The sequence below is a fragment of the Amphiprion ocellaris genome, chromosome 10 (assembly GCF_022539595.1).
Source record: "Amphiprion ocellaris isolate individual 3 ecotype Okinawa chromosome 10, ASM2253959v1, whole genome shotgun sequence".
Lineage (NCBI taxonomy): Eukaryota > Metazoa > Chordata > Actinopteri > Pomacentridae > Amphiprion > Amphiprion ocellaris.
Window position 1 is genome coordinate 21,317,566 of NC_072775.1, and position 57,233 is coordinate 21,374,798.

Genomic DNA, 57,233 nt, shown 5'->3' on the forward strand with positions numbered 1-57,233 from the left:
AACCAAAACAAGAAATGAATTACTGGAGAAAACGACAGATTAATGGACAAAGAAAATGTGTTTTCCAACATATATGGCTGAATTACTCCAACATTACAAGATACATACAATTTAAGTTCTATTTTATTTATATAATGCCAGTTACAGGTCAAATTGTCTCAAGACGCTTTATTTTTATATTTTTTTGTCATACTTAAATATGACAAAGTAAGAAATTTAAAGCTCTTGACTAACCCAATTTATTATTTGGTTTTTAAGAGATTAATTGACAATTAAAATAACTTTCTCCACTAAAACTAATAAACATGAGGTCAAATAGAAGGAACAGTTTTAAATACTGCAGTCCCACGACGACAAGAATAAAGTTTGTCAAGAAAAAGTAAATCTGCTGGTGGATTCCATTAAAGTCCTAATAAATGATAATAAAGTGTGATACTAAAGGTTTGTGGTGCTAAAAATGTCCAAGTAAAGATATGAAGTTGAACATGTGGATGGAGGTTGATAAAAGTTGACCTCCCTCCATTTCTCTGGAGCGACTCCTTGGATTTTATGGATGGTGGTTAAAGACCTGCTCTTCTAGTCGTCGTCCTTCTAGTCGCTGTAAAAAGTCAGTCCATCCTGGCCGATTTCAACACCTCTTCATGACAACTTGTTCTGCCTCCGACCTGGTGGAAAGACCAGAAACTCGGGAAAACCCATGGAGACTCGAAGAACTCGTGGAGACTCGAAAAACTCGTCGGGCGGGGGAAGGTGTGGTGGGCGGTGGGGGAAGGTGGGGGAGTAGCGGGGGGAGGCCGCCACCCACCTCCCCGCCTACTCTCCGCCCCGACTCCACCCAGACTCCGCCTTGGCTCTGCCCATGTGGTCACTTCAGGAACTACGATGCCAAAGGGAGGACGAATTTATTTCTTTTCATCTGATCTGTAGCTCAGTGAGTTAAGGATTTGCCTGTGGAGCTGCAGGTCGCTGGTTCAAGACCAGACACTTCTTAAATTTTCTCAAAATCCTGACAAAGACAAAGAAAGAAAGAGACCGGTGGTGGGACTTGAACCTGCGACCTTCCAGTTGGTAGTCTGTCTTCTTATCCCCTGAGCTACTCGCTCAGATACTAATTCTTCTTTTTTTTGCGCATTTATCATCTATTTTTTGTCGTTTTCGAGTTTTTTTTTATCTCGAGTCTCGACTCGACCGTTTTTCTCAGGAGGTTGGACTTCAGCCTTTGTGCTGGAGGGTGGAACCCTCAGTTCCAAGACTTTCCAAAGCCTCCACACCTCCCAAGTCCTCAGGACCTGAACTTTCACACAGTCTGAGGGCTGACATTTTCTAAGTCCCACAGTAGTTCTCTGTTAGTTTGAACCTTCAGACAGTCCAAGGACTGAAATCCTCTAAGTTCCTGAGTAGTTCTCTGTTAGTTTGAACCTTTAGACAGTCCAAGGACTGAAATCTTAAAAGTTCTTGAGTAGTTCGCTGTTAGTTTGAACCTTCAGACACTCTGAGGACTGAAGTTTTCAAAGTTTCTCACTACTTCTCTGTTAGTTTGAACTTTCTGGTTAACAGAAGCCTTAAAACTTGTGACCATGAGTCTTGATTTCACATTTAGACCATCCATCTGAGTTCTTCTCAGACCTTCACCTGTGGGTTTTTTTAGAAATCCTTAACAAACTTTGATTCTCATCACTGAACAGTAAAGTTTGTGGAGATCAGAAGGTAACATTAGTTTGATCAATGCCATCAACTACTAGTAGACTTTATCTGGAAAGCAGTTTTCTGAAATGAATTCTTAGTAAATCTATCCACAATCAAACCAAGAACATAGAAAGAGGAAATGTTTGAAGAAACATCTTGATGTTTTCGTTTCAGACTAGAAAATGTTTTAAGATCTTTATCTGTTTTTGCTCTTTTTGATCGTTTTATTGTCTCTTCTGTTTCATTTGATCTTCTAAAGTCTAACTGGTGTCTTTTCAAATGTTTTGTCTTTAGTTTGATTCTTCTTAAACGTTTAGTTTTGCTCTTTTCTCACCTTTTATTCTTTTCTAATGTCTGATTTGATTTCAAAATGTTTTGTCTTTTTAATGTTTAATTGTTTTTTCAAATGTTTTATCGGCTTGTCTGAATTTTGTTTTCTTTCCCAATATTTAATTTTTCGATTAAATCTTTAAGATTTTTCTTTTTAAATGTTTTACCACCTTTTAATGTTTAATTTTCTTTTTAAATGCTTCATTGTATTTTCTGTTTAATTCCTATTTGAAGTTTTATTGTCTTTAAGATGTAATTTTCTAATTAAACATTAAATTTTTTAATTAAATGTTTTGTCTTTTTAAAGGTTTAATAGTCTAATTAAATGTTTTGCATTTTTTAAAAAAGTTTAATATTCTTCTTGTTTAATTGTATTTTTTAAATGTTTCATTATCTAAAATATTTTATCTGTAATTTGTAATATTTGTATTTTAAAAATTTTGTTTATTTCATAATGACATGTATCTTGTTGAATGATCTAATTCAATATTTTGTCTGTTTAATAGAGTTAAACATTAAATACAATTAAATGATATTAAACAGACAAAATACTGAATTAGATCATTCAACAAGATACATGTCATTATGAAATTAAAAAAAAAATTAAAATACAAATATTACAAATTACAGATAAAATATTTTAGATAATGAAACATTTAAAAAATACAATTAAACAAGAAGAATATTAAACATTTTTAAAAATGCAAAACATTTAATTAGATTATTAAACCTTTAAAAAAACAAAATTTTATTTAAAAATTAAATGTTTAATTAGAAAATTACATCTTAAATTTCTTAAATCTTTTTAATAATAAAACTTTTTAAAAGTTTTATTGTATTAATTTTTTTTCCTTTGATTTAGTTGCTTTTTGTTATGTAGTTTATTTCTTTAATCTTCTTGTTCTGTCAAGATTTTAACCCCAACCGTAAAAATGAAATAAACCCTTCAATCACAACGAAAATACTTTTGTTGTCACAATCATGAGTTAGTCAATTATTCAGTTTATCAATTCAACTTTATTTGTTTAGCACCTTTTACACATGACAAAACTAAACAAGCAAAGAGAAAAAAAACTATGCTAAAACTATGATTAAAACATTTTTTAAAAAAGATTTAACATGGTAGTAAAATATGTTGTGTCCAGGGGATGGAGGGAGTTTATTGAAGTCTTCTTGGGCTCACATGGGAAATCATTTAAAATATAAACTTGATATTCAGTCTAAGGAAACTGCAGAGCGACAGAAGAACCAACAATATCTCCCGTTTTCTCCTTTAATGAGTCGACTCTTCTTGTGCTTCCAGACCAAAGCACTACAGACTCTTCACAACCTGCTCAAACTCTTGGTACAGGACCTCACCACACGGGTCAAGAAGACTTCCATCTCATTTCTACTCTGAAGCTCACCTTCTCCTGCTCAAACTGCTGACAAATGTTTCTGCTGCTCTAAAGTCTGGTCTCCAGAACTTCCTAAAAACTCTCAAAGTCTCTTCTGCTGCAGGTTGCTTTGTAGAACTGTTGCAGAAAACATCACTAAACCACATGGAGGAGCCTCAAGATAGTCGTCCAAATGAAACCAAACAAAAACCAAACTAGCACAACCCAAAAGCTAAAGTCTCCTGCAGCCTACCAGAGAACCTCTGAGAACAGAGAATCAGGACAGGAACTCTTACCTTCTGGACAACCAACGCTGGTTCTCAAACAAGAATACAGAATGTGTCTGACCAAAAACCTCTAAAGACTCACTACAGCCAAGATAAAGACACAACTCAGCTGCATCAAATCCACTAATCACTGCACACATTAGCACCATGTGCTAACTGTGGCTAAAGAACCACATTTACCAAGACAACTATCCAGTACAAAGCCTTAAAACACACCAAGAAACACATTAAAGACGATTTTACTGCTGGAAGCTGCAAGCCAACGCCTAAATAACAAACTAAAGCAACAGAGCCAAACCCGGTTCACTGGTGAAGAGAAGCAGAGGAAATGTTTGCTGCAGCTAAATAAAGCAGGAAGACACTGAGCTGCTCAGGTGTTCCTGATAACACCAAGCAGCCACCTGGACAGCCAATAGGAACACAGCTTACTGGAAGTCCAGAGGGCTGGGTTAGTGAAGGAAATTTAATTTAAAGTTGAAGCAGAAGGACAAACAGGACAAACGCTGGTTTCCAGGGGGTTAGGCAGCTATTTATTTGAAAGAGTAAGTTTACAACAACACATGTGAGCAGAAAAATCACAAAGTCTGTCTTTAGTTCAGCTGAAAATAATAGTTTTTGTCTTTTTTATTGACCAAACTTTTCAGGAAGTAGATGAAGAATAATTAAAGCTCTCTTGTAGAAGTCCAACTTATTTTGGATCCTTGTGGAGAGTTTAATCTTAGAGTTTGTAAAGCTGTTGAGTTTTTAGAGTGACATGGATTGTTTTGACATTTAATAACTGAGTCCTGAAATAAAATTACAGTTGTGGATTTCTGTCATTTAGTCTGCAAATAACAGCAGCATAAATCTCAAACGTCATTATGAGGAGTCTGGATTGAGGTTTCTCACTTGATAATGATCAAAACATGAAATTTAGGTTGGTTTAAAGGAATATTCCACCTTAAATCTTTGAATGTTGACCTAAAAGGTTGGTTTCAGGAAGTATTCCACCTACAAGGTCCTCAAACATCCACCTTAAAGGAACATTCCACCAAAAATCCTTGGACATGCACCTAAAATGAAATGTAGACCTAAAAGGATTGTTTAAAGGAATATTTAAATGATTATTTTCAATATTTAATAATCTGTTATCAGTCAGAACCCTGGCAAACTTATTTTCATCAGTTTTTTTAGTGGAAGTCACAAATAAAGGAGCTCTTGGGTTTTCCCGGCGTTAGTGAGTCCAAAGCTGCTGTTTCAACACAGACACGTTCACATGCATCCACAAACCTCTCAGCACTCAAACACCCACAGACAGGAGGCCGGCTGGACCGAGGCTCGGCGGCGTCCTCAGACCCACGAGTCGGGGAGTCGCTGAACTTGTTGGTCCGGTTTGAAGGCCTCCGTGTGGTCCAGTAGAAGTCCACGTAGTCGGTGTTGGCTTTGAACCGCAGCAACTGGCCACCATCAGGTGGACCGGCTCGTCCTCGTAGGACTCCTCCTGTAGCCTTGAGGGGACCACAGGAACATTCAGTAGCTGTTGCAGTTCTTCCTGTCAGGCTCGTGGTAGAACGGCTCTGAAGAATCTTGTACTTGTCTTATCTGGAACAATCTAACAGCCTAAACTGTTAACAGTGGTGTAAAGAAGCAAACACACAGGCATAGATTAGGACTCAAACTAGATTTATTTTAGAAAACAAATCAACTTAGAGGCATTTGTTCACACGTGGCTGAATAGGAGGCCGTCCAATCAGATTTGAGGTCTTCACTCTGTAGGTTGGTTGTTCAGTGAGACTCTTGGACCTCCATCAGCTGACGTGGATGTTTGATGGTCTTCTTCTCTAGTGCCAGATGATTCATCCATGAATTCAGCAGCTACAGACTGAAATGAAGCTCATGCTGCCGTTATTGAATTCCTGTTCCAGATCAAATGTTCAGAGCTCACCTTGAATGCAGCCGTCTGCTGTCTGATAGTTTTTCTCATTGTAGTCTTCAATAAAGTCTTTTTCCTCATGTCAGGATGTGGTGAGACTCTTTCTCAGTCTCTGCAGACGTCCCTCATTGTGCATCTCCAGAGAAGAAACAGAAAAACTGGTCACTGCTTCAGCATCACAAACGCTCTCCAGCATTGAGAGTGTTTTAGGAATTCATTAATTGTGTTGTGAACTTTGAAGGAGCAGAAACTTTACAGCTGCCAAAGATATGAGCTCCAGTTCTGTATGTTTTAGGAAATGAAGTTCATCAAATGAACACTTGATTTTTGCTGATAACGCTCATTAAATTACTGAAGAAATCCAACATAAAAACCTGTAAACTCTCAGGCAGCTTTTGTTAAAGTTTGTCTATAATTCTATCATCATGTTCTGGAACCAGGACTCTGCAGAAGTTCCTTCAAACAGATACTTGTGTGTTTCTATTTAAGGCCTCAGGTTTGAACGTACAGCAGAGGATTAGAAAGGAGTGATTTTAATATTTAAATCAGTCCAGCAAATGTTTGGTGTGAAAATTATTAAAATTTTGATTTAGATAGATTTGTGTCAAATAATATTGTAGAGTCTCACTTAAATATATCCAAATGAGTTCAGTGTATTTGCATTTTATAGAATATTTGATTTCTTAATCTCAATACTGTAGGGTCTGACCCTAAATATAATAATAATGATGTCAATTTAAATAATATTTTAGTGCAGAGTCATAAACTTTAATCAGCTAAACTTGCATAATAAATATCACTGTACAATCTTAAACTGAACATTCATATTATTGAGGTAAATTTACATAAATCATGATATTCTAGAGTCTTGACTGGAATATTTCTAACATTAATCTTTTTGTATTGTGCTGATAAACAACAATAACCCGACTTTCAGATAATATTTGTTATCTGTGATTGAGACTAAATTCCTTCGCATTCTGGAACTGGACTGCATCCCAAAATGGAAACATGGAAAGAATTTAACACTCATGTATCCATGGCAACGCATAAGTTTCTGCTTCTTACCAAAGTTCACAACACAAGTAAAGATTTTAATATAAAACTTCAGGGATGACTGCCTAACCATAAGTATTCTGATCAATACTTCATGATCAATATCAGGACAGATGTTACAACTCCAGCTGTTGCATTAGACTGCAGTTATTCACAGAGAAATTAAAACATCACATTCCTCATAAAAACTAGATGGGACTTTTATTAAATAAAGTGTTGGTGAATAAACAGTGTAAAAAGTGCAAGCAGCTCCATTAAATCAGGAGATGTGAGACTTCCACAGCATGGATCACCATCTGCTGTGTTGATTCATAGCTGAATGTCAGAATGAACTGAGCTAGAAAAGCTGCTTTGAGCTGCAACATTACGGTCTGACAATCCAACACCATCACAGTTTTCATCTGGTTGTTTTGCTCCAACATGCTGTGAAGTTCAGTTTTTACCTGAATCAATACAGAAATTCTATTTTCAACCAAGACTGGAATAAAAACTAGAATGTTATGAGGTTATTAATGCAACTAAATCCTTTCAGATGGAAGGATTTACTTCTAAGTGAAAAACAGTGAAACCTTCATAGAAACATTTAATAAACCTAAAGCTTCCCTGTTGGCTCATTGGTGGAGTTTGTTACTGAGCATCTGAACCTTAAATCCAGTGAGACGACCATCTTCAGTCGAGGCCAGTCAGAGAACTTCAAGACCTTCCATCAGCTGGACCAGATGTGGCATCATCTCCCTCTGAACATCTGGATGACAGGAGAAAAGACAGAAATCAAACACAGATCACACAAATACAATTTATTCACTTTCATCATTTTATAAAAGTAGCATGAACTTTATTAAAACTTGACAACATCAGTAATGAAAGTAAATGTTTTTATCTCGTGTTGAAGCTAAATTTAAAGTCAATTTTAATGACAGTTTATCCTGAGAGGAGTGAGAATGGAGCTTTTCTTTCCTTTTTAGAATATTCCCTCAAAATATTCTGTGTATTATTGGCTTTAGAAGCATTTTTCTTTATTTATTTTTAGATACCTCAGACTGATGCACTTTGCTGGTTTGCAGATAATTTCATGTACAATGACAATAAAGATCTTCTATTATAACATATTTTGCTAAAACAAGAACTGCAAACCTTCTCAACCATCTCTCAGGCTGCAAAATTCCAACTGCGACCAAGAATTATCTGATGTAGTTATTATTATAATCTTTACTGAACCAGCCCTGGAATTAATAAAAATCTGTATATGGATATGATTTTCTCTGATGGGACCACTATGGAAGCCGGAGTAACAATTAACTATCCTTTGAAGGGAAAGATTAGGTCTTCTTCAGGTGGATAAAAAAAATGCTCTCCCTTTAAAACAAAAAACTGCATACAATAAAGTAAATGTCTTCTGCACTGCACACGTACTACACTTTTGTATAACTCTGGATGTCAGAGTAAAGGCAGACAGATCCACTGATCAGCCACAACATTCTGACCACTGACAGCTGAAGAGAACAACATCCATCATCTTGTTCTAATGTAACGTTCTGCTGGGAAACCTTGACGTTCATGTGGATGTTTGACATGTACCACCACCTAAACACTGCAGGACAAACAACCCCCTAGTCTCCATGGCAACAGCAGTCCTTGATGCCAGCTGCCTCCCTCAGCAGGACAAACTAAAACTACTCAGGAGTGGTCCGAGGAACACGACAGAGCTAAGCTGTTCACCTGGGTTCCACACTCCCCACATCCAGATCTGATTGAGCATCTGTGGGATGGTCCAGGATCAGCCTGGTCTAGGTAGGACCCACCCTGCAACCCACAGGATCCACAGAATCCACAGGATCCCCAGAGGTTCTGATGAACCACTGGGTCAGAGGAGTTTTAGCAGCATAAAGGGACCAACACAGTATTAGTCAGGTGGTCATAATGTTCTACTGTTATATTGTCATGCTGATTATATGATCAGTAAATGTTACCATCAATTATAACGTCCACATTGATCAGGAAAAAACAAACAAACTATCAGTTCATTCAGAAACTGTGGGGTTAAACCTAAAAACACAGACCTCAACAGCAGTTTGTTTCAAAGCAGAACACCAGCTGGTTTTCACTAAAGAAGCTTTAAGAGCAACAATTAAATGACAGTTTTGTTCTCATTAAGTTCAGAGTCAGCCAAAATAATTGTGAAATTCTAAGTTTGATTAAATCACGATAACTCTGTGTCCTGTTGTACGATGTTTTCCCAACAGATGGCGCTACCCTCATGAATGGAGCATCAACAAGTGACGTCTACAACACAACAGAAATGTCTGGAAGCCAGTGGCCACCACTTTGAGCACCTCTTGTAATTGTAGAGGCCAAAGATAACTTTTATTAATCTCGTGATGTCTGAATAAATTTGGTAGTGAAATATTTATGCAAGTTTTTCTTTTCCTGATGTGTGTAAACATTATTTTGGCTGACTCTGTATAATGGGTTTCTAACAGGTCACCAGGCAACATCTTTTTATAATAATGACAAACATACCTGCATTGTACAGGAGTGATTTTCCTCATGTGCAGGTAAAGATGTGTGAGGAGCTTAGAGATGACAGGAGCAGGAGTCATCCTCACTAATTCAGCTTCCACCTAGAAACAGAAAGACCACAAACAAACACACTGATATACTCTCAAACGTTCAACCTCACAGCCTCAAAATATCTGTTTAGGAAGTGTTGTGTTTCTAAATTCTGCTGAAAGCATTGACAGACATTCTCTTACAAGGTTGTGTAAAAAGCAGCCTGTCCTCTGAGCTACTGAGAAATTTTCCTGAACAAAGTTTCTACGTGTAAATCAGCTCAACAAAAACTAAAGCCTCAGTCAGAGATAACAGGTATCGCAAATTATAAAGAACTGTCTTTGTTAACTCAGACTTTCTGCTTCAATCTCACATAAAAAGGGGAGTTTAACTCATCAGGTGACTGAAAATGAACGGCTTGTGCAGTTCTAGATCCAAAAGTAGGATGTTTCAACTCATGTTTTACTACAAATACATGCAGTAATACATAAATACAATGGCTGCTTGTTAGTTTATTCACTATTAATGTCATTTTATATACTGGATTGAACTTGAGCAGTGGAAGAGAGAAGGAATTTAATGAAATTATGGAGATTCAGAGAGGTAATGTTGCGCAATGTTAAGTTAAGCGCAGTTTAGCTGAATGTTAAACTTCAGTGCAGCTCAATGGGTTTCAGTTAACCTTAAAGTAAAATAACTTTTTTAAAAGCTAAAATACACAGCAGAGAAATACAAGTTGAGAAGGTCATTCTAATAATGAGGACAGCTGAGGGCAGGTGTTCAGCGGTAAGTTAGCCACCTGTTAATTAGCCCGCTAGCTAACTTAGCCGCTTAGCTAGCTAACGCGTCCGGACCAACTGCTCAAACACGACAAAACACAACTCTTCACAAGTCGCTGACTTAACGTACAACAAAACAACGCTACTGGTTAGAAGTATTTATCTTCTTACCGTGTTTTACTCCAAAAACAAGATCAACAGCAGCCAGAGATGCTACCAGACGTGCCGACCATAGATATACATAGACTACACACGTTAGCGTGCTGTCTTCTATATTATCTATGGTCTGACCAATCACTGCTCTCTGGCTCCGCCCTCTGAGACTCTTGTTGTCGTTTGGCTCCGCACTTGCTGATGACCACTTCCGGTCTCAGAAAATTAAAAAACGGATCTTTTTTCGTTTCTGTCTCTTACTGATTTTACTTTCTTGTTATTCTAAATATAAAACGAAAATCAAAGCATTTAAAAAAATCGTATATCCCTTTTGATCATGAAAAGGAAAAACGCCTTGTATTTCAATTTTAATTTTTGTATTTTAAAACGAAGATTAAATAGCCACTCGTTTTTTGTTTTTCAATACCCGTTTCAGAACGGAAAATCCAATTACCAGATCCGTACACGGACCCACCACACACACCTTTGACACACTTCCGCACATTATTTGAGGAGCAGCGAAAACCTGGTCGTGCCAAACTATTTTACATCTGGCGCGAAGCTCTCCAGCAAACTACAGCGTCGGATGAAGAGTCCAGCCACTCGTCTGGCCCGGATTCTGCCACCAGCGCGGATGAAGCCGATCTTATCGAAGGAATTGATCATTCCAGTGACATGTAAGTCTGTATTCATGAGAAGTTATTTGTTTTGAGTTGGAGAAAAGTAAAGAAAGTATAATATACATGGAACGCCGCCGAAAGCATTCCGCGCAAAATACGCATCGTTTTTACAAGTCATGTGCTGCGCACAGCTAACGTACCACGTAACTTTTTCTGTGTGCAGCATTTACAATGTTGGGAAGGAGGAGGAGGAGGAAGAGGAGAGAATGGAGGTCTCCTGCTGTCCTGGTACCCCAGCGAGAGGTAGAGGGACAGACCGGCCTCCAGCCAGGAGACGCTGCAGCAGCCGCTCCACCAGCGAGCGCTCCGGGCCAGAGGCGCTCCCTACAGCTGGCTGGAAAACTGAGAAGGAACCTGACAGCTTACCTTCTCTGCCACATTTCCTGCCTGCCGAAAAGGAGGCCAGGTGTCCAGCCACCTCTGTCAGAATATGTGGACAGCCCTTCTCCATCAGACCTGTCCAAGTACTTGGACCAGGAGACCATCAAAATACTGTTTCTGGTTCAACTCAGTAAAAACGATTTTCTTTATTTTCAAATGCACTTTTTATGGTCTGACCATGGTTTTGTACATAAAATATGTGTGTTCATAAGTATCTTGCACACTTAGAAATTTGATTGCACTATTGTAAATAATTTGTTTTGATATTGATGTTGTCTCTCTGCAAATTTTGCAGTTTTGTTTGTTTTCGTTTTTTTTACAGGTTACATAATTGACCATATCTCAAAAAGCAAATTATGTACAGACTCCAAATAAATTTCCTGTGGTTCCAAAGGATATTGTGCAACTTTTTTACATTTACAAATTTGAGGGATACAGCTATGCAATTGCTGTATTTTGAAATATATGTGAAAAAAACAAAAACGATTTTCATTTTTTTAAGGTTTATTGCACTTTTAAGCAATTTTTTGTAGTAGTTAAGACATAAGTCAATACATATTATTAAAATTTGGGATATCAGGGTTATTTTGATGTAAAGCAAATAAAAATACTCCAAAAAATGCCACTACAGCATGTAAAAATGTAAAAATATGTCCTGGCGGACTTGCACAATGGTGGATCTTAAAGGGTTAAAGACCCTTTTAAAACTGCTAGCATGGCAAGGACAGTGGGAGTGGTAGATCTTCTGGAAATATGACAGTGACTTGTATTTTTATACAGTCTACAGGTTCTTGATGAGGTTTAAGTCAGGACTTTGGCGAAGCCAGTCTAAAACCTTTATTCTAGCCTGATTAACCATTTCTTTACCACTTTTAATGTGTGTTTGGGGTCACTGTCTACTTGGAACACCCAAATGCATCCAAGACCCAACCTTCTGACTGATGATTTTAAGTTTTCCTTAGGAATGTAAAAATAATCCTTCTTCTTCTTTATTCTATTTACTTTTTGTAAAGCACCAGTTCCACTGGCGGCAAAACAGCATAACACTGCCACCACACTGCTTGACATTAGGCTTTTGAGGTTGAAGACCTCCTCTTCACTCCTTCAAACATATTTCTGATCATTGTGTCTTAATTTTTGTTTCATTTGACCACAGAAATTTTCTCCAGAAAACCTTTTTTACACCGCCAAGGAACGCGGAGTTATGTGACGATTGGTGTTTGTCTGTCTGTTGATCTGTCTGTCTGTTAGCAGCATTACTCAAAAACAAATTAACGGATTTGGATGAAATTTTCCAGGACGGTCAGAAACGACACAATGATCAACTGATTAGATTTTGGCAGTGATGTGGCTTATAGTCTGGATCCAAAGATTTGTAACCGATATCCGTATCATTGTGAGATAGTGGCATGGCGTCACTGTAACCATGACAACAAGTGAACGCTATGTCAGCTGTGTACTGATGATCACATGACTGTGACCCTAGTATAAATCGACTGCTGTGGACTTGTCAGGACTTATCCATCAGAAATCATACAACAACTGAGCAGCCTTGGCGGAGTACTGCACTCTCTGACTGCTTTTCTTGGTTGTACGTGTGATCAGTGGCAAACTTCAGTCAAACCTTAAGGGGCTGCTTCAGGAGGAAGGGCTTTCTCTTTGCACGGCAGCCTCTCAGTGATGTAAAACATACTTGACAGTGGACACTGACACCTTTTTATTTGTTGCAGACCTGCTTTTTGGTGATCCATGGTTGACTCTTGACCATCCTGGCCAGTTGTCTCTCAGCAACAGGTGATATCTAGTGTTTTCTTTCTGATTATGGCAGGAACACGACTGTGCATTGCATTTTATTCTTACAAAAAACCTGTTCAGATGATTTGAAATGGCTCAAAATGACTTTCCTGACTTGTTCAAGATAGTGATTTGCTTATTCAGATCTGACTTTCCCAACCTAACCTTTAAAATGTTTACCTATTAGCTAGAAAGCAGAACAAACCTTTAAAACTGTCACTCAGGCACTTTAGCGATCCTAGAAGTGGTGTGCTACAACTGTGGTCTTGAAACTGCAGCCTCCTCAGCTTATATTACAAGATATATATTGATCAATAGTATTCAGCTTGTTCAGTCTCCCTCATGTGGTCTCAGAAAGAATAATCGTCAGTGCGCTTATAATGATGGCATCATCAGTAGTTGACCTGCAGTGACAGTGATTTAACTTTTTCTGATTTGTCGTCCCCGCCTTCCCGGGATCTTTCTGCATGGAGTTTGCGCGTTCTATGTTTTGTCCGGGTACTCTGGCTTCCTCCCACAGTCTCAAAACATGATTAGGTTAACTGGTAACTCTAAACTGTCCGTAGGTGTGAATGTGAAGATTAAGCAGTGTACAGATAATGGATGGATCAATGATTTACTTGTTTAATGGAACAATACATATTTGCTTCGATGACATGTTAAATTGTAGAATCCTATTCAGTGAAGTGCTTCACTACTGTCAGTTACACAGCAATATCAATCAAAAGTTAAACCTCAAATTACACACAAGCTATGCACAACTAAACAGGGCTTAAAGCAGCAAAATATCAGTGTGTATTTGGTTAAACAAGGTTGTGTTTCGTTGCTTGAAATCAAGTTTTCAAATGAAAGAAGAAAACTGTGTTATCTTTTCTTCCAATATTATACAGCATTATTTTAATATAGCCCTCCTGTTATCTTAAACCACTCATCTTGTGAGTGAAACATTCTCCTTTGGCCTTTAGACGGTATAATGAATACAGAGGCGAGGATGAAGATTTTGGTGTAGGCTTGTGTTTGACATAAGAATGAAAACTGAGGTTAAAAAGGATGTGTTTTCGACAATTTGTTTGCAAGTATTGGACAAACTGATTTCCATACAAGAGATATTAAGTAAAGTGAAATGTGTTTTGAAAAAAAAGTGCATTTTGCGACATAAAACACCTTTAGTCAGCAGTGAATGCATGTAGTATAAAGAAAGCCCAGAGTGCTGTTAGAGTATTGAAACAAATGTTAAAGGTCAAAGAAAATGATTTCTCTTATTAAAAAGTTTAAAAGGATCTGAAAACTCTCTCCAAAATAATGAGATGAAACATAGACTGTTACATTTATTTTGACTCTACAAAATGATCTTCTAGTGAATCATCATGCAAATGGGTCTATTTCAGCATATTCTCCCTGTCAAGTACAGCCTGCAGGAATGGAATATTTTAACCAGTTATACATGTACTCAGATTTTATAAGCAGCATCCTTTTTCTTCAGTTGTACCTTCTTGATTTAAGCTTAGTATTCACATAATTCAGCTATCTTATAAACTCAGAAATTCACAGACCTACAATATATACATCCCTCAAAAATTAAACAAGACGGGCAACAGACAAAGCCATATTTTTTGCACCAAAACTGACACAGGTCTCTGAATTAATTTCTTAAGTTCCAGTTTGGTTTTGTTTTCTGACACAAAACAGTGCCTTGTGAGTAAGGTCCCCGAATGTCCAAATGTGATAGATGAAAAGGCTGAAGTGCGTCATCACAGAGACGCCCAGAGCCACCGTAGAGAAGGCACTTATCAGTGACAGATGAATTCTCATTGGCTGATACTTTTTGTTGTTGTTGGCAAGCTCCTCCTTTTGTGAAGGGACGGGAAACAGATGTGGCAATTTAAGAGTACTGCTGGGTGAATTTCTGATGGAACTCCTTGACTTTGTCCAGCAGGATCTTCAGCTTGTCTGACGGTGGCAAGATGGTCATTCTAGGCAGGAGAGGGGAAGAAAAAGGAAAGACAAAAATTAACTTGAGTGATGTAAAAAAAGAAAAAAACAAAAACAGCAGATGTCTCAGTTTAAAGATTCATTTGGATTTAGGAACAAACTATATTTAAAGCACCCAGCTTAGGCTAAAACTATAGCAATCTAATACAACTGTAATAAAATAAAGCCAACCTTTCTTATCACTGACAAAGAGTTTTTTGTTTAATCAAGTACTCAGTTGACAGATTGTTGTCCTATCACTGCAACCATTAATTGCAGTCTCAGAAGCGATATTTACCTGAAGTGGTAGGTTCCATCTTTCTGGCCAAAACCGCTTCCAGGTACAAGGCAGATTCCTGTTTCCTCCAGCATCTTCATGCAGTAAAACATATCTGGCTGCTGTCCTTTTTCCTAACAGAGAAGATAAGCAACATTATATGTATGAAGCTCAATATTCTGGTGGCATGAGTATTTGATCAGGCAATGAGCGACTACTGTTCAAAAGTTTGGCACCCCTTAGAAATGTCCTTATTTTTGAAAGAAAAGCAGTTTTTTTCAATTAAGATAAAATTAAATTGATCAGAAATACAGTCTAGACATTGTTAATGTGGTAAATGACTATTCTAACTAGAAAGGGCTGATTTTTAATGGAATATCTACATAGGGGTACAGAGGAACATTTCCAGCAACCATCACTCCTGAATGAAATTGTCTTGGTGACACCAAACTTTTGAACGCTAGAGTGTTAAAAAAAAAAAAAAAAAAGTATGTGTGTATATATATATATATATATATATATATATATATATATATATATATATATATACACACATATATATACATATACATATATATATATATATATATATATATATATATATATATATATATATATATATATATATATATATATATATATATATATATATATATATATATGATTTTCAAAAACTGTGACAGTGGAGCTTTTATATTAGAAGTCCTATATGTGTGTTTTTGCCACATTGCTCTACTTCATTATTGGCCTTGGTCTGCATTCTGTTTTTGATTTGGCAAAACAAATTTAGTAGAAAGGATTTTCAATTGAAATAAAATCCATTTAAAAGCTGGACCAAATTAAGGTGAAACTGCTCAATTGAGCATCTCTTTGTAACAAACAGTTCATTCCTGCACTTAGACAATGGAAACGAATCGTACTTTATTATACAGTGCTACAATCCTGAAAAAACTTCTTGAAACCTCTTCAATTTGTTTTTTTACTTAATAATTTCATTCTGCTGTTTCATGGCAACAATTTCCATTTTGTTCATGCTTTCTGTAGTTATTGTAGCACAGATGCCCTCATAGTGTGCTTGGTGCCAAGCAACATATGAACACAATTATTTCAGGAGTATAAAAGACAAGTGGGATTGATGTCAGTATAACGGTAACAGATGAATACTGATTTGGGGGCAAGTACATCGGGTATAAATCTAATTTCCTCCGTATCATGAGATCTCATAAAAAACTTTTAGTATTTTATATAAGTGTCTCAATTTTAAAAGTAGTTGAATATTAATAACGACATAAATTCGACAGACAGCATAGCAGCTCCGTTTAAAGTGCCAATAGCAATGCTGATGTAAAGAAACTACCTTAGTGTGTGTGTTTTGGGGTAATACTACAAGTGTGTGATCAAGACGGTGAGTAGAGTCACTGGGATTGATCAGGTGTCAGTAGGTCAGCTTTACTCTGACCTTATCCCCTGTAAGGCTAATCGGATTCTCAGTGGCTCGGCTCATCCGCAGTGTGTGAAATTCCTACAGAGCAGTCAGCCATGGGACAGAATTGAAAGTACAAGCTATTGGAAATCATTTGTTCTCTTTAGCAAACAGGGAGGTGGATGCACAATGTACTGCACTTGTTTAAAGAGCTATTTAGACCAACATAGTGTTATAGTCCCTATGTTGTATTTAACGTCATCCCTAATTTGACTTTGTACAGTGGAGTATGATTACTAGTGAATCTCAAGCTGTTGAGGCCATAAAGAGGAATAATAGCTGAAATAATAAGTGGAAGAAATCACAAGTATTAGATTAGAGAGTGTATTTCTCTCTGTAATTCTTTTACAACTGCGTCACTCATTTTATTTCTCTCTTTTTTTCTGCTCCTGATCAGTGTATTTACCTTGAAACAACAATGTATTGAAACTTGAATCACTGAAGCATTTCAAAATTCTGAACTGACCGTGGCCTCTTTGACAGCCTTTTCAGGGATGGTTATGCGAGGAAAGGAGTACATGGCACCCTGCACAGGATTGCAGCTGATGCCTTGAACAGTATTGAGAACCTGCTCTGTAAGTTTGGCCTTCTCTGCTAAGGCACTTAATGTGGCTGTGCGTTCCTGGAAGTGGGAGAGGAAGAGAGAGAGAATAAAAAACAGATGAAAAATGTAAGTCAACAAGAGGGATGTCACTGGAATCAGGAAACACCCACAACAATTGTGATGCAGGGGTTGACTATAGTGGAATAATTTATCTTGTGCTGTACTGTCAAGCTCAAACACAGAATCTAAAGCAGCGTCACAAATAAGTAGTTCAGCTAAAGGTTTTGTGCCTGAAGCTAAAGTCGTCTTCGGTCTTATGTTACTGGAAGAACCTGTCTGGCCTTTTCTAAAAAAGCCTTTCTGTTTGAATTCCTCCTGATTTCTCTGAGCTCCACAAGACTGATGACAGGCCACACCTACACTGTACATTACAATAAGATTAAACAGAGATCATACCAATATTGTCTTTACACACAAGACACTTCCAGACCTCCTATATACAGTACATACACTCTACCAAAAGTTGCTCCATGCATACTTTTGGAAGCACTATTGTGATACACTGATCATAAAAATTTGTAATATGATTCAGGTTACTCATTCCAGTTGGACAGTCGTCCTATATACACCACAAGTTACTAAAAGAAATTTAAAATAAACTTGGGAAACAAATGCATTTCTCATAAGGGTACAATGGAGTATAACAGGATATATGCTACCAGTCAAAAGTTTGGACACACCTTCTCATTCACTGCTTTCTATTTATTTGTATTATTTTCTACATTGTAGATAAATACTGAAGATTAACACTTTTTTGTTTACTACATGACTCCAAATGTATTCTTTTAAAGTTTTGATGTCTTCAGTATTAATCTACAATGTAGAAAATATTTAAATAAAAACCATTGAATGAGAAGGTGTGTCCAAACTTTTGACTGGTAGTGTAACAGGTGTTCACTGTATTAGAAACAAAGTGTACAATGTCTCGGCCTTTGTAACTCTCTAACTTCCATAACCCATCGGTGGGTTTGAAATGAACAACAAAACTAAACATACAACATTTATCAGGGCAAGAAACTGCAATGCACTGATCTTGTATTAAGTATCTTGCATTGATAATGTATATTGATGCTGGTGAAGAAGAGATGCTGCTTTAATACTGTAGTGGTGTATTATGGATAATTTGTCACACCACCACTATAAATAATGAGACTGTAGATTGTACTGCAGACTGTGTACCTTGATAAAGTTGTCGTAGGAAGGCTCCCCAGGCTGTGGGGGGTTGACTACAAGGTCCATTAGAGCCTGTCCAGGAACAGGAGGGCACAGGCGGACTGACACCAGCTTGGTCAGCTGGGCCTTCACCTCATCGTCCATGTTGATGAGCTCCATGTAGCCTCCACGGAAACCGCACCTGAGAGAGAGGGACATGGACGTGGAAGAGTCAAGAGAAAAGAAGTACAGCAAAGCAAAAAACAAATGAGGCAAAAACAAAGACAGAAACACAAGATAATACTTGTATTTACTCTTTCTCTCTAGGAGCTCAATTCTGATCAAATTTCCACTTCCAAACATTTAAGCAAGTTACAAAAACCACAAAATTTTAGTCTACACTGTTTTGACAAGGTCTAATGGATCCATCCACAGCATGGAAATGAGATGACTTACTCTCCCATATAACACTTTGAGGTGGAGTGGAAGGATGCCAGTTCCACCGTATCTGAGTACTCAGGCCCCATCTCAAACAGAACCTTCTTAAAAGAGTGGAACTGGCAACCGTCAGCATACACATTATCCTGGTACACCTGAGGGATGGGGATAGAGAGACAGATATTACAGGGTGAACAAGATCATAAAACAGGTAAATCTTTTAAGGGATGCAGAGACATTACCTCATCAGCCATGAGGAAGAGACGTTCCTTAGCTGCAAATTGGATTACATCCTCAATGCATTTTCTGCTCTGAACCTGACCTGTGAAAAAGAGGGAGGCTCAGTACAGAGCAGTGATCAGACAGTTGTATTGTTTTGCTGCCATCTGGTGGCTTTTCTTTGAGTAGTACATGAAATGTATGATTACAGAACTACTTGGGAATAAATGATATCTTCCACAGAAAGTGTTTAAAATAAATCATTTATCGTCAGGTTGTCATGGAGATCCTTGTGGTTGAGGACATACACTATACAGCCACAACAACCCCCTGTTTGACCTTCTAGCTGGGAACAGACGCTCACGGTCACCCAGACAATTTCATGTTTTCTATGAAAACTCACACTTTTATTCATGTGCTAACATAATTGCACAAGGGTTTTCTAATCATCAATTAGCCTTTCAACACCATTAGCTAACATAATGTAACATTAGAACACAGGAGTGATGGTTGCTGGAAATGTTCCTCTGTACCCCTATGGAGATATTCCATTAAAAATCAGCCGTTTCCAGCTAGAACAATGTCTAGACTGTATTTCTGATTAATTTAATGTTATTTTCATTGAAAAAAAAACATTTTCTTCCAAAGTGACCAAAAACTTTTGAACGGTAGTGTATATTGCATGGTATACCCCTGCTCTCCCCATGTTTCCTGGATCCATCTCTGTTAACTAGCTCATGAAGGTGTAATACACCCAAAAGAATTTAAAATAAGCAAGTCATAAGACTAACTGGGAATGCAGCTGTCAAAATCCACAAAGTTCAGAGCTTTCATATCTACTGGCCACTTCAACAGACTGAGTTTAGTCAGTTGTCCGGGACGCAGCTCAGTTATCACCACATCATGACAGCTAACAACCATTCTTGGGTCCTGTAATGACAACTGAGTATGGGTCGACCAACTATCTGTTTGGCCTATTATTGGATCCGATATTTACCATTTCTCAATTACCGGTATTGTCATTTATCTTCTTCTTTTCAATATATACATTTTAAAATGCACTAATGTGGTTCTGATGCAGCTGCCTCTCTCTGCCTTTAGTCATCACTCTGTGGTTTTAAGCACTGCCTCATCCACAGGGCTAACGACACTAAAGGATAAAAGTTGAGAAGTTCTGTTTTAATTCAACACAACAAAACTATGAATAAGCCAAGGTAGTTTGATTAAGTTTTGTGTTGGAGTTTGTGTTGTTTTTTTGATTTTGAAACCAACATTTTTATTTTTATTACAGAAGTATGTCTGGTATCAGTCCCTTTGATTACTAATAGGACACATCGATATCAACCCTGATAAAATAATGTCTGTCGGCCTCTACAAATGAATCTTCTTCAACACAACCAAACAAACTCCAGGCTCTGAGAAAGAGCAGCAGCATGTAATTTAGGTGCACCTAAAAGTGTTCACTGCACCTTTTGTCATCATAATAATAAGTGTAACAAGTGGGCTTCTGAGCTACGCAATCAGCTGCACACTCCAGCTCCTCTCCCACAGGAGAGCAGTACAAAGGGGCCAAGAATGCGCTTGGACAATGTGTGCAGAGCCAACAGCAGAGACTAGTGGTAGCTTTATCGCTGACTGGTCAACAGTGCATTCATAATTACTGGGGGCTCCTGGCCTACCCCTACCAGATGACACAATCTGCTGACCCCTCCCCAGAGCAAGAGTGACCCGATGCCTCACATGATTTTGTTCAGACACGGTATCGGCATCAACAGTGCACATCGTAACTGCAGGAAACACCCAGAGCAATCCAAGTTAGCAAAGAAAGTAAGCACCATTACTAGAGGGAAATAAATACCGATAAAATGCATAAAATACGTTACTTCATTATTGTCACTAATATTAAATGGCTTCGCTAAATCATTATGAACAAATGTCATTAATATACATTACCGTTCAAAAGTTTGGGGTCACCCGGGCAATTTCATGTTTTCCATGAAAACTCGCACTTTTATTCATGTGCTAACATAATTGCACAAGAGTTTTCTAGTCATCAATTAGCCTTTCAACACCATTAGCTAACACAATGTAGCATTAGAACACAGGAGTGATGGTTGCTGGAAATGTTCCTCTGTACCCCTATGTAGATATTCCATTAAAAATCATCCATTTTCAGCTAGAATAGTCATTTAAAACATGAACATTGTCTAGACTGTATTTCTGATTAATTCAATGATGTCGTCATTGAAAAAAACTGCTTTTCTTTCAAATCAAGCACATTTCTAAGTGACTCCAAGCTTTTGAATGGTGTTGTATGCAGTATTGCAATTGTACAGAGAAAAACATGAGACTAAACCAGAACACCACACTGTGGTGACTCAATCTTAGGTGCCAGCCACAAGTAATGGCCATACCAGGTATCATTAAAAAAAAAAAATTTACCAGTGGGGTTTCCAGGATTGATGATGCACAGAGCTCGGGGGTTGCAGTACTGTCTGGCCTCATCCAAGGCGCGCTGCAGCTCAGGGATGTCCAGACTCCAGCACTTTTCCTCATTAAGGTAATAGTTGATCTGCACAGCGCCCAGTTCAGCCAGTGCAGCGGAATACAGCGGGTACTGAGGTATAGAGATCATGACGCCTGTACGGCTCGCACCTTCACCACAAACCAGCAGCTTCAGCATCGTCTGAGAGAGCAGGAGGACAAGGAGGTTAAGAAAAGACATGAGACATATGTCAGTTCAAACATGTTACCTACTGTGTATACACGTAATTGTATTTTAGAATTACATGCAAGCTTTATCTGCATTTTACTTAACATGTACACATGCACTACCAGTCAAAAGTTTGGACACACCTTCTCACTCAGTGCTTTTTATTTATTTGTTTTGTTTTCTCCATTGTAGATTAATACTGAAGATTAACACCTTTTTGTTTATAACATAATTCCATATGTCTTCTTTTATAGCTTTGATGTCTTCAGTATTAATCTACAATGTAGAAAATATTTAGATAAAAACCATTTAATAAGAAGGTGTGTCCAAACTTTTGAGTGGTAGTGGATATGTAATATGCTATATACAATAAAAGCTGTACTGCCTCTGTAGTATGTAACAAAGCTTTCAACAAAAAGTCTTTTTAAACAACCCATCATACAGGTTAGGTTAGGACCACCAACAGGATTTTTCAGCAGATAGTAAATGACAAAACATTACTACTGAACAAAATGCTTTTAGAATTTTTGTCTTTTTATGAGTCTACAAACTTTCCCAATGAAACAATCTGAAACAGAATAATCACTGTTAAAGTCATGAACACATTAGTCATAGAGTTATTAGAAAGTAATACTGTCTAACAAGCAAAAATATGCGGGCCTCTCTGATCTAATTTTAGCACATGCTTAGAGCTTGTTGAGCTTGAACACTTAATTATTTTCACCTACATTTTCTTCCCTGCTAGCTGTAGCTTGTACAATGTTTCACAGAAAAGACATTACAATATCAGGTAACATCTTTCATTGTTACTGGAATGCAACATATTCCTTATTTGTTTTTTTTTGGAAAACAAGCATGGATGATTACAAGTACAACAGAGGTACAAAGTCAAAATGAGAGAGGTGTTGTACCACAATGCCGTCGCTGGCCCCTGTGGTGAGGTAAATGTCATCTGGGTCACAGGGCACACCGCCATCCCGTCGCTCAATATAACGGGCAACATCCTCACGCACAGAGTCTATGCCTTGACTGGCACTGTAGGCACCTGAGGGAGATTCATATAGGGACAATACACGCTGTTATGGCAACTGACCGCTTTAACACAACAAATCACCACCAGAGAGCTTATAAAACACTAAGTGGGTGTATAAAGATACTCAAGGTGATAATTAACTAGCACGGTTATATAAAGCTTATTCTGTTTGCACAAGAAAGACGTCACACTCATACAGACCCATACTGTGCCCTCCACAGGACTGCAGAATGCGGCAGGCTCTACTTTTAGCATCCTCTGGGAATGTGTTGTCACTCAACAATTCAGGGTAGGAGCAGAGGGCCAAGACCTAGATGCGTGAGCATAACGGGGTAATATCAAGCACGCATTACTACATAAGACAGGAAACTTACTGACAGCGGCTTATTCAAAGAGGAAGACATCAGTTTTGTATAGTTTGAGAAGTGAGAAAAAAGTTGCTATATTTAGATGAGAAGCTGGGGGAAGGGCATTAGGAACAGACCTGTCGGAAGAAAGTGATTGGTTGCTGGCCCATAGCGTGTGCGTCACCGATGTTGGCCTTTATGACCTCAGCAAAGGGCTTCTTCATTCCCTGCCAAACATAAACACAACATACAGAAAGGTTTGATGAGCACAGGAAAGTGTGAAGGTTGACACTTGCACAAATGAAATAATGCCATCTTTTCTGAAAGTGACAGCCTGAAATGTATTGCAGATTAACAAACCTAAATCAGTTTGTCAAAAATAAGGTTGGTTTGACAACCTTGACACCATATGCAAACACATACATAACGAACATTAAGCATGCCTGCCAAGAGGATGAGAGCCCAGCAGCTGCAGAGCACACATCCGGCGAGTTGTTTACTCATAACTACCTGTGTGGATATATTGTAATTTCTGTTGGTTGGACTGAACCAATGACTTCCTTGCAGCTGGAATGTAAAAATAAATAAAGAAAAAGATAGAAATGTCCACTGTTTGCTTTACACTCCTTTGGATCCTTTCTGTATCTGGTAGTAAATGTTATCCTGTCCTGGACTAAAATTTGACAGAACTTATCATGTGATGGAACAGATTTTATGCTACTTTGATTGATGCTGCTTGATTGCACGCACCGCTGCATTAGCTAATCCTATTCAGCACATTATGAAATTTCGTAGTTTTAGAAAAACTCTGACATAATTCACTCAGTCAGTAGTTATTACAGAAGCTTGGTGTCTGGGAGCGGTTTCCTGTTTTGTTTCAACACACAAGTATATACACATGTAACAACGTGCCAACAAAGGCAAACATAAACAATGCTTGCAAATATTGTAATGTAGCTTTCTAACCCCCTAAAAAAATAAGTCCTGGCAATGTTTTTTGAGGAAGTAAATACATCCACAATATTCATCAGGTGTCAAGGACCACATATTGTGTTTTGGAGAGAAAAACACTGAATAAAACATAGTTTCATTTGCAAAAATAAATGTAATTTCCAGTTTTCTGGTTAAATTTCAGCAGTGAGATTTTCTAAATAAAATATAAATTCCAAAACAAGTAGTAGACAATATGTCACCTGTTACCTGCAGCATTACTGCATCTCCTGCACACACTCAAGTACATTTCAAATCTGACACAAAATACTAGGCGTTAAGTAAATGTTTGTCTATTCTACATAGGGAACTGGATTTATTAGGGAGGTCAGGGAAAAAAACATAAACAATTTGGTAATAATAATTAAAAAAAAAAAAAATAAAAAAAAAAAGCTGTTGTGCCAGGATTGGCCAGCTTGGGCCTTTCTGTTAGGAGGGTGGAGGTTCTCACTGTGCCCTACGCTGGCTTTTTTTTACCCCATATTTTTCCTGGCAGGTTAATTCATGATTCTAAATGGCTGTAGGTGTGAATGTAGGGATGCGTGGTTGTCTCTTTGTGTTTGTACTGTGATGGACTAGTGACTCTCACCCAGTGTTAGCTAGAACAGGCTCCACTCCCCATGACCCTCCACAGAATAAGCAAGAATGTGTCAGTTGATAGTGAGGGCTTACAGTTTTTAGAAAGGCTGAGGTAACATTGTGAGCACAAATAGTGTAGTTTATGAACATCAAGTAACACACTGTGAGACACATACCAGCACCCAGTGAAAGCAGCTAGCTGCCTTTAATACCCTCTCTGAAAGAGGTGGTCAGCTGGAGGAGCTTACTGCTGGAAGCACAACCACGTGAAGCCCTAAATATTTACACAAAACCAACCCCATATAAAAATGGGGCACACAGAATAAATATTTCAGTGAGCACAGATTCCTATAAAAAATTCAATAACATATGCTCAACATAATTACACAAGTCAGCATGCTTCTATCTCTACTCCCCCTTTCTGACATTGGTTTATTCCAGGAGTTCTAGAGCAGGTGAGGGGGTCTGCATCACAGTTTTGCCCCCATGTTCTCCTAATGACACAATCAGGAAGAGGAGAGTACTGTTAATATTCTAACAAGAAAAGCACTCAGAGACCGCAATGCTCCGCCAAGGCTGCTCAGTCGTATGATTTCTGACAGATTAAATCTTTAAAGAATTAGTGGTCCGCGGTGGTCCATTTGTAGTAGGATCGCAATCATGTGATCATCAGCAGGCAGCTGATGTAGTGTTCACTTGTTGTCATAGTTACAGTGATGCTGTGCCGCTAACTCACAATGATACAGAAATCTTAAACAAATCCGTGGATCCAGACTATAAGCCGCATCACTGCCAAATTCTAATCACTCGGTCCTTGTGTCTTTTCTGACCTTCCCTGAAAATTTCATCTACACAAACAAACAGACAAACCAACACTGATCATCACATAACTTATGCATATACTGGCAGGTAATGTTTGTGAAATTGTGGAAAAGACTAGATTCATGTTTACAGCACAATATACTGGTTAGAAATTGTGACCAACATTGATTACAAGTTTCTTTCCTACGTGGGCAGGGTGGCCAGACTCCCTCCGTGTCCTCAGTTACTCTATCGAATCTGACACCACAAAAGAATGTTCCAAAATGGCTGCCCTAACTCAGTAAACAACAACAAAAACATTACGAATACTACCGCAAAATACAAGGTAATGGCACTCTTGGTCTCCATGACAATAAGCACCAGCTTTGATGCAGATAGTATGTGCAAACATAGGCACAAAGTTTGAACCTGAACAAACCACCTTATCACAGCTATACTGCTAACCTTCTGACACATAAACCCAAAGACACACATCACACAGAGGCTCTTAACCTTGTGTGTGTAAATTGAAAAAGAACAGGATGTGCAACATGAAGTAGCAGTAAGGTAAGTGCCAGAAATAAACAGGAGAGTATATTATTAAAATGGAGGTATTCATTTACTGCCTTCTAGCCAATAACATGTCTGAAAGATAATCTGTTGAGCAGCTGAGACCACTGACAGCCATGTGCACAAACAAGCAAGCACACACATGCTGTGAACACCAGATGTTAGGGACAGCATGACGTTGCAGGAAAGCCACATGTGGAACATCAGGCCACTCCAGGCACAAATCAAAACAGCCTGTTTGTTGGGTTTAGCCAATTCAGTTTAGATTTTAGGAAACTTGAGTCTCTAGCTCTCATTGGTCACACAGGAGAGGCGTCTCTCAGGCAGAACCAATAACATTATACTGCGTGAATAACGCCCCTGGGACAGATGAACCACCCATTCAAACAAGCTGACCTCTGCTCCTCTGAACAGACTTAAAAGTGCTGTGCTTTTTTTGTCCTCCATCAGTGATGAAATGGTCTAACAAATGATGCTGAAGATCGGACAGAAGATGCAGAGGATTTTCTGCTTGGGCTTCACAACGAAACATTTAATCGACTATGTGAAACAGACAAACTCAGACATTACACTAAGATAAGAAAATTCACCTTGACTTTATGTTATGTATGTTTCTTTGGTTCACTTGGCTAACTTGTGTTATAATAGGTTATCAGTAGGTTCTCACATCAGTGTGTCTGAAAGGCAAACCAGTACAACTTCTACAGTGGAAAACTTTTTTTTAGATGTTTGTATATTACCTTTCATTCTGGTGGAATATGTGGAAGGCATTTGACAAAATAAATAGCTTTGTGTCTCAGTCCCCATGGCAACTCTCTCAAAGGTCCCCATTCACAATCAGTTAGCTGCTCATTAAGACAAAACAAAGACCACAATGTGATAACTCTATGTGGAGCCTTTATCAGTGCACTTGTCAAGTGGCACAGTAAGTCAGCTCAAAGCCTGTCGTGTTTCTGCCCTCTCTGAACAACACATACTTTGTATTAAGGGGGAAAAACATTAGCAAGGTAATACTTGTAATGTAGGCATCTCAGTTAAAAAATCTAAATGTGTACGAAACAGGAGTAGGGGATGACTGTGTGCCGTCTTTTGTGTGTGTGTAAGTCTTGGACAAAAGACAGAATACCATTGCGACCCGTTTCCCAGAGTAATCCAACACCATCCAAACCACAGTTCGGAAAAGAAGCTTCTCATGAAATGGAGAACAGTATGTGTTTCCAAAACTTCCAACCACATTTTAGAGTTTTAGAAGCACGGTTCACTGCTTCTAAAAAATGTTGAATAAGCTGAGAGGACTGTGAATGATTACTAACGGTTCATTTTCCCCTTCTGGCTGTGTTACTGTAGTTTACAAAAGACTGGCAGTGGGACGGTGTGCTGTTAGTGAACAAAAAATTTCTGTGTACCCCATCCTAGATGGAAATGTGATGAATAGTTACAGTTGCATAAAATATGAGAATCCCCTTGTGTCTCCCCTGAAAATGCTCCTATCCCTCAATATCTTTACCGGTTTTTACTAGCTGAATCCAACTGCAATTTCTTCTGCTTTTTGAGCATCTACATATCAATTCAGTAGCACTTGATGAAACCCGTGTGCAGCTGAGAAGAAAATAAATGAAGTGGAAGAGAATAGAATAAATCTAATATAGAGAGTGAGATCAGCTGTGGATATGCGTCAGTCAGAGTAAACAGAACATAAAATCTTTGGGGCCAGTGAACCATCTGGTTAAAAGGTTACCACTGTCATTACTGCCACTGCTGGTCCACGTTGCCAAGTCTTTCACCTGTGCAAGAACCTGTTCACATACTCATCCTTTCTAAGCAAAGCACTGAAGAGTGGACAGTTTACACACCAGACTGCACTCGGTACACTAACAGCTGGTTGCCACATCACCATAAACAGCATAAGAGGAAGAGATTGAGCAGCGCTTTGAAAAAAGAGAAATTCACAAATGGTCAATATTTGTAGTGCCAATATAGTGGAAATAAGCTTTAAAGGCATGGATTAAAACATTTAGATTATTCAATTCAATTTTGCATTTAAAGTACTGGATACAAAAGCTGAGAGCTGTATTTTAATATTCCTGTAAATGTCCTGACTCTAAAGTGGACAATTAACTAGAAAGGCTACAGTCTTTGCTTGACGTCACTGGGTGGTCAGACAGTGAAATATAGAAAAACAGCCTCTGGTCGATGGACTTTCACCTCTCGGTCAGGATCTTTCCATGAGCAGAAGCAGGAAGAGGTCAAAAACAAATAAAGAGCAGCTTAAAAACATGTTACAAATTAAAAGTGAGCATTAGAGCGGAGCGGCCGCTGGATTACACTGGAATACAACCTGTCTAACATGATCATTCTCAGGAATTAGTAACTTAGTGATGGACTTTGATAAGAGGATAACACAATTTGATGAGAGGCTTTTGTGGAATGCTGAATGGTAAGAACATTACCACCTTCTCATTGGAAAAACTATTAAAAAACTGACTTTATTATTTGACAAATAAAGAAAAAAGTTTCCATCATCAGGAAATAAGCCCCCTTTAGCTGAATGATATACACTAGTGTTTAAAAGTTTGGCATCACACAATTGGAACACAGGAGTGATGGATGGTAGAAATGTTCCTCTGTACCTCTATGTAGATATTCCATTAAAAATCAGCCGTTTCCAGCTAGAATAGTCATTTACCACATTAACAATGTCTAGACTGTATTTCTATCTTCATTGTGGGAAAAAAAAGCTTTTCTTTCAAAAATAAGGACATTTCTAAGTGACCTCAAACTTTTGAAAAGTAGTGTATATTTTTATAAAGCCCAGTTAAAATTTAAATTCCCACTAGGGTTAAAATGATATGAGCAGTTTGTCTTGCTTATGTTGGCCTACAACAGACAAGATCAGGTTTTAGTGTGGAAATGCAACACAGACAATTAACACAACCAATACTACACAGATGAAACATGCATGGATGAGAAGTGGGTCTTTACAGGAGATGAGACAGTATGGTCCACCGAGATTTAAGATGGTCCGGACACTCAGATCACACTGCCTGTCGTACAGACCTGAGACAGCTCCCTCTCCAGCTCCACGGCCCGCTGCACGATGGGCCCACGCACGGCGTACTCCACCTTCTTCACCGTGGGGTTGATGGTGTCGATGGTCAGCACCTTGGCCCGGGACATCATTCCATTCTCGGTCATTTTCTCCTTGGGAAGTCCACGCCGCGTCGCACTCAGACTGGACAGGGCTCTGCCGGGAGAGGAGGAGGACAGAGGGGGAGAGGTCAGTGAGCGGACCCCGGGACCGCCGCCGGCTCGCTGCGCTCCACTACTACCGGCTAACAATTCGTTACGTCGCCGGCTTAGAAGCCGGACGTTTCTGGGCGAGAGCAGCTGCATCCGTGTGGCAGACATGATCATAAGACTTTCGCTCAACAGGTTGGTTAACTTCTTATAAAGGCTCCGCAGCGAGCAGCGTCTTGCACCGCGCCGTTTGCTTCACTCGGGAGGCGTGAAATCAAAGCAGTGTAGGTGGAGGCACCGGGTGGGCAGACCTTTGGACCTGTCAGAGGAGATGCAGCTCTAACGGACTTCCTTAAAACTTCAGCTGACTGTGAGGAGCCTGGCTGCCTCCACGCGTTGACAAGGCGGCACTGTGAGTATTTTAGGGGGTGCACAGAGAATACCATCCCTCCCCTTTGTGTGGCTTCATGACCACCGTTATCCAACTCCCCTCCCCGACCTCCGTTATCCCCACGCACCGTCGGGTCAGGCTTGTCCAGTTACCGAACCTAAACAGCTCCACGCTGGTCCGAGACGTGGCTCTGGGTGATATAACGGCGAACAGGGTGCAGCTTCCAGCTTTGCTCCGAGCCTCCAGCACCGCGCCTTTCTCTTTTGTCCTCAGAGCTCCATGCGGTTTGGGAGGAGACTTGGAATGATCTTGCCCAGTCAAGTTTTCTCCTTAGAGATGATGCAACACAATGTGACAACACCTTATTTTGTATTACCTTGTACTATAACTATATTCTGAAAGATTTTACATGAAGCGCACAGTTTTTTTTTTAAAGTCACCCGTCTTAGAATCTCTCTAAAGCAGGGGTGTCAAACTCATTTTAGTTCAAGGGCCACATAAGGCACAGTTTGATCTCAAGTGGGCCTGACCAGTAAAATCATAGCATAATAACGTATCAGTGACAACTACTAATATTTTCCATATGTTTCAGTGCAAAACAGTACATTCTGAAAAGGCTCACGTTTAAGGAACTATATTTTTATGAAACATTATGAACCTGAAATTTCTTAAGAAAAATAAATTCAATTTCAACAATATTGTGCCTCAGTTTGTCATTTACACATTTGCATTGCAACTTACAAATCACAGAAAACATTTAGTCACAAGCACGCGGAACTGAACAAACGGTCTAGTATTTTACTTTATGATCAAAACAGCTTGTCAAGGTCTAGAAATTATGTTAAATTTAGAGTTTTACAAAATTACAATTTGCAGTTGATGTCTTCTCCGTAATTTTTACACTTTGCAAAGTCATCCCAGGGGCCGGATTGGAGCCTCTGGCAGGCCTGTTTAGGCCCACGGGCCATATGTTTGACAGCCCCTGCTCTGGGGGACCTCTGGGGAGGTCAGACCAAGTGACACTGGTTCAAATTTCCCATTTCACTGATTAAACTGGGAGGTCATGTGAGAATGTCCTGTTCCCTGACAGTGTCTCGCCACTCGTTAAAACCTCTACAGTGAATGCAAAATCAGCATGAAACGCAGAGAGTTGGATGATGAACCAGGATTAGAAACTACTTTATGGGAAGTTACTGATCCTCAATGTGACTTCCAGTAAAAGCCTGTCTTCACACTGAAATGTGAGAAAGCAATCGGTTTCTTGAATTTCCCAGTGCTGGTATAAACAATAAAAAACAATGTAAATACAATCACAATGACTACCCATTCAATAATAGTGAGTGTGTTTTGTTAGTAGTCACTGCATGCCACCATTAGTATACCATTATGTGTTCTTAAATATTGTTTTCGTAATTCACATATTGTGTGAGTTATAGAATAAGTCTTGATAGATGTTTTTGCTTTTGTTGCACACAACAGTCTACTTTATCCATAGTGTCCACTAACTGTAAAGAAAAAGTGTTAGATATGTCAAACGTTTTAAGACTGTTACTAGCTTTGACTGGCAAGCCGTTTACATTTAAATAAAGAAATCATTTTGCTTCTTCGTTAGGAAGTGGTTTTGAGGTCTTTTTGCAGTTGCACAGTTGTTAAATTTTGCAATGAAACACTCAGCCCGCAGTGGGCGAACACCGTCATTGTCACATCAGCAGGAAGAAAACATCTGAATAAATCATTCGGTGATACAAAGAACCAGCAATTAACCAACTATATTTAGGAATAAAACAAGAACAACAAAAGAATTCACCTTCTTTTAAGCCAGAGGATACAAAATGTCAAAACAACAAACCACAGGCACTTTTTTATCCCAGTGTACTGTCTTCACATTATGCTCTATTACATTTTAGATTTGTTCGTGACAGTGCAGTCCTAGTGATAATGTTAGTATTCATTAAGTCAAACCAGCTTTCATTACAGTGACAGAAATGTCCTTGAAGTCAGTAGTGATACAATTGTGAAACAGTGGCTTATCTCTTAAAAGGCAAAACAAAGCTCAAAGCACTTTGGTATAACATGTTCACTTGTTTCAGAATTAGAGCAGTAGTTCAGCAAAACCTGTGAGACCTTTAAACGGTGATATTTTTTCTATAGTTCATCTCTTACCAGTGGTCTGGTGATCATTGCCTTGACAGCAGAGAGAAAGATGGAAGCTTGAAAAAAAGGAAAATCTAAAAATAATTAGCGAAATCACATTATAGATGACTTCACACTGTCTCCATGTATGATGAGAAGTTATTATTAGGTCAAAAACTGCAGATTTGCTGTGAAAATAATATGTTATACTGTTTAGTTAAAACCCTGTGGCTGTAATTATATCAGAGAGAGTCTGTGTAGCTACTGTACGCAGCGCAAAGGTGGGCACAGATGGTGGCAGGAGCAGAAAGAGCTGGTGCTGTGGTGTTTGAAGTCCATAACTTTTGCACTCTTCTGTAACTAGATAGCACTGTTGTGGCTGGTGGGAGAATCCAAGGAGAAAGTCTTCAGTGTTGGCTCTCTCAGCTCTCTCCTCTGGGGAGACACATAGCGTCTCCTCCCGTGTGAAGTAGCGTGACATGCTGAAGATATAGACGAGTTTCAGTAGCTCCCAGCAGCGGGCCTTGGAGGGCGAAGGAGAGTCACCAAGTGGGTGATAAGTGGAAGTCCATACGCAAGAGACTGAGCGACGTGTTTCACGGTTAATGAGAAGAAGTGCCAGCACATCCGGCCGCAGGGACACGGATCCTGGTAAGCAGCGCTCTCCAACAGCCAGGCAGTCTCTCAAGGTCTCCACCAGCGGTGACCAGAAACGGCCCACTAGTCCGGTCTGGGCTCTGTGCAGGGTAGGTGTAGGACCACACAGCACACACACATCTGCTCCAGGGAGCAGCTGGAAGCGGAGCAGGCGGTGAGCTACAGTGGGGCTGCCCTGAGGAAGGAAAACTGGGTAATCACAAGAAACTGATGCAGAAGCAGAGAGAGAGCGAATCAAAGCAGAGAGCAGGACAACTTCCTGCGGCGCCAGGCGCCACCACTTCTCGGTTGCTGTAGCGATCCTCCCATGGACAATGAGGCAACCAAACTCACTGTCTGCAGCCTGAGCAAAGCCATCCACAGCCTCCTGAAGAAGAGTAGGGTTTGGGGGCACCAGTGAATCAGCACAGTGTGTGAGGTTTCCCAGGATACCCTCTTGCTTCTCTTCCAGCAGCTGATCGATGAGGCTGAAGCAGGACCGCAAATCCCTCTTCAGCCTCTCTACATTCCTGACATTGACCAGTTCATCCTGTCCCAACACCAGAACCATGCAGTTCCACACATTCTCCAGGAGGCGTTGTAAACGAACCTCCTCCTCTTTGCTGCTGCTTGCACCACTTTGTCCCTCTCCACTCACAGCTATGAGCATCACACTGTCTTGAAAAACTCTCCACACCACCTTCCCCCCACTTTCAGTCTCACAGCAGGACAAAACTACTCCCTGACCACCTCCAAACATGTGAACACCATTCAGGGAGCCGATGACCGAGAAGGGCAGCTGTTTGGAGGCTCCCCTTGTGAAAAGAGGAACCCCGCTGCTGGCTGTGAGGCAGAGGAGCTGTGTTGACCCATCCTGGAGCATCATCATGGGGTTAGCTCTGGCTCTATGTACCGTCAACAAACTCGTCTTTCAGCTGCCGCAGATTATTGGGCCAATCGGCTAATGGGTATCAACGAGCTGATTGTATAAATAGAGCCAGCCAGGCAAAAAAAAGACCGGCTATTACTAGCATCCCACGATTGCATCAGCAAGGGTGAGCCGTTAGCATCACATAAATCATTTCCCTGTATCTCACTGAAGATGGTACGAATCAGACAGAATACCATGCAGCTAACCTAGCTATCACAAGTAGACACATATCGCCGGTTCACTAACCTCTAGCTTTTGTTAGCGAAATGTATTTAACATGCTAGGTTAACAAAAGAAGTTACCGTCGTTTCCACAGTAACGCTGTCCCATGATTCATTCTTCACACTGGCGAGGGCGGTTTCATTCGGCTGGTCGAGCTACAGTTACGAGTTACGAGCTCTGTTGTAACCGCTAGAGGAGCGGGACATGGAGACCGACCTGGGTTCAGTCCCGCAGTTCATGGAAGCGTAGTTAGCTCACAACATGGATCTGACAGGCAGAGCTCACATCTCGCGGGAGAACAACTAAACCGCGGTGAAACGATCGCGAGATGGCGCTCAGTTCTTAATGTTGCTTCCATAGTGCAACACGAAAATAGATTACTGAAAATGTACCCATCAATTAGACTGTGTCCACATATTACTGCAAAGTACACACGCATTAATATACTACTAAAACCTGTAAACCAGAGAACATGTTGTTGCAATTACATTTTGTAATACATTCATTTAAAAAGGGTTATTCACAAGGTTTTTGTTACACTCAGATGTACTGTTACATTATTTTGCCAATTGTTGTTCTGTTACTTTACAGATCAACGTTGTATACACAAAACAAATAATACTCACGCACCTTGCTAGACTGTAAACGAAGCAATAGCACAGAAACCTCAGTTGTGCATTAAAGCATCAACAACAAAACAGAGTAAACTTTAAAACACAAAACATTTACTTATATCATTTGCTAGCCCTTAATGTTTTTTTTTTAGAGATTAAGTGAATGAAAGTAATTTTGCATTGTGGTAGATTTACACTAAAGATTTAAAGAAATTCTTCCTTCACTGGCCATGATCCTTCACAATCAACTGTCAAAACTCAATTGTTGGAGCAGTTGTTAGATATAGAAGGCTACGAGGCCAAAATTAATTTCATTCTTTTTCTCATCCTTTTTCTTTTCTGCTTCTCCTCCCAATTTGTAAAGCTCCTTTCCATGAAAAATGCAAAAAATAAAATTAAAATGGGTATTGGGTATTAACGGCTTCAGAGTAAGGCTTGCTTTTTGTTCTTTGTTTTCAGCAGCACCCATTGGCTTTTAATCCCCTCAGTTTCCTGTATTGTCTTCGATAACTTACCGTCTATTTCAAAATAAATCACTGCCTACTATCTCTGGTCCCAGCCTTGATTCGTTTTCTTTGGTTAATGCTTCTTCATGTGTACCAAAAAAACAAACAAAAAAAAAGCCAATCAAGGCAACCTTGGAGTAGTAAAGAATGTTTTTATTCATTAAATACAAAAAGTCCAGAACAGTGATGACTAAAATAGAATAGAAAAGGCACAATAATTTACTCAAAAATCACACTGTGCCATGAAAAATAAAACTGTCTCCTTTCTTCTATGACCGTGGCTGAAAATAGATGATCTTCTTCCTGACATGACTCCAATGTGTTCTACACTTGAGAGATCCCGTGGCAGTATAATGGCTTGGCATGAGGAGCAGTGTTGAGGTCAACTTTTCCCTGTAGCATTAAAATGAAGGCCTGCAGAATGAATACATAAATAAATGCATAAATAAAACCAGATCTAAAAATGGAAAATTAACTCCTGGGGTTTGAATTTGTTCAATTAGGGTCACAGATATAAAGCAGACACAATGAGTATACAAAAAAAAAGGAAGTGATATCTGACAGGTTTCTTTGGATGTTTGGATATTTTCCCCACTGACAACACTGTGATATTCAAGCTGACCGCGGCATCTGTTTTACTGTGAGGGAAACTAAAAGGAAATCAATATTTACTAGCCATTCAAATTAAATGGTTTTCATACAGTGGACGGGTATCATATCACAGAAAACACCTTTTTTATAACCATGAAAGGAACACCTGTCTTATTCAAAACACATTCAAGAAATTCTAAACTCTACATCAGCTACTTGCCAGATTTTTTCACATAAAATCTTTCAGAAAATTATAGCAATTGCATGTGCTGTTGCATGGGACATACAATGTGTGTAAAAAAAATTACAAATTTGGCACACTTACCAATGAATACAGTGGTTTCACAAGAAGGAGCAGACCTTCTGTGGTCTGAAGGGGTTAGTGCTGGAGGACACACCAGTGAGCAGAGGGTCCTGCAAGGCATTCTGCATGCAAAACTGTTGTAGGTCTGCAGCTGCCTGGGAAACCTGGTGACACAAAAGGAATGGAAATGTACATGAGATCACACAGGTTTCTCTTGTGCAGGAGGGTTAAAGTGACACCCAGCTGGGTTTAATTCCTCAAAAAACTGAATCCTGATGTTCCCACAAACAGTAGGATGCAGTATTTAAGCTGAAATCATTCTAGAAATGAAAAGCTGCTGTCTAAATCTGATAGCTGCTAAACTGGAATTGCAGGCATACTTCAAAAATAGATCATGTTCATTTACATGGAAGTACAACCATAACCTCTGTATACAGTGATGTTAAAAGAAAAAAGTACAGAGTAACGCTTTCAGTTTCTGAATCAGCATAACCCTCCAGAGATCATCTGCACAGTCACCTATTTTATTCTGGCTACTTAGTTTATTTCACCTCAGCAAGTTCCCAAAGTGTAGACTGGTGACCTGTCCAGAGTGTTACCTGTCTTCACCTAAAGTCAAATGGGATAGACTCCAGCCCCCTGCGACCCTAATGAGGATTAAGCTGTGTATAGACAATGGATGGATGGAAGTGTCCCAAGTTGTCCTTTTTTGCTTTATAGCTTTGTTTTACAAAGTAAAATGTGAGCAATAACTTACATGAATTAAATGGAGAAGTGCAGAAATTCGACATATCCACCAGTATAATGCTCATGAAGAAAACAGTTTGACTGTTCGAAGGCAAGTTAGCAAACAACCCAGAGCTACAAGTAATCTTCGGTTAGTAACTTAAACACACAGTAGCAGTAATTAGCTTGAGATATCGACTTTATCTTCTCTTATTGCAATGTTGAGTGATTATTAACTACATTTTTATCACTTTAATACTTCCCCTTCGGTCCAAACAACGCCCTGCCCCGCCTGTTGACTGTCGGCTAACACGCCGCTAGCCTCTGGCAGCAGCTAGCGTTGTTAGCGGATCAGGGAAGCAGTCGAGATTTCTCCGTTATTTGGCAGAAAAACAATAAACCCGCTGATTACCTTCACTCGGTTTATGCTCGCCTCGAAACGGAGCTGCTGTACCACTTTTTTCATGGCTACCAGGTTGGACGACCCCGACATTCTTGGTGTGTTTTTTTGAGTAAAATAACCGCTGGGTTGGTTGGTTAGTGGGAGACTGTCGGCTGGATGCTGAGACAAAAGCAAAGATGATGACATCCGGATTCCGGCTGTTCACACTAGTGAGTGCAGCTCCCAGGAAACACAGCAGTGGGCGCCCACTTACAGAGAATATCAAACGCCTAATTTAAAAAAAAAAAAATCTTTATTAAAACATAGCAGATCATTATCAATCTAATGTCAATATATACTTAAATTAAAATCGACAATTAAACTTACTGAATATGTAAACATTTAAGTTACTTTCAATATAATCGATATTTAGGAAGAGATTTCCAACTACCATATGTTTAAATCCCAGCTAGCTAGACAGCTTCCCTCTAAATAGAGCTTAGAAACTGAATTGTCAGTGTTGATCTGTTTGTAGGATAAAGAAATGAACAATGGCAGACTCATAAAGTGCTTCCTTGTTTGATCAGCTTTGGTGAATGATTTGTGCGTGTCCAAAGAAAATTGTTCATTAGTGCTGATGGAAGTCAGCCATGGATTGATGCTAAAGTCCATCGCAGTGGCAAAAAAATTAAAGGCACTGGAGGTTCTTTAAGTGAAGCTGTTTTCGTCTTCACCCAAAGAGAAGATACTCATGCCGCCAGATCGAAGTCTGTTTTTTGGCCTGACTAGAGTTTCTCCATCTTCGATGTTGCTGCACTCTGGCCAGCGTCCTCGATTTGAATGTCTGGACGAACTATAAAGGGAGAAGAGAAGATTAATGATTAATGTGTGACACACCCTAAGCAATGAACTCTGATCCTTACTCGTACACTCGTCTCACTTAGCACCTCATTATCATTCTACAGCATGGGGTGGAAAAAATTAAAGCAAAACACTAGCTTGTTTGCAATTCCTTAATCTAATCATAATGGGTGGAGGTAAGCGAAGGATGCAACTTCTGTGTTCCCAAAACGTAGTGAGAGGAATTGTCTTGGTAGAATATTCATACACAAGGTGGCAAGAACTGTGATTAACATGGTTATTTTACAGAAAAAACTAGCAGTGCTGCCTTATTACACAAACTTTAAACTTTTAGTCTGAAAGCATGCGAGCCCTGGGATTTTGCCACTAATACAAGCTTGAGGGGATTTTGACAGTGATAACAAGCACATGAAACATGCGTGGCCAGGGGCAGGTTTATAGCCGCAGCCTACATCCGGTAAGTGACCACTCATACACAAACACAAAATACATTTGTAGTACTAAAAGGTACTTTAGATCTGTTGTCACTGAATTGCAGCATTCCTACGAAAATAACACTGCACAAATCAAACTCTAGTTCTGAAAACATGAAACACTCGATGCACTAGCAAAGTGACTGAATAATACCTGCTGTCTGGTATCAGGCGGAGTGTCCGGTAAAGTTCAGTTGTGGATGGCACAGGAGCACTTTGTGAAGGTCTTGGAGTGGAGAATGTAGTGTAAGTTGATGATTTGGCCAGCTGACTTTTAACTGAAGACATCCTGATCTCTGGCTCACTTCCTGTGATGCAAGAAATCATCAAAAGGTGTTTTTATTCAATCTTAGAAGAAAAATGCTTGTTTTTGATTGGATCTTTTTTTCCAGCATTAGTGTTTATCATTTTACGCTGTCAACTACAGGTACTCCACCCTTAAAGATGCAGTAATTTTAGTCAAATTCAAACCATTAGATGCCCTCAGTTTGTGCTTTTCTTTCATGTCCCCAGGCAGCATGCAGAAAGTGAAAAGAAATATATGACCGAGGCCAGTCCTACAATTTTAATTGTGCAACATACTACAAGCATTGTGAATTATGTTTTGCTTAAAAGGAGGATTGTGAGTTTAAAAAAAAGTATTATTTTATTAAATTACACTGACTTACTAATTGATAAGGCACTTTGACCATCAGACGAGGAATATCTCCTACGGTGTGTAAAGGGAGTCATGTTCAAAAACTGATTTTTGAGCCAAGAAGCACGATCTTCCTCAAAAGCCTTTTTCTGTGGAATTCAAAAAGATTAAAAATAAACAAACTACACTTACAACCCTCACAGTGAACGGTTCATTAAACTGTGGTATCATGTCAGAAGACTTGACTACCTCTCGCCCCAGGCGAATAGCAGCCTCTGTGAAGTTCTTTCTCTCCCTCTCAAAGTTTCTCTTCTGTTCCTCAAAGAGCCTCCATTCCTCTTTGAGACGCTCTTTCTCTTCCAGTGTGTAGCAATCATTAAGTAGAGCTGCAGTCTCATCATCAAATGATGTGTTGAGTTGTTGCTGCAAAAGCAGAAACACAGTTTTACACTGAATTATTCTTTATCATTACCAAGAAAGTTTCAGTAATGTTTTACAGACAAGGGTTCATTGATCTAAAATGAAATTTCATTTTTTAAATTGCACTCATGAGGAGCCTCTTATGCTGGTGTGTAATCTTCAAAGCAGCTTTTTTACATGAGACCATTTATCACCATAGAAAAAAACAGATACTGACCTGGAGGAGCTGCTGTTGTGCGTGAATGAACTCTCTGCACTGCTGGACTTCACATCTCATCCTCTCCATCTCATCCTCATGGGTTTCCCGTGGGATCACCTCTTTATTAGACTCCAGCTGATTCTGTGCTTGTGAGGCTTGGCAAACAAAAACACTGTTGATAAGCTGACCATCCCTGTTTGTTCCCTGACTTAACATGTCAATAAATGCTAAAGGGGAAAAGTCACACATTTCTTCCCAGAATCCAGCTTTTAATAACCTTACTCACAGTGAGTCATTTGTCAAAGACAAATTTTATGGATCAAAATATCCAGTGTCTAAAACTTGAGAACTTGAGTTACTTTTGCAGTATTTCAGTATAAGTGAGAGTGCTGCATGTACCTTGGCTATCTAATCTCTCCACATGGTTCCTCAGTTTCCTCCACTGCTGGCGGATGCTATTGGTGAGCTGTTCCCGAGCATGCTCACAGTACTGGTCCAGGGATTCCCTGCTGGCGTCGCCTCCCTTCGCCTCTCCATCCAAGTCAGCCTGTAGCAACACAGCAGAAAGTATATAATTATTTTACTCTCATCTCACCTAATCTAACCCATATGAACATGTTCACAGGTTAATCAAATTATGCATTTGGTCAGAAAACCAGCAGCTGTGCATCCATCAATACAGTCCTCAGCTTAGCAAATCCATCTTTCAGGCTTGTTTATGTGCATGTGTGTGATTCAGATACCTGCTCCTGGCTGTCATCAGCAGTGGCTCCTCTGGTAGAGGGCTGGCGTGGACTCAGGATATGCATCATCTCTTTCTTCATCTGCTGGAGAACTTTCTTAAGCTCAGCGTTCTCCAGCATTAAAGACCTCTGACTCGCTTCATAGTCGCTGAGTAAAGACTTGTACATCTCGTCCTCGTGGCTGCAGATAGTCAGCAATTTACAAATTCATTTATGTAATTATTACACATTCTATGTTTAAACAGGTGACAAGATGACTTTCATAATACCTGGATGTTGCTTTTGTAGTCTTCCAGTGTCTCCTTTTTCCATCTGCCCGTCCCAAGCAATTAAGTACATCGATAGCTATTTGGGGAAAAACGTGGAGCAAAAATGTAACTGAATTGTTCTGAAATGATGTATACCAAGTTTTACTGAAGACTAGCACCTTTACCTAGTTTCTTATCCTTTCTGTCAATCAGCAACTGGCTGAGGCGCTCCTTGAGCTTTACAGCTTCTCTCTCTTTTCTCTTGGCATCGTGACTGTATTGTGAGGCACGGCTAGCAATGACACTCTGGAGCTTCTGGACCTGTCCAGAATGATTGAACCATGAGAGTTTGCAGTCTCACTTGCAATTTGTAAATGCAAATAGAGCATAAAGGGAAGCTCCACCTCATCTTTCTCTGTTTTTAAGCAGCTCTGCAAAGTTTTAATTTTGAGTTGTAGCTGCCTCTCCGTTTCATGTAGGCCCGACTTCTCCCTTATGGACAGTTCCAACTGGTCCTGAAGGGAAATATACATAATATAAGCAATCAGTTGAAGGTTAAAGCTACATGAATGGAATTCTGAGCAACCTCCTTCAATACTAAATCTGGAATGTTCTATCAAAGGATATTTAAGAATTTCTTACAGCAGACTGCCATGTTAGAATTACAGGAAGACTTCTTAAATATGTATCCAATCTGTTTGTCATACTAAATAATCATACTCATTTCTTTTGAAAGATTGGGGAGGTTTACTATGTGCACAACTGTGTCTTCTTTTCTTTCCTCTTGTGGTTGAAATTTGTATTACTGCACCTTTACTCGAGCACATAATCTGTAGATTAAACTCTGTAGGTATGCAGCGCTGGATCCACTGAGAAATGAAAAAGACACGGATTTTGGAATTGAACTAAAAAAAGAAAAGAGACTGCAGATCATACATGCCTTGAGTCTGGTGTTGCTCATCTGTATATGCTCCAAGGTGCTGGATTTCCTCAGCTGTTCTCTCTCGAGCTCCTCTAAATTGCACATACTTCGTCTGTGAATCTGTAGCAGCTCATACATGGCATTCAGAGCTGGCACTGTGCTCAGGCCGGTGTCCCCTGGTGAGATGGCCTCAATACATGTGGAGGAGAGGCCCAACGAGGCAAGCTCCTGTGAATGAAAGAGGGCTTGTGTCATTGTCCTGCAATTGTGTCAAGTTAAGTCTAGAGAAAATAAAAAGGTCAAGTATAACTCACACACTGAGAAACGGAGTATTAAAAAGGACATAACTGTCAAAATGTAACATCAGCGCTAAAGTTAAGGCCTTGACTGTATGAACAGATTTTAAACGACACATCATATAAACCTTGGCAATTCCATACCTGATTTATGTATGAAATACACTGAGGAATATTATCCTCAGTGCAAAAGGCACTTATCACACTGTAGGAGCTTTTGGACAAGGGAAAAGAGTACATCGACACAAGATTGTTCCGTCTCGAGGGTGACATTGTCACATGTGATATGCTGGAGATTTCATAGTTTTCTGAGAACAGAGAAGAGAGAAAGGCAAAATATAGCAAACTGTATGAACATCATATCTACTGTTCTTCCTCCTGCTAAGAGGCTTGAATTAGGTTGCTGCTCGAAAACGAGAACAAAAATGTGGGTCACCTCTAGCAGGTCCCAAAATAAGCACAGCTAAGGGCCTTTCTATTCTTGAAACACTCCACCAAATGCACCCCATTAGGTGAGAAAATTACCCATAGATGTCTCGGTTGTCCACCACTCTCCCATATCACCGATGCATCAGGACACAAGGATGTGAGGTCATGAGTTTTCACCAGGGAGACAGATTAGCAGCCAGGCGGTGGATCAGAGAATCCCACTGGAACAGAGCCCTGCAACAGAGCAACAAGCCACGAGATAGACCAGCAACGCATAATCCGGGCCGATGCATCACCCACACGGGATTATCTGTCAGATGTGTGTGTGCCAGTGGGGGTTAGACTGTGGTTTGAGAAGGCCTTCCTATTGGCGGCTGGCATCTAAATTCCTGGGTAGTGAGATGATCTCAGCCGCAAGCCAAAGGATTTACAAAGATAAAAATGAGAATCCATTACAGTGGGACTGAATCAGAGAGCTGCCTGTGTGTGTTTTTGTACTTTTCTGCCTTTAGGACAAATCCCATGATATAAAAATGCTCCGGAGAGACAGGCTGGACCAGATAGCAAACTACACCATGAGCCACTCCCACAACTTTACTATGTACTGTTCGACTTGTGCTCAGGGACTGCCAGGCACATTGTGTTGAACAAAAGGGAAAACACTGCGTCCATGTTCAGCAATACCTCTAATACAGGCTGGAGTTAAAGTAGTAACGGTCAGTAGAGGTGGCTGCTTTTTCTGCGTCAATATACGTCTTAAAAACTCTGAGTGCTCTTATCTAGTGAACCAGAAAATATACAACTTCTATCTTGAGCTGCACTGACTGAGATAAAGTCAAGTGTGTTTTGGTGTAAAGCAGTGTCTTTTCTGTAACGTTGTTATTTAAAACCTCCATACATTAGCACGGCATTTAAGACCAGCAAACTTTGTAACGACTTAGAAGGTAACGTATGTAATGTTTGCTAACTTTAGCCAGTTTGCTAAACCGTTTGTCAAGCAAATGGCCACAGTTATGGTGAAATACATTTAGACATTCAGGTGCTAATCAGTGTAACTCAGCCAAATATTTCGGGTTAGTAATGAATTTCATGTTAGCTCAACTGTTTACAAAAAATAGTGCTAACCTTATGTGTGTCGTTTGCTAACCTGGACACCAGCTAAGCTAAGTTAACACACCACAAACACACTCACAGGTAGGGCGTGAAACGGGTCAACTAAATCCGATAGTTTCCAATTGCGGTGGTGTTCTTAAAATTAGCAAAATCTTCCTTCATCGACAACACCTGCAACCGTCCCGCCGAGTCCGGTCGTCATATTGTCCAAACAGTAGCGACAACTGTCAGAAGTCTCACCTATCTTAATGTGAGCGCAGCCGAGCACAAACACACCGACAGATTAGATCAGCCCACCGACCGCAGCAGCTGCCTGTGTTTTTTGAAGCCCAGTCCTCTGCTGCCAGCCAACCAAACTGCGCTGTTATTGGAGGCAGCGTTGTTAAGCAACCAGTATGTGAGCCGTGCATTGGATGTGAACATGTGAATTATGCAAATGAGAACTGCTGTCAGGTGTCCTGCGGCACTGCAATGCACCCCTGTGGAGGCAGGAGGTAAGTGTCACCTGTGATGCTGCAGGAGGCTACCTCACTGTACTGCCCCAGAACTGCACATGCATGCACAGACACACTAGTGCCATCAGTGGTAAAGTGCAATGAAACAACATTTAATTTGACGGACTGTTACCTGGAAATAGGCCCAGTATTGGTTCAACGCGTGGTTTGCTTAGAAATCTGAGACAGTGTAGGATATAGAAATGGGATTTATGGCTCTTTGAAGGGAGCCGGATCTTGAGGAGTTGTACCTTTCAGAGCCATTCAAAAGACTGGCTCATTGTTATATTCATTTTTTTCCTTTTTTTTTTTTTTTTTTTTTTTTTTTAGAAATCAACAAGGGGTAACTCGTTTTTATCAAGGAAACAATCACAGGTAGCAGTTATAAGATATGATATGGATCAGAATAATTCAAACTTACACATTCCACCAATATATACTGTACTGAGTTTTATTTATATTTTTATATACATATAATTCTTATTCATTATTTTTATATTTGTATTACTATACTTTATATTTTCATTTTTAGGTTTTTATTATTTTATTATTTATATATAATATATACACAATTGAGTTTTATTTATATTTTTAAGATACATTTTATTCTTATTTATTATTTTTATTATTATATTTTATGTTTTTACTGTATATATATGTACAGTAAATGTACAGTAAAAACATAAACATTATATATATATAATGTTTATGTTTTTACTGTACATTTACTGTACATATATATATACAGTAAAAACATAAAATATAATAATAAAAATAATAAATAAGAATAAAATGTATCTTAAAAATATAAAGCCAGTTGGACTCGGGTGACGCTAACACTCCTCCTCCTCCTCCTCCTCTAAGTTAGCTGCACATATGTAGCTGCATTCCTGTGAATGAAGCGTGCCGTGGACAACTCAAACTCATGGCGCACACAGATGACACGTGTGGGCAATTTGCATATACAATCAGCTCACAACTGTGAACCGGTTCTCATCGTTCACTTAAAAGAGTCGTTCAACCGACTGACTCATTCGCGAACGTCACATCTCTAGTAGGATACATACTCCTGTTTTCCATAGTGGTTGGTGTACATGTACTAAATAAACAGTTCCCAATATTAAATTCAAACCCAACATAATCAACACAAAATACACAAACTAATCCATGTAGTTTTTAAATGGTGATATACAGCTGAGGAAGATGATTGCAGCACAAGATGAAATGCAATTACAACTATAAAATTTCTGAAGAAATTCTGAGTGTGTCAGTGCAGATTCTACCAGTTGAGACATACCGCTATAATTATACATGAAGTATTGAAGTATTTGTGTTTTGAAAAGCATACGTCACGAACCCTGATTGGTTCCTTTCTTACTGTATAAGAAAGATGCATTTAGAAGTGGTGTAAAAAGCATTCAGATCCTTTAGTGACACAAAAGAACCATTACTCTCATTTAAATATTCCAGTAATAGTTAAAGGCCTGCATGTGCAAGTGAAATATTATTAAAAGTACTTAAAATATCAAAAATACAAGCACATATTATAATATAAAATGGCATGTTATGGATATATCATTAAATATGATAATATTGGACATTATTGTGTGTAAGCAGTATGTTGTTCTCTACTATTAACAGCCTTATTTACAATTACAGTCAAGTCTAGAACTGCAACTAATGGTTATTTTCACTGGGATTATTTTGTCTATTGTCTGGATTGTCTATGTTTTGGTAAATTACAAACTGGTAAAATTGTAGAGAGAAAAATGCATTTAAAGGATATCAAAAATCTGTAGTTTTACAGATTGGTTCATTTACATTTGGCCATAAAATTACGCTATTTACTTAAATCAGTCAATTTCTATTTTACAGATATTTACTATTATTTGACCAGCAAATTATGTATATGAAGAACGTAAAAGAAAGTGTTTCAATTTTACATTTTTTCGTTTGGTTAAAACTGTATGACGATGCCTTACCAAAAGTCACAGCACAACATTTCTGATCGAGCTGCATGTTTTGATGAAAAATCAAAAATTGCTTAGGAAGAATCTTTAAGAATAAACCCAAGGAATAGAAATAAGTCACACTTAATGATGTTTTTTTATGCTGTGCTGCATTCTTGGTCACATTTCAGTGAACTGACTTTGACTTACATAGATTTTAAATGAAATCTTGCAATCAAGTGCTTGTAAAATCAAAAGGCCTAGTTATGTTGTTATAATGCAGTCAGGAGGAAATTTCAACATTGGCAGCTCAGAAGATCTTTTTTCCCTGTTAATGTTTCTTTCTTTGAAAGAAAAGCTGCCCACTGCTTTTGAATGCATCACTGAACTAAAGCAAAATTGATTCGTATATTTATACTCTAAGTATTAAAGATAGAATGGTGCATGGTGGTGGTGTGATCATTCAGTGCTTTAAGCAGTCTTAACAAAGAAAGTTTGACAATTTACATTTCAGCAAGTTGAGTAAAAGTGCAGTAGAAGTACTTCTATCTCAGTAAGTCGATATTCTAGCATTCTTAAAAGTCATTCACATAATCAAAGCTCCACACAGACTATCAGGACTCTGTGGAGCATTTTGCAGTCTCATGGTGCCAAGTCTTTGCTCAGTTAGGAACAAATAGACACTACATCCTCTCGAGTTATCCAAAGCAGCCACATGGAGATAAGCAGCAGGTCGACGGATCGTCATCAGTCTGGTATCTCCCAGATTCAGGCTGGTCCCTGCACTCTGCTATGAAGGCTTGAAGCTGGGAAAACGGCTCCTTGTCTTGCTGGTGATGCTGGAAATGTACCAATGTAAAAAAAATAAAAAATAAATAAAAATGAGGACACTTCATTATAAACAACATCTCTGCAGGATAACTGCGTGGCTGATTCAGACTGACCTTGATGGTTTCGTAGGTGTCGGTGATGACAGCAATGAACAGGCTGAGCACCATGTAGATGAAGAGGGAGATGAAGGAGTAGAGGTAGAGTCTGCTGAACAGCCACACCATGTAGGTCTTGTCTCTCATCTGCAGGAAGGTGGCGTACATGTCGTCCCCGTTGATGAGAGAGAACAGGCACTCTGTCACCTTGTCAAAGGTTCGGAACTGGAACAAAAAGGTTTTCTTAATATCAACAAGCACCTGAATGCTTAAGGGAACTGATGAGGCCACAGTGCCACTTTAAATGGATGAATATTACTGTCATACTTTGTCATGGTAAGGCCCAAGGACGATCCAGCCACAGAAACAGTACCCGAGGTAGATCATGGTGGCACAACAGCAGAATCGGAAGACGTTTGGCAATGCTGCCCTGAGGGTTAAGATTAAAAGCTAAACAGAAACAAAAGGTTTCAGTCCCTCTGGATATGCATTTGCACCTTACATGTTGGCTGATGCATTATCCTAAAACAGGAAGCAGCTTCATTCTTACGTTGTATTTCTTGAAGAAACCAAGGTAACGAATCACACCGACCCAGACAAGCATAGTGGCTGTTCCCAGTAAGATGCTACAGACGTCATAGTTCGTCTGGAACTGAAAGCAGAAAAGAGAGGTTATACTGAAAGCATTTGGGGCTAATTTTTCAAGCATCATGGATTATGAGTGCTGATTTCAGACCAAAACTGATTCCTGCAGTGAGTATATGTGGCAATACAGTACAAGAACAATGAAAAACAAACCTTTGCTTGTATTCCGATTTTCAACACTGATCCAGCAATGGTCAGTGTATCACTCACAATGATAAGAATATACCAGCCATTCACAAACTCCATGCGGTCTGACCATGTCACAATTTTATTGTAGTAGGCATGAAAGAATACGTTGAACTCCTGCACAAGAGAAATATAAAAACAGGTCAGCTACACAAATACACACAAACCATGGATTCGGTCCTTCACACAGCAGTCGGCTTGTTTAATTTCCACATAAAATGGTAAAACATTTTTATATGTGAGCTTATATGTGTTATTGGACGAGGAGGCAGTGACGTTGTAAGGGTTTTATGATCTAGTTTTTAAACACTAATACAACTACCAACCATCAAAGATGACGAAAGTAACAAGAAAAGCACTCAGAGAGCACAGTACTCTGCCAAGGCTGCTCAGTCGTTGTGTCATTCCCGACATTTAAGTCCTGATAATTCTGCAGCAATTAATTTGATCGACTGCTGTGATCGAGCTGACATAGTGTTCACTTGTTGCCATAGTTAAAGTGACAACATGCTGCTATCTCACGATGATACAGAAATCTTTAACAAGTCTGTGGATCCAGACTATAAGCCGCATCACTGCTAAAATCTAGTCATTTGGTCCTTGTGTCATTGCTGACCTTCCCTGAAAATTTCATTCAAATCCGTTAATCTGTTTTTGAGTAATGTTGCTTACAGACAAACAGACAGACAAACCAACGTTGAGCGTCACCTAACTTTGCCGTATTCCTTGGCGGAGTATTAAAAAGTTCAGTATTAGGAATTTCTAAAAAAAAAAATGAGTTTGAAAGAGCTCTCCACGTTGCCACAATTTAATTTCTGGTGTATTTGTTGCTTTAAAATAGTTATAGTTAAATCCACAAATACTTAAATAGGCCAAGAATGTGTAGCCTACTTTTTAAAATCAGTATGCAGAGTATAGCTTTGCATCAGATTTGTGTGTGTGTTAGATGTGCTAATAATAGGTCACAAGTTGAGCCAGTTGCTACATGTAGCAAAGATCCCACACCTATGACTGGTAAAGGAAAAGCAGCATTTACTTGTTCCCCACGCAGTAACTTACAAACTGGAGTTGGATGCCGTTGATGACGGATCGTGTGCAGAGGATCAGAGAGGTGAGACAGGCCAGGATGACCACAGAATCAAACAACAGGAGAAGATAATTGTTCTTCCCAGCTAGAAGCCAGAGTCAGAGATTTCAAATCAGTTTGTGCTGTCACATTTTTGTTACTGCTTCTACTACAAAAAATAGATACGTTTCTTAGTCACATCTAGTCAAGTCAATGTTATTTATACACACACTATCGTTCAAAAATTTGGGGTCACTTAGAAATGTCCTTATTTTTTGAAGGAAAAGTGCTTTTTTCAATGAAAACAACATTAAATGAATCAGACAATACAGTCTAGATATTGTTAATGTGGTAAGTGACTATTCTAGCTGGAAATGGCTGATTTTTAATGGAATATCTACATCGGGGTAAAGAGGAACATTTCTAGCAACCATCACTCCTGTGTTCTAATGTGGCATTGTTCTAATGGTACTCGGCATTGTGTTTCATGGAAAACATGAAATTGTCTGGGTGACCCCAAGCTTTTGAACGGTCGTGTAAATTCTTCAAAAACTATTTAAAATACAGCTTTTCATGACCATAATAAACAGAGGATTTATGGAGATTAACCAAACTAATTGAATCATTATTTATAAGGTCATGCATACACAAACATGGCAGAATAAAATCACTGTGCCCTCTGCTGGCTTTATAAATAATAACAACTGCATGCATTTCATTTGTGGGTGTCATTCAGCTGAACTTACATGTGCCTTCCACGTTCCAGTCTCTGCATTCATAAATCCTAACATCATTTTCAATGTCAACCTTTATCTTCCCGCTGTGTGCGCGATTGTCAAATACTATCTGTGTAAAAACATATGAGAGGATTTGTTAGAAGCATAGCACAACAAAATGCGCGATAACTGTCATTTTATTTATCAATTGCTTAGTGTTTCCTTAAAGCTCAGCTGAGGGTGTGGCAGTTTTCATGTTTGTCACCAACCATTATATGGAAGTCATAACAGTCTGGCAGCTCGTGGTGCCGCACAGTCTGCAGATTGATGGTTTTCAGATTCAGGTAGATGTTCACTGATAGCAGCCTGGACACACAAACACATATTAGCAGGCAGCACTCTCACCACCTGGCACGAAGCTAGTATTTTCAGCTTAGTCACCTTTTGAAATCTAAAGAGAAGTTGACATGTGCTGCCAAGCTGTTGTTGTCCAGTGACTGTTTAGGGTAAATAGACATACAATCTGTGAGGAGAACATGTGGACAATGTCTGCATTAGTCGTTCAGTTTAAAGTTTTCAAAGGAATAATTCTGCATAAATCCCTTTAAATATGTGACTTTTAGCAACACAAGCTTCCTCTTTTGGTGTCACATGCAACTCCACACTGTGATTATTTCCATGAATCAGCATCCATAAATATATCCTGCATTAAACATTAAACATGGAAACAACCTGAGGCAGCTCTTAGACTTAAATACTCAAGTTCCACATGACTTGCTTGCTTTTGTACCTGTTTCAATATGTGGATCAATGTCAAAGGTGTCATTTCCAGGATCAATGCTGCTGTTTCTATAAAACACTTGACAGACAGACAGAGGACTGTACTTGCCGTCAACACTCTCATAGGCAAGGTTACCTACAGACAGGTTTTGGAGGCTGGTGTACTGAAAGAAACAAGAGTGACACACATTTTAATGACAAGAAATTCCAAAGGAAACACTATGAAATCTCCATGCCATTAAACAACATTTTCAGTACCCTGTTGATAATGTAGTAGATGTGATCGTACACGTCTGCTTTAGTGTAAAGTGCATAGCTTCCCAGTCGGGGATCCTTGTATTCTTTGAGAAACAGATGTCTAAATGTCATCAGGTTTTCATCTTTGAAGGTGACCATCATTTGGTTGCTCAGGCCAAAAGAGACCAACTGATTGGAGAAAAGATCATGCAGATGAGACAAGCAGCTACCTACCTTCTGTAAACATTCATGCTTAAAGAAGAGTAAATTGTAATCCAGTGATTGCTACCTGCACTGTGATGATGGCGATTTTTAAGATCTGTAGCATCAGTTTCCATGGTTTCCGACCCCTGGCCTTGTACTTCTCACAGGGGTTCATAAAGAAGTATTTAAGCCTCCGTCTGAAATCCTCCACAGCCTTGGACTCCAGAGTGTGAGTGCTCCATGCGACGTGGCCATTTGTCCTGCTCTCCTCTGACCTCGCAGCCAGCAGCGGCTCACGGTCCTCCATCAGACTGAAAATACAAACTACTTCTCTGAGAGGACACTCGTGGTAATGTCTGTCTTCATGCATTTGTTGAACTCTCACTGTACGTCTGACATCTTTTGGAGAGGAGGAAAGGCTTCTACCATTCCAGCCATTCTGATGTTTATCAAACTGGTTCTCCTGCATGTATTCACTGCTGTTATCATATTACCTGTCTTTCAAATTTTACACTGCGGTGTACAATAGTTGTGCTACATTAAGCTCTAATGTCAACCATAAGTATGTATTTTGCACAACTTTGGTTCCCCCATAGCTTATTGTAACAGAACTACGCAGAAGAGACAGAATAAATGTGAAAACAGTTGTATGGATCTCATATACTTATGAAACAAATACACTACCAGTCAAAAGCTTGTACTCCTTCTCATTCAGTGCTTTTTATTTATTTGTGATATTTCTACATTGTAGATTAATACTGAAGACTAACACTGTTTTGTTTACAACATAATGCCATATGTACTCTTTAATAGCTCATGTACAAAATAATTAAATAAAAACCAATGAATGAGAAGGTGTGTCCAAACTTTTGCTGGTAGTTTATATGGTACTGTTAAATGTGTTTTTTTTTTCCAGAAAAATCCAGACATCAATAATAAACAAGACTTTTACATTTGATGGTATTTTTGTAATCTGTGTCATTTCAAATGTTTACAACTTACTGCAAACTACATATATTAAAAGTCAACATATCCATCTCTCTATATAATAATGATAAGAATAAATGAGTTACCTGCTAACACCTGCTGTGCACCAGTGATCCAGAGAGCAAACAGTGTGACGCTCAAGGCTTCTCTACACTTTATGAGGAGCAGGTGGTTGTCACCACGATGACACTGCCATTCCTCTGCGTCATTTTGAGCTTTTCCAGTTTTTCCAAAACAAAAGAGCTACCAGCTACAGAATCCCTGCACACTCAGAAGCGCAGAATGTGCCAATAATTTCCCTATGAATCTGACTTCCTAAATAAATACTGTATTTCAAGAAATATGAAAAGTCTCACATACTATTTTGCTTCAAGTATTGCTCATTAGCTCATATGCAATTAGAAAAATCCCTCCCAAATCAACCATACAGTATCCAGTAAAAAACACAGCATTTCAATTTATATATAAAGGCTTTAGTATGCAACAGATTATGGCACATAACCAGGGAAAGAACAGGAAACAAGCAGGACATGGTGTGCGCTTCACATTATGCGATTCAAGACTTCTGTAGTGACAAAAAATGTGAAGCAAATTCTTGTTGACTCGATGCATCGGAGAAAGCTAGAAACCATTTGGTGCTTTGGTCCAAGGCAGACTGGCTCATTACACACTCTGAAGCAGTCATTCCAGTGTAAAAAAGTGAAAAGTTCATTAGCACTGCACATAAACTGTAGCTACAGTCATTTTACCTGAGAGTTTAGCAGGTTTTTGATACGAGAGGAAAACGTTGAAAATGTTTGGCAGGGTGAGTCAGATTTTCTCGCTTGGAATCTAAGCCTGATGCATTTTATCTTTACAAACTACTGGGTGATACAGCTTGCCTTAAATGCACGCACAGATTTATAATCCTCTTATTGTCTGATGAGACAATTTCTGATGTAAATAATTTTTTTTCATATTCTAGCTTTAGGGTGTCCCTAAAGTCTGGACACACAGGATTTTGTCAAAAGACTAAATCAATCTGCTAACTTTCGATGTGTCCATCCTTCACGTCCACTGAGAAGTATCGGTTCAACTCTTTCTTCTTTGGACAAAACCATATTTAATCTGTGGAGGCAAAACAATTATGTGTCCAAACTTTGGGGAAACCCTGTATTTAAGTTCTTGTACATCTTCTTGTTTTTAAACATTTGTTGAAAAGACGTGTATATATTGTCAAAGCTAAGGGATCGTAACCTTTCACCAGAACTAGAGTAACCAACTGTCACCAGCATCAGACCCTGAAACATGAGCCCATCCCCAGTGATAACATGTCCCCATTTCCCCTCTACAGAGTTGACTGATACTGTGGTAATATGTAGTACATCTCATGTGCAGCAAGTTCTCGCAAACTGCCTGATCTAAGGCGTGAGGAGCACCGAACAGACAATGAGAGTGTTTGTGTAAGAGCTGAGGGTTCTGCTGGTCTGTCTCTGTAACTGTCCCATTGAGATGTGTACTTAAAAGATGTTCCTGTGTGATGTTGGAGTGAGCGAGCGCGACCGGAGAGGCTGGAAGTTTGGATCTCCTCCGCTGCTGGTGCATCCTGCCGCTCCGGCATCTAAGTTGGACGGCGATTCCACCATCACCTCGTCCGGCAGCGCAGGAGCTCCGGGGTCTCCGGGCTTCGGCAGGCTGGAGGAGGAGGATGCTGCGGCGATGCTAGCACCAGCCACAGAGGGAGGGTTTCCACCTCTGTGTAGCGAAGGCAGACTAAGGGACCCTGTCACGTCTGAAGTGGAAGGACTTCGCTCTCCATCTGGGTGGAGAAGCATGGTGGAGTTGTTTGAAAATGTTGTGGGGAAGTCGCTGGTTGTGCTTGGAGGGCTGAAGGTGCTGTCAGATGAGGAACTAGAGGCGCCTGCTGTTGAGTTACAAGAGAATGTGGTTAAATGGGGATAAGATTAAAACATCAATAAGTTGTTGTACATGTGAGCTGCACATGGGCTTTGTGACTAACCTCTGAGAGACTCGATCTTCTCGTTTTTGGCCTTTTGCACCTCGTCTGTGATCTTGGCGATGATAAAGTTTTGCGCGCGCATCTCCCGGATGGAGTCGATGAGGGCGTCCAGGCCGCGGGGGTTCTCGGCCAGGATGTCCAGCAACATGGCCGTCCTCTTGGTCTGCGTGGTCCTGCAGCTGATTTCCTCGGCGTCGTCTCGCGTCAGGATCCTGCGAGAACGCAGGTAGTCGAGGTGGCGGTCTGCTTTGATCTTGTCGCAGAGGTAGTGCCGCAGTCTGGTCAGCACCTGGAGATCCACAGAGAGGAGGGAGGGGAACAGAGAGAGCGGTCAGGGATCTGAACTGGAGGGGGACACCTTGAATGAGTTTGTCTACACTACAATAGGTGGTGTGAAACCACTAGTGGTGTGACCTGGTGTGGTTCTGGATACACCTCTGACTGTATTTACAGAGAAGTTCACTAAACCTTCAGTCTGTTGTGTTAATGTAAATCTGGATGACTGGGAGTTGATGTGGTCACACAGAGGGTGTGGTGGGGAATTTCCTCCTTTCACAGGCCTTTAACGCTAAACAGGGTACCACAAGTTCATCTGTATAATAATTCTATTTCCATTTACCACCTTATCACAAAAGGCTTTATCTGGCTACCAGCTTTGGTCTGAATAATAATACTCACGTCTTTCTTTATGTCTGCCATTTCGTCTTCAGTGAGGTGAGGAGCATCCATCCTTCAGTGTAGTAAAATCCAGGTGTTCCGGGTAACGAATGACGGCTAAAATACGTTAATAACAGTCTAATAGTGAAATTAACCCCACCAATTAATTACCCGGAAGCGTCAAAGAATGAGAAAGCTCATTATTTGTCGTTAAAAGGTACCGTATCCACTGTCCATTCAACTTTTGCGTTTCAAGAAGTGAAAAAAAAAAAATCCCCGGACTTCCTGATTGTGTCGAGGTTTAACTACGTCGACAAGAGAAGAGAGAAGTTCACACAGCAGAGCGGTTAATTTAACATTTACAGCTGCTTCGTACAGCTATCTGTAAGGAAAAAAGTCTGTATCCAGGCCGAAATCTCTACTCACGATGCCGGAAAAGTGAAAACCGTCCCACTTTCCTGGCTTTGATTGCGGCTTGGTTGAGTCCTGGTTCTTCGCATGTGGAGCGCTGTTCCTGGTGGATCCACTGGGTGGCGCTGTGGCACCTCAGCTCACTGTTCACATTAAAACCAGTGTCCTCCTGGATGTTTGCATGTGTTCATTCATTTCAAAGATTTTATGGTTAAACAAAATGGATTTACTCGATGTGCAAATCACAGGAATCAATTCATTTTAAACCAGTTGCTTCACTGTCATGGATGTCAGGGTAACAATATTGACAGAGGAATTTCTTAAAACAAATAAAATCACAAAGCAATAAAAGCATTTATTAAGTAGAATGAGGAAAACAAAGCATTAGTATCAGGTTAACGATATAGCCAGCACAATAAGGATGGTGTAATTAAACAACAATTTGATAAATTTAGCAAAAAAATTGACTGAGAAAACCGAAAAACAAACTCTAAATTGTCAAGTAGAATGAGGAAAATGACTATAATGATAAAAAAAACAGAGATGACAAAAGACGAGGAAAAATAATATGATGCATATAAATACCAAAGTAGAAATATTACCAGTTTCAAGGATGATGATTGATGATATATATATATATATATATATATATATATATCAGAATCAGAATCAGAATCAGAATCAGAATGAGTTTTATTGCCATTGTTCATGAGGTTCACAAACGAGGAATTTGACTCGGTGCAATGCTGCTACATTAAACATTTAACAAATAGTAGAGATAAAAATAAAGATAAAAATAAAAATAAAGATAAAGTAAATACTATAATAAAAGCTAACATCTACTATAATAAAAACTAACAACTAAGTACACTGTACAACAAAAAAGTGACTAAGTGAATAAAGTGACCAGTAGCAGCAGGTGGTGGGGGCCACCACGTAGTGCAAATATTGTAGTGCAAAAAACAGTGGTAATTGTTGATGAGTCGGTGCTGAGCTGCTGAACATAGGCACGTGTGTGTGACGTAGAGTCATCTAGTATATTTATATATATATATATATAAATATATAAATAAAATAAATAGAAAATGAGAAAATTGAGTTGAGAAAAGAAAAAAACACTATCAGCTGGAAAGTGATTAAGAGGATAGGAACAACAAAAAAGCAGAAAAGAAAGTCACAACTTCTTGTGTCGCCCCTTCCCCGTAGCTGGATTATAGAATGAGCTCGAATATTCTGAATTTAGTGGTATTATCAGCAAAGTTTGCTTTTGTAAGTAAGAAGAGTGAAACATTTGCTATGCAGAATGACCCATTATTTCTGAATTATTAGCTTTATTGTTGATGAACTGTAAAGATGCAAAACCAAGGTATTTTTAAAAGTCTCTCTGCTAAAAATCAAGCTTTAAAAAAAAAAATTGTTAAAATTATGTTTATTTTAGATGCCATGAGAAATACGCAGTCAACACCATGGCGAAACATTTGCACACTGAAGCTATGCTGGACCAAATATGGTCTCAAAAACACAGATTCAGACTTTCTGTGTTTCATATGTAACAAACCAAAGGAACCAATCCTGTGTGTTTGCAGGATTGGTTCCTGCTGTATGGTTATTCTTCTTCAGAATCGGGTGTCTGGTTTGAATATGTATGTCTCAGCTTTGCAGAGGAGAGGGATTATTTTCACTGAAACAAAACAACTTCTAAATACCTAACTTTGATACACAGAGATCAGTTTGTTGAGTTTTAATCACTGACCAGACTGAGACGGTAACCATTTAAATCAATAAATCAGTCATTTTCTTTCAATGTAACAATGATTTTCACTTTAGTCTCTTGTCAGTGGCGTCATATCCACTTTACCTGCTGTAGCTGAGGAAACTGTGTGCGTTGTCTATCTTGTCTGGAAACCCAATTTCTGCTTCAGGTACATCAGAAAGATTTTGAAATAAGCAACTCTCATGATGCCACGCTACTCCCCAACATCATCAGAAATATGTTATAGTTTAGAAGCGGACAGTCTGTTCTGTAAGCAAAATCATAATCTGCCAAGTCATTTTTGCTGTCAGATAAATATTTCTGCTGTTTTGTTATGTCGAAGGTAAAATGGCATGGAATGGAAACCTCAGTAGGACGGACGACATATTCCAAAATCCTCTCAGTGTCACAACAAAACACCTCTGCAACACTTCAAACTGAAGCCCTCATAGCGCTCATTAAACTGAGCCTACACAGAATATTACTGTATGTTCTTTACCCTTAGACGCAGAAGTGGGTCAAAAATGACCCGGTGAGGTCGTTTTCTTGCAAAATCTTTGTAATGAAAAGTTTTTATCATTCTGTTTTCCAGCTATTCTTCAAAAAACATGTTTTTGATATCATACCATTTAAATGTTTAAGGTACCTTTTATACTGTTAAAGAAATTGTAATATTTGTATAACTAACCAAAGCGTTTTATCACTGATAATCTTATACAAGAGGTGATGAAGTACACAAATTTGGAGGGATGGAAAGCAGCGACAGCTGGAGGAAAAGAGTGGAAAAATGTCCACAAAATGAATGTTGACATTCTTCCGTTGCAGTTCTGTGTAATATTCGTCTTTTTCAATTATCAAAATGTTCAGATCTGATATAAAGTGAAAAATGAACATATTTCAAACATGAAATCATTCTCGTGTGGACCAAAACACAATACAAACAATAATACAAATTATATTTTATAACCAAAATGACAAAAATGGTACAAAAACACATTGATTCTTATACGGGTCTAATCAGTCAGGGTTAATGGCGTTTACTGTAGTA

The 57,233-nt window shown here is 39.3% G+C and overlaps 6 protein-coding genes across 11 annotated transcripts; all 6 read right to left on the bottom strand.

Moving 5' to 3' along the window:
• Positions 1-13,584: 13,584 nt before the first annotated feature.
• gpt (glutamic--pyruvic transaminase) lies at positions 13,585-33,955 on the bottom strand. Of its 4 annotated transcripts, none has more exons than XM_023268963.3 (12): positions 33,792-33,955; positions 29,219-29,405; positions 23,359-23,448; positions 23,076-23,184; positions 22,753-22,886; positions 21,571-21,814; positions 19,152-19,231; positions 18,928-19,064; positions 18,499-18,673; positions 17,182-17,337; positions 15,254-15,366; positions 13,585-14,957 (listed from the first exon to the last, which is right to left on the bottom strand). In XM_023268963.3, exons 1-12 carry the CDS (start codon positions 33,824-33,826, stop codon positions 14,867-14,869), a joined length of 1,551 nt encoding a protein of 516 aa, XP_023124731.2. In that variant the 5' UTR covers positions 33,827-33,955; the 3' UTR covers positions 13,585-14,866. The 4 variants fall into 4 exon arrangements, with proteins under 4 accessions (XP_023124731.2, XP_023124732.2, XP_035803463.2 ...); XM_023268964.3 differs by lacking the exon at positions 33,792-33,955 and adding an exon at positions 29,917-30,066; XM_035947570.2 differs by lacking the exon at positions 29,219-29,405 and having other exon boundaries at positions 33,792-33,849.
• fuz (fuzzy planar cell polarity protein) lies at positions 31,540-33,785 on the bottom strand. The gene has a single exon (XM_023268965.3). The coding sequence runs from the start codon at positions 33,445-33,447 to the stop codon at positions 32,140-32,142; it is 1,308 nt and encodes a 435-aa protein (XP_023124733.2). The 5' UTR covers positions 33,448-33,785; the 3' UTR covers positions 31,540-32,139.
• A 1,008-nt stretch (positions 33,956-34,963) lies between the features above and the next one.
• gng5 (guanine nucleotide binding protein (G protein), gamma 5) lies at positions 34,964-37,035 on the bottom strand. Its single transcript, XM_035947571.2, has 3 exons — positions 36,865-37,035; positions 35,748-35,890; positions 34,964-35,245 (listed from the first exon to the last, which is right to left on the bottom strand). The coding sequence occupies exons 1-2, from the start codon at positions 36,943-36,945 to the stop codon at positions 35,765-35,767; spliced, it is 207 nt and encodes a 68-aa protein (XP_035803464.2). The 5' UTR covers positions 36,946-37,035; the 3' UTR covers positions 34,964-35,245; positions 35,748-35,764.
• Positions 37,036-37,136: 101 nt separating this feature from the next.
• On the bottom strand, positions 37,137-43,569 carry ssx2ipa (synovial sarcoma, X breakpoint 2 interacting protein a). 3 transcript variants are annotated; one of them, XM_023268972.3, is made up of 14 exons: positions 43,416-43,569; positions 42,159-42,296; positions 41,778-41,941; positions 41,356-41,565; positions 40,820-40,930; positions 40,601-40,736; positions 40,437-40,512; positions 40,168-40,348; positions 39,824-39,971; positions 39,443-39,579; positions 39,055-39,228; positions 38,837-38,954; positions 38,323-38,476; positions 37,137-37,687 (listed from the first exon to the last, which is right to left on the bottom strand). In XM_023268972.3, exons 2-14 carry the CDS (start codon positions 42,190-42,192, stop codon positions 37,543-37,545), a joined length of 1,788 nt encoding a protein of 595 aa, XP_023124740.1. In that variant the 5' UTR covers positions 42,193-42,296; positions 43,416-43,569; the 3' UTR covers positions 37,137-37,542. The 3 variants fall into 3 exon arrangements, with proteins under 3 accessions (XP_023124740.1, XP_023124738.1, XP_035803461.1); XM_023268970.3 differs by having other exon boundaries at positions 43,255-43,499; XM_035947568.2 differs by having other exon boundaries at positions 42,159-43,499.
• An 876-nt stretch (positions 43,570-44,445) lies between these two features.
• mcoln3a (mucolipin TRP cation channel 3a) lies at positions 44,446-51,672 on the bottom strand. Its single transcript, XM_023268960.3, has 13 exons — positions 51,452-51,672; positions 50,464-50,689; positions 50,196-50,363; positions 49,948-50,101; positions 49,599-49,680; positions 49,427-49,523; positions 49,188-49,287; positions 48,435-48,547; positions 47,343-47,492; positions 47,095-47,196; positions 46,872-46,994; positions 46,563-46,769; positions 44,446-46,457 (listed from the first exon to the last, which is right to left on the bottom strand). Exons 2-13 carry the CDS (start codon positions 50,683-50,685, stop codon positions 46,317-46,319), a joined length of 1,659 nt encoding a protein of 552 aa, XP_023124728.1. The 5' UTR covers positions 50,686-50,689; positions 51,452-51,672; the 3' UTR covers positions 44,446-46,316.
• Positions 51,673-51,816: 144 nt separating this feature from the next.
• Positions 51,817-54,543, bottom strand: bcl10 (BCL10 immune signaling adaptor). Its single transcript, XM_023268961.3, has 3 exons — positions 54,043-54,543; positions 53,365-53,653; positions 51,817-53,268 (listed from the first exon to the last, which is right to left on the bottom strand). Exons 1-3 carry the CDS (start codon positions 54,091-54,093, stop codon positions 52,865-52,867), a joined length of 744 nt encoding a protein of 247 aa, XP_023124729.2. The 5' UTR covers positions 54,094-54,543; the 3' UTR covers positions 51,817-52,864.
• Between the last annotated feature and the right edge of the window lie 2,690 nt (positions 54,544-57,233).

What these genes read in the sequence shown, in the direction of transcription:
- ssx2ipa (XM_023268972.3), bottom strand. Translation starts at nt 42,192, where the DNA reads ATGGGAGAGTGGTGGACAACCGAGACATCTATGG. An exon ending in TAAAAACAGAGAAAGATGAG is followed by an intron (nt 40,737 to 40,819) that starts GTGGAGCTTCCC and finishes CATTCTGGACAG; the next exon opens with GTCCAGAAGCTCCAGAGTGT. An exon ending in ACTACAAAAGCAACATCCAG is followed by an intron (nt 40,349 to 40,436) that starts GTATTATGAAAG and finishes GACTATCTGCAG; the next exon opens with CCACGAGGACGAGATGTACA.
- gpt (XM_023268962.3), bottom strand. Translation starts at nt 29,575, where the DNA reads ATGATCATGTCTGCCACACGGATGCAGCTGCTCTCGCCCAGAAACGTC. An exon ending in CAATCACTTTCTTCCGACAG is followed by an intron (nt 23,185 to 23,358) that starts GTCTGTTCCTAA and finishes TCACGCATCTAG; the next exon opens with GTCTTGGCCCTCTGCTCCTA. An exon ending in CCTACGACAACTTTATCAAG is followed by an intron (nt 17,338 to 18,498) that starts GTACACAGTCTG and finishes TCCCACTTCCAG; the next exon opens with GAACGCACAGCCACATTAAG.
- bcl10 (XM_023268961.3), bottom strand. Translation starts at nt 54,093, where the DNA reads ATGGATGCTCCTCACCTCACTGAAGACGAAATGGCAGACATAAAGAAA. An exon ending in TGGCAGACATAAAGAAAGAC is followed by an intron (nt 53,654 to 54,042) that starts GTGAGTATTATT and finishes GTGGATCTCCAG; the next exon opens with GTGCTGACCAGACTGCGGCA. An exon ending in GAAGATCGAGTCTCTCAGAG is followed by an intron (nt 53,269 to 53,364) that starts GTTAGTCACAAA and finishes GTAACTCAACAG; the next exon opens with CAGGCGCCTCTAGTTCCTCA.
- gng5 (XM_035947571.2), bottom strand. Translation starts at nt 36,945, where the DNA reads ATGTCGGGGTCGTCCAACCTGGTAGCCATGAAAAAAGTGGTACAGCAG. An exon ending in CGAGCATAAACCGAGTGAAG is followed by an intron (nt 35,891 to 36,864) that starts GTAATCAGCGGG and finishes TTGTGTCACCAG; the next exon opens with GTTTCCCAGGCAGCTGCAGA.
- mcoln3a (XM_023268960.3), bottom strand. Translation starts at nt 50,685, where the DNA reads ATGGAGGACCGTGAGCCGCTGCTGGCTGCGAGGTCAGAGGAGAGCAGG. An exon ending in TCGCCATCATCACAGTGCAG is followed by an intron (nt 50,364 to 50,463) that starts GTAGCAATCACT and finishes TTCTCCAATCAG; the next exon opens with TTGGTCTCTTTTGGCCTGAG. An exon ending in ACACCTACGAAACCATCAAG is followed by an intron (nt 46,458 to 46,562) that starts GTCAGTCTGAAT and finishes GTACATTTCCAG; the next exon opens with CATCACCAGCAAGACAAGGA.
- fuz (XM_023268965.3), bottom strand. Translation starts at nt 33,447, where the DNA reads ATGATGATGCTCCAGGATGGGTCAACACAGCTCCTCTGCCTCACAGCC.